Source organism: Dermacentor variabilis, unplaced genomic scaffold, assembly GCF_050947875.1.
Source record: "Dermacentor variabilis isolate Ectoservices unplaced genomic scaffold, ASM5094787v1 scaffold_14, whole genome shotgun sequence".
NCBI classification, from domain to species: domain Eukaryota; kingdom Metazoa; phylum Arthropoda; class Arachnida; order Ixodida; family Ixodidae; genus Dermacentor; species Dermacentor variabilis.
In genome coordinates, this window is record NW_027460302.1 from 9,874,391 (window position 1) to 9,942,500 (window position 68,110).

A 68,110-nucleotide genomic window follows, 5' to 3' on the forward strand; every position below is an offset into this window, starting at 1 on the left:
CGAATCCCCTTCTTTTGTCTGTGGACGCATCGCCGTACGGCGTTGATGCCGTCCTCGCTTGGGATGATGCTATTTGCCGAGAGGCGCCCATTGCATTCAGTTCATGAACACTGGGAAGTGCCGAAAAGAGCTACTTCCAGCTCAACAAAGAAAGTGCAGCAGTAATATACAGCATCAGTCATTTTCATAAGTACATAGCTGGCCGGCATGTGACCATAACAGATCACCAGGCATTGATTGTAATTGTGAGTGAAACAAAGCAAGTACCCCGGGTCTTTTCATCAAGCAATGGTGCCTTAAACTAGCAATGTACGATTACAAGTTGCTATACAGGCCTGGCCTACTGCACCAAAATGCGGACACTCTAAGCTGACTTCCACTACCGGCACAAGATAAACCTTATCGCCCAAGAGACGTGCTCATGTTGGCTACCATGCCCAGCTTCGAGCTTTCACCGTGTCAACTAGCACGAATGACTCGAGAGGACTCAGTTCTGTCCCGAGTGCTGGAGGCTGTTTCAAATGGTGAAGTTCATAAACTGCCAAAAGAACAGTTTTTATCGTGCCGGAAACTGAAGACTGAGCTTTCAGCGCAGGAAGGGTGCCTTGTTAGAGGCTTCCGGATGGAAACTCCAACAAAGACAAGAAACTGCCTTCTTAAACTCGCACCTGCAAACCACTATATAATTGTGGTCTTGAAGGCATGTGCATGAAGGTACTTTTGTTGGGCAGGTATTGACTTTTGTTCGGCAGGCAAGCATAACGGGCCATCCTTCGTTTCAGTAGAAGTTGAGAGCTTCCGAAAGAAGAATGGGGTGGTCCATGTAACAAGCACACCGTACCATCCTACAACAAATGGCCAAGCAGGAAGGGTGGCTTTTGAAACAAAACGAGCATTACCATCCTACAACAAATGGCCAAGCAGGAAGGGTGGCTTTTGAAACAAAACGAGCATTAGCCACAAACAAGGTCGAAACATTCGCGTGTAGGCTGGCCCACTTTTTCTAAAGCAACACACCACAATCTGCACATCAACAGGTGAAATGCCAGCTGCACTTGTGTTCGGGCTGAGCTGGATACAGCTCTCACGTGCATTCAGACCCAAGCAAAAGCGAACAAAATCCATACCAACTGCAACAGGGACACAAAGTCGAGAGTACTCACTGTAAGACAAGCAGTTTTCTTTTGAAACTTCAGATAGAATCTGATCTGGACAGAGGGAACGGTTTTGGAAAAGCTAGGCCACAGATTGCGGCTCTTTAAAGGCCCCAACAGGTTAGTGCGATGACAATGTGACCACATCAAGCCTGGTATTTTGAGACACCCCACAGAAGATTCGGCGACACAGGATAAGGGCTGTACGCTAACCGCGAGCAGGGTCCCGCTCCCATTTATGCTTCGGATAAAAGCAGATAACTCCACGTCGTCAGAGGCCACTCTCTCAGGAATGCTGGAGCCTTCGCAATCATCGGTGACCAAACCAGAGATTGGCACTGCCCCTGAGACCGTGCCAAACACAACTGCAGAGTCATGCCCGCAGCGGGAACGACACCCTCCGGATCGCTACGGCGACTCAATCTGAGAAGGGAGGAAAATATTGTGTACAAGCGATGCACCACCCCTCCTCGGCTGGACAAGGCACCAGTGCAGACGAAACAGGAAGCCACTCCGCCCCGAGTCGCGTTCCAAGAATTCTCCATCACCCTCAGCGTCTCGGCCACTAGACAGGGACCGAGAGTTTGCCCCCTCGAACACATGCGGCTCTCTTCTGCATTCGTTGTAGAAAATAAACTCGGTCTGTTTTCTGCCACCAACCAATGCGAATTCCTTTCACGGATGGGGCCAGACCCTGTACGTAACAGCTTGGAAGAACACGCATACACGAACACACAGGTGTATCTAAGCCAATGAGCAAGGGATCTGTCACAGCAACAGCGCAGCACGCTGAAGCGCCGCAGCATTATCTATTAACATACTCCTATACAGATGTTCTATTATCACGGAATATAGCTGTGTTGATTGACAAGTCACTTCATCACCGAGCACGCATATGAATCATCAAGAGTGGCTTGTTGATTTAGTTGCACTTTGCTGCTGAGGTCTCTTTAGTAGCTGTCAAGTTAATAGTGATGTAATATGGCATTACACTTCTGAACAATGATGTTACATCGAATGAACGCACAGGGGCGCACAGAGCTAGCATTTGTTCATTCTATGTTACGTCAATATTTCAAAGTGCACTGCCATGTTAAGTCATGACTAAACAACTAGCCATCAGTACGTCTTGAGCAATTGATTACAATTATGACATAAATAAAAGTGATATGTACATATCACAGTTACTTCTTCAGGCAGAGATGCTTGTCAGATATGTTTTCAAGAGAAGAATGTTTGCATGAAAACAAATATTAATTCATATTGCTGGAAAGACACCACATCTAGGCGTGAATTCACCTAATGTTTACGTTTCTTGTTGGTGCTAAAAATGTCCCTGCCAATAGAAGTAGTGTTATGTCATTCATGCCTTAAGAGATGACAGAGCTTTACAGGGCACACAAGGCAGCAATGCCCATGCATAAAGGCCTGGGTGGCCAATCTGCTGCCCCTTCACTATTTATCCATACTTCTATCAGCATTTAAACAATGTACAGCCTGTGGTCAAAGTGAATACAGGCATGCTTGCTCTCTCAGCAATGGCGACAATCAAGGATGATTGCCTTGAGACTGTTTGCTGCTGTCAACATCATTTATGCATGCATTCTCTTTTTATTCTTTTCCCTAGACAAAAAAAGAAGCTTGCACAGTCAGTGAGCTATAGCAAAGTAATGTTACTTCATTGCGTTGGGCTTGGCCCAAACGTCATTCATGTAGTGACAACGTAGCTAGCTGATGCACAGCCACATTAAAAAGAAACAGAAGTGCATAGGCTAACAAACAGGCACCTGTTTGTTAGCCTATGCACAGTACATGTACTTCATCTCAAAGCAAAGCAAGATTATCAAGCGACTATATAGAGATCTAGATTAAGGGGACGCAAGCATTGAGGCCCCCTAGTACTTCGAGCCTCAACGATTGCATCCCCCTGATCTAAAACTCTCTAATGAGTGCAAGGATCTTGCCTGCAAAATGGTTGACGTAGTAAGTCATTTTATATTTGCCTTTCTGAATCAGTAACAGCTTAAACAGGTACATGACAATGAAATGAAATGCTGGCTCATATGATGCACAAGACACAAGTAGGGGAGAACATTTGCCATGCCTGCTGTAACACCGATTCCAACATGCAGTAGCTTGTGGGCAATGAATGCATGTTAATTGTGTCAGGGCAACTTGCACCTACCCCTAATGAAAGAACAGAATGTCTGCATTGTAGACATTAGTTAATTAACAGCATGTGCGGGGCAGCACAAGAAAGTAAGGGAATGTTTGTTGCCATTTTTTATTCTCATAACCAACAGACACTATCTTGGGTGGAGCTTTATGATGAATTCATATAATGTTCTGTGTAAATCTGTAATGTGGGCGTGTTCTATTATGCAATCACTTCATAAGTAGTCAAATGAATGCAGATAGCCCCATAAACACTGTGAAACGGAACGCAGAAATTTCCAGTTAAGAAGCCATAGTAACTCACACTCTGTGCTGAACATAAACTAGAAAAAATGCGTAGTGGCAAATTGGGTGCACATTCTCATCTGCCATACAAATCCATATATTACAAGTAATCTTTTACTCGTTCTCGTATTGCTTACAGTTGCACGAACCTTACTGCAGCATCCTCTGTGGAGTAATATAATCTTGCCAGTCACAGCTACTTGTTCACTCTATTAACATATATTAGCCCCCAGGCTCTCCTGTATCCCTTCATGCATGCTACAATACCATGGCTGTGCTCAATCACTTCTTTCCGTTCCACTGAAATGAAGATGGCATATAATTGTTACCAAAATATCCTGGAAAGCATAACTGTTCATCATTCTTTAAGCCTCTGAGAAGCAAGGATGGATGTTCAGCCTTGCTGTTGTGGGATTTCATAGGTTCTAACCCACCGTCGTATTTCTAAACAAGCAATGATGAAACTATATAATCAAGCCATACCATCAGTACAACTGAGGTATTGCTTCCCCAGGGAGTCTCACTGCTACCCCAATTTGGTGAATACTTCGACATGTTAACAACCTAGACATGCTGAATTTAACTATGGCTAAAATAAATATGGCTAAAAGATACATTCGTTACCGTGCTTGCCTTTGGAAGGCTGCATATGCTTGTTCACATGCAAGTACTTGTCACATATTCGTTGTTAAAAAACTTCCAATTTATATATTGACACAAAAGCCTCCTCTGATCACGGAAAAAGAATAGTATTGTCATATAGTATACATAACATTTAGAACATCAGGGTACTATTTTTCACATTACGCAAATACTCATGAGAGACCAAACTGCAAGAAACAGCATAACACTTTGGCATAATCCGTAACTAATTATATCAACGAGTTTCCCATTTCATGTGGCAAAGTTGCATAGGGCATATGGGATGTGATATCTGTGATTCAGAGATGCGTTATTGTATCTGAGCACAAGTATTATACAGCTGATCGTTGTGGGAATAAAGAAATAACAGGCATTGATTACCAGTATGTCATCATGTCACTTCTATCTGAAAAGTGACTAACATTTCAAGTCAAACTTGCAACTGGCAAACTTGCATTCAGAATCATGTTTATGTGCCCATATACGTGGGCCCCATGAACCGTTGCTTTAAGTTATGACCAGTGTCATGTCATTCCTGTATGTATATGTGGTTTTGCACTATACAACTATAAAATTTTTGATCAGCATCTTAGTACATTTCCTTGAATTTGCACCACAGGCTTTCTGTCGCAACACCCTCTTCGCACCCATGATAAATGCTGCAGTCAGTAAAATAGAGCTTTAGATTTTTTGCTAAACTGCTCTCATTCCAGCAAGTAGACGCCGAGCAGACGCTGCGCCGCAAGTGAACATTTATGAGGGCGTTCATACTTGCTGTTTATTAAGGTGGCTGCAAGGTAAATGGAGGGAAAGTGTACAGGTGAAGCGAAGCTCTGCCACCTCGGGCTTCCTCATCGGCCACTACTTTGCTTCCATCTCTAGGACCCTCTACCTTTCTCCCTCCTACCCACTCTCTCTTTTAACCCAATCCCCTCCACCCTGCTGGTGCTGAGCCGTGCTCCCGCATGGGTTGCAGAAAATAGCACTAGCCTTTTCTCCTTCCCCTCAAGAACCACTTCTCTCTCTGCTGTCGCATGCCCGTAAACAAAGCTTCTGGTTATGGTATCAAAACGTTTTTATCATCAATCCTCCAACAATGGAGCATGTACTCACAGGATGGAAAGCAGATACCAAGCAGACGGTGCGGTGCAATGAAGACACCTTGAGGGGCATTTAGCCTTCCTATTAACTAAGGAGCCCTGCAGCTTCCCCAGTGCGGCAAGGAACTACTGAGATGGAGTACAGCTCACAGAACACATTGTTAGCGTGAAAGGTTGGTGTCGTGTTCCAGGGCTTCCGTGAACGAAGAGGCAGACTGAACTTGAAACATGTTTTATTGCATGGCAGCAACTTAACGTGGCAGAATGACAGCCAAGGAATATAAGGACAAAAAGTACACCGCAGCTTGGCGGCCAATGATTACATACACATAGTGAGCGAGGTTGATGTGATCGCAATATGGCCCGCATGACAGAAAGGGAAACGCTATCACACATGTACACGTGTACAGATGTGCGACAGTTGTGCAGTGGCAGAGAGGGTATTTTGCTGTGTCGCCACATGTGCAAAAAATTGCATAAGGAACATTTGCAGAGCTTACATTACAGCACATGACACCTAGCACAAAATGAATAATTGCAATACGTGGAGCAGTGCTATAACTTCTAAGCTGTTTCCTAGCCTCCCCTCTTCATAAAGCGTAAAATGTGCAGAGACAGCTCTGGAAACAAACATGTACAAAGCAAGGAATCTGCTTTGATACAATACCTATATTGAGAGGCATAAGAGCATAAACGATCAGTGATGCTTCTGCAATGTTTATTACTGCAGAGCACATGCAATTGACAGAAAAAAAATCACAGATGATTACGATACTCCCTAATACGAAATTTGAGTGCAGCTCTACATGTGTTGTCATTTCGTTGGCAAGGACAATCGGTCTCGTGTCGCATGTTGCAAACGGAGCGAAGTATGGCGCCACTGCCTTGCCAATCTGGAGATCGCGTGAGCCAGCGCATAGGTGACGCATGGGCATGGTTCACAGAAGCCACCGCCAACAAACCTCCCAGACATTGCGTGCTACTCTGGCACCATCTCATAGCTACCGTCACTGCATTTCGCTTTTATTTGCACACTTTTGCCATACACTCCTCTCCTTTCTGCCTCATGGTTATGCTGCACCTTCCTATCCACTTTCCGCCTCATGCCTCTTCTCACTTGCCGATTTTTTAATCTCCCACTGCATGCTGCCTTCGCTCTCATCTTTTGCTGAACTCGTTCGCTCAGTTTAACCGAGCGAACGAGTGGTCCTCACAGCACGACAAAAGCTAAAGGAAATGTGCTCAAAAGTAAATGGAATGACCAGCGAAAGGAATACCCTGAATGCATGCACTATAAACCACGTTAAAGGATTGACTGAATGCACGATAGACATGGTCTACAAGATACCTTTGACCCATGGGGCTGATTACATGGGCCAAACAGGCAGGTGCGTAAACCATTGACTGTGCGACCACCTATACAACTGCAGTCTGATACAAGCACCCAGAGACCTTGCCATACACTGCGCTTCATGCCGTATCTTCCACAGGATGGGGATCTTTCTCAAATGTAGTAACCAAAGAAAAAGAAGTCATGGAAGCCTACAACATCAAGATGACCCCATGTGCCATCTATATCAGTCAGCAAAGAGATTAGCATAATGACTGACAATAGATGGCATGGTTAGACTGGGAAGAACATCCTTGAACATGCGAGTAGGCTATATGAAGGTCTCATTTTCCGAAAAATAATACAGTTGTTAGTTTGCACTTGGGTGTCGTGTATTGTTTTTCTCTCTTAAGTCCTGTCCCTTCGTCACTTTGTGCAACAGTGTTATGTCGAGCCAACTAGCCCACTGGGAATTTTTTAAAAAGTTATATGTAATATTCTCCGAGTGCACATTTATGTCAGTCTTGTTTGCAATGCACATGTGAAAGACAGCACAAAAAAGATGCAATATTAGACGTGAGCAAATAAGGATTTTTGGGACCGAATAGTATAGTGCCAGAAGCAAATTGAATTGAACACTTTTCTAAAAATGAATAGCCATTATCGTAATTAACATAAACTGATGTTTATATCCCTGTATTTTTGAAGTTAGCAAATTTCTGTAATAGTATAGTACCTTACTAAGTATTGTATTTGAAAAACACAAACTGAGCATACGAGCAAACAAGTACTTTATTCGCATGCACAGGGCTCTTCAGAGGATGCAAATGATCACTGTAGAGCCTGCAAAGTGTGGCTTCCTGAGTAACCTAGCCTGCAACCTCTACGCAAGTTCTAATGTTTTATGGCAATAGCACGCCTGTCTTGGTGAAAATTTACCGTACTTTTCTGCAATTTAGTGTTTATGTGGGTGCAGTTGGCAGTAAAACACGTTGTGGGGCTAGTTGGTGCATAGCTTTCAATAGAATAAGCGCCAAAATTCAGTGTTCAGTGTTCTCGCACGTGCGCATTCACATATTCAGTGTCCCTCTTTTTTCGTTCTCCTCTCCTCATGGCTATATAATCAGCCACTTGTCATTTCAGTAAACAGTTTCAAGTAGCGCATTGTCCTGTCTGTATTTCTTCTTGTGTGCCGTCAATTTTGGCGCTTATTTTATTGAATGCAGTTGGCATTTTGAAATACCCGAAACGTATAAAAAGATATTCACATTTACAAAAGGTGACCACCGAATCGAATAGGGCACTATTCGATGCATAATTACAAAGTTGCAAATATTCACACATCCTTATGCAATACAACAGCTTAAAATAATGGTTTCGACACTTACATACACACTACATGCTCCAGCAGCCAACAGAATATCATATATTGACAAAAGGGTGTTTAACTGGGCTAATTGGTTATTCTTCGAGGGTTGTAGCAGCAGAATTTAAGGAACACGGGCATAGAAGGAACGACTAGACGAGTATGCAGCTACACTGTCAACTGATTTCTTGATTGAAATTCCCACTATTTATTTCATCGCCATATCTCTTCTCTTATACATCTGAGGCCGTCTCAAAAAGGTGACCTCCTTTCTTGTCAAGACCACTGACGGTGTGCTTATACATTACGCTCCTGTTTTACTTATCTCGAATGCCTCAAGGATCTCCCGAGTTAGCCTATCTTCGTTCCTTTTCAGGACTTGTACTTCATGAAATTACGAGTTACGACAAGAAAAGTTTGCCAAAGTCTGGTGCCTATTGTCAGCGGCGTGTGTTCGTGTAGTGTGTCTGCGTTTCTCATTGGACGGGGTGAAGCGATGGAGCAAGACCATTCTCAGGAGAAATGAGAAACGTGTGCGCGCATAAAACAAACTTACGAGCGTCTCAACAGAAAATATTTGCAAAAGAAGCCTCCAACGCAAAGATTTCTCGTCATCAACTTAGCCTGAACGATCATTGTCAGCAGTGAGATAGCCGAGCGTCTAACAGTGGTGGTCGAGCATTGTGTAGCACCGTCGATTGATTGCTTTCCACCACTGCTCACCACACGCGCAAGCTGTAGAATGTGTGCTGTGGCACAGTCACGCATAAGTTGTGTTGCCAGCGCTCGATATGGTTTCCCACAACATAGCTTCACGCTGCTTTTCGATTCTCGTGATATGTTGCAATTAAAAATTCCCAAGACAGTGTTAAGAGAGCGGTGAAAAAAACATACAAGAAGGTAGGTAAAGCAGCTTGTGAACCCACTCCTATAATACCTCTACCTGCGTCTATTTGTAAATGTGTGTTTTCTTGCGTTTGTCGATTTTTTTTAATTTCCCACATTTCTTTCTATTCGAGTTTTTCTTAGTTTTCGCATTTGTGTGTGAACACGTGCCTGCTACCATGCTTGTTTGCGCTTACTCTTATTTCTGTCCTTTTATTTTATATTAGCATTTGTTTTTGCTAGTTTTCTTTTAGCAAAGTCTTTACACATTTTCATTAACCAATCTCATTCAAAGCACTAACTCCTGTACACTGCAGGGCTGGCCTCTTCCATCTTATTAAAACCTGTCTCGCTGGTCTACGTCGTCTTTTCAATCTGCCTACTCGCTGTGTTTTCTGTCCTTGCTTCTTGTGTTGTTGCTGCTATGTGGTTAACCAACTTGCTCAAAACAAATTTTGGTCGCCTATGAAAACAGAAAGGTTTATAATACATTTTCTTAAAAGCGTCATGTGGGTTGCACAGTACTTTGCCTCTTACCTCTGTTCATGCCTATGCATCAGTGCATGTGGCAGCTCGCCAAGTGCACATGAAAGGCTGAATATTGCAAAACAACACCTTGCTATGCTGTTGCATTTTTCATGTATTCAGTCTTAGTAAACAGACGGTTTCACTGCCCATCACATATGATGGTAAAAATATTCAACATGAATAACATTGTGCAGTGTGGTATCATTTCCTGTCTGATGCTTTCGTCGTTGCAAAGACATTTTTCAGTGAATGGAGCCCGACGAAGCAGTGCACTGAGAGCTTTTGCAACTTTCACCATTTATTACTTCACGAATGTCATTGTCTAAACCTGGCCATCGATCGCTATGCCGATGGCTTGTGAATTAAATAATTGCCTCAATAAAACACATTCAACTTCACTCAGCATTTTTTAGTACCAACAATGTTAGCAGAGCTATTTAGGGTGAATAATTGTGCTTACATTGGTGTTACTTGCGCGGTCAGATAAACAAATATAACAAAGGCTGCGGCATGACTGTGATTTGATGTGCAGATTGCAAATGGTGCCTTTCAAGCGTGCCCTCGACTACTGCTATTAATAGCTACCCGAGTGAGTATTTTGGGCCTAACTAAGCTATTGATGTTTGATAATTGTTCTCTTATTCGCATTACTTGCCTGGGCCAGGTAGCCAAAATAAACAATGCCACCACATTAATGTGCGTTTGCATGCAAGCTGTCAACAGTGGCTGTTCTATTTGCGTTGATTGCTGCCATTTCACTGACAGTGGCGACAGCTTCACTGTGCTTCGACGTGCAGACTGCCAATGGTGCCTTTCAAGCGTGCCCTCGACAACTGCTATTAATAGTTACCCAAATGAGTATTTTGGTCCTCACTAAGCTAATGATGTTTGATAATTGTTCTCTTATTCGCATTACTTGCCTGGGCCAGCTAGCCAAAATAAACAATGCCACCACATTAATGTGTGTCTGCATGCAAGCTGCCAACAGTGGCTGTCCTATTTGCGTTGATTGCTGCCATTTCACTCACAGTGGCGACAGCTTGACTGTGCTTCGACGTGCAGACTGCTAATGGTGCCTTTCAAGCGTGCCCTCGACTACTGCTATTAATAGCTACCCGAGTGAGTATTTTGGGCCTAACTAAGCTATTGATGTTTGATAATTGTTCTCTTATTCGCATTACTTGCCTGGGCCAGGTAGCCAAAATAAACAATGCCACCACATTAATGTGCGTTTGCATGCAAGCTGTCAACAGTGGCTGTTCTATTTGCGTTGATTGCTGCCATTTCACTGACAGTGGCGACAGCTTCACTGTGCTTCGACGTGCAGACTGCCAATGGTGCCTTTCAAGCGTGCCCTCGACAACTGCTATTAATAGTTACCCAAATGAGTATTTTGGTCCTCACTAAGCTAATGATGTTTGATAATTGTTCTCTTATTCGCATTACTTGCCTGGGCCAGCTAGCCAAAATAAACAATGCCACCACATTAATGTGTGTCTGCATGCAAGCTGCCAACAGTGGCTGTCCTATTTGCGTTGATTGCTGCCATTTCACTCACAGTGGCGACAGCTTGACTGTGCTTCGACGTGCAGACTGCTAATGGTGCCTTTCAAGCGTGCCCTCGACTACTGCTATTAATAGCTACCCGAGTGAGTATTTTGGGCCTAACTAAGCTATTGATGTTTGATAATTGTTCTCTTATTCGCATTACTTGCCTGGGCCAGGTAGCCAAAATAAACAATGCCACCACATTAATGTGCGTTTGCATGCAAGCTGTCAACAGTGGCTGTTCTATTTGCGTTGATTGCTGCCATTTCACTGACAGTGGCGACAGCTTCACTGTGCTTCGACGTGCAGACTGCCAATGGTGCCTTTCAAGCGTGCCCTCGACAACTGCTATTAATAGTTACCCAAATGAGTATTTTGGTCCTCACTAAGCTAATGATGTTTGATAATTGTTCTCTTATTCGCATTACTTGCCTGGGCCAGCTAGCCAAAATAAACAATGCCACCACATTAATGTGTGTCTGCATGCAAGCTGCCAACAGTGGCTGTCCTATTTGCGTTGATTGCTGCCATTTCACTCACAGTGGCGACAGCTTGACTGTGCTTCGACGTGCAGACTGCTAATGGTGCCTTTCAAGCGTGCCCTCGACTACTGCTATTAATAGCTACCCGAGTGAGTATTTTGGGCCTAACTAAGCTTTGATGTTTGATAATTGTTCTCTTATTCGCATTACTTGCCTGGGCCAGGTAGCCAAAATAAACAATGCCACCACAGTAATGTGTGTTTGCATGCAAGCTGCCAACAGTGGCTGTCCTATTTGCGTTGATTGCTGCCATTTCACTGACAGTGGCGACAGCTTCACTGTGCTTCGACGTGCAGACTGCCAATGGTGCCTTTCAAGCGTGCCCTCGACTACTGCTATTAATAGCTACCCGAGTGAGTATTTTGGTCCTCACTAAGCTATTGATGTTTGATAATTGTTCTCTTATTCGCATTACTTGCCTGGGCCAGGTAGCCAAAATAAACAATGCCACCACAGTAATGTGTGTTTGCATGCAAGCTGCCAACAGTGGCTGTCCTATTTGCGTTGATTGCTGCCATTTCACTCACAGTGGCGACAGCTTGACTGTGCTTCGACGTGCAGACTACTAATGGTGCCTTTCAAGCGTGCCCTCGACTACTGCTATTAATAGTTACCCGAGTGAGTATTTTGGGCCTAACTAAGCTTTGATGTTTGATAATTGTTCTCTTATTCGCATTACTTGCCTGGGCCAGGTAGCCAAAGTAAACAATGCCACCACATTAATGTGTGTTTGCATGCAAGCTGCCAACAGTGGCTGTCCTATTTGCGTTGATTGCTGCCATTTCACTCACAGTGGCGACAGCTTGACTGTGCTTCGACGTGCAGACTACTAATGGTGCCTTTCAAGCGTGCCCTCGACTACTGCTATTAATAGCTACCCGACTGAGTATTTTGGGCCTAACTAAGCTATTGATGTTTGATAATTGTTCTCTTATTCGCATTACTTGCCTGGGCCAGCTAGCCAAAATAAACAATGCCACCACATTAATGTGTGTCTGCATGCAAGCTGCCAACAGTGGCTGTCCTATTTGCGTTGATTGCTGCCATTTCACTCACAGTGGCGACAGCTTGACTGTGCTTCGACGTGCAGACTGCTAATGGTGCCTTTCAAGCGTGCCCTCGACTACTGCTATTAATAGTTACCCGAGTGAGTATTTTGGGCCTAACTAAGCTTTGATGTTTGATAATTGTTCTCTTATTCGCATTACTTGCCTGGGCCAGGTAGCCAAAGTAAACAATGCCACCACATTAATGTGTGTTTGCATGCAAGCTGCCAACAGTGGCTGTCCTATTTGCGTTGATTGCTGCCATTTCACTCACAGTGGCGACAGCTTGACTGTGCTTCGACGTGCAGACTGCTAATGGTGCCTTTCAAGCGTGCCCTCGACTACTGCTATTAATAGCTACCCGACTGAGTATTTTGGGCCTAACTAAGCTATTGATGTTTGATAATTGTTCTCTTATTCGCATTACTTGCCTGGGCCAGGTAGCCAAAATAAACAATGCCACCACATTAATGTGCGTTTGCATGCAAGCTGCCAACAGTGGCTGTCCTATTTGCGTTGATTGCTGCCATTTCACTCACAGTGGCGACAGCTTCACTGTGCTTCGACGTGCAGACTACTAATGGTGCCTTTCAAGCGTGCCCTCGACAACTGCTATTAATAGTTACCCAAATGAGTATTTTGGTCCTCACTAAGCTAATGATGTTTGATAATTGTTCTCTTGTCCATATTACTTGCCTGAGCCATATAACCAAAATAAAGAATGCGACCACATGAATGTGCTTTCGCATGCAAACTGCTAAAGTGACGGTCAATTTCGCGTTGACTGCTGCTGTTTCACCTACAATGTCTACGACATGGTTGCGCTTTGAGGTGCAGATGCTAAAGGTGCCTTTCAAGCATGCCCTGACCACTGTTATGTCATCACAGGGCCCTTCATGCTCGTAGGTGGCTGCCCAATAGAGTATTTTGGGCCTTCTGACATTGGCATTAGTCATCTCAATGGGCTGGAAATAACAGTAGGGGCAGCACAACTGCACGCAAAGCACAATGTGCTTTGGCGTGCACATTGGTGTGGCTGTCACTTTCACGTTGACTACTGCTTTTTCGTGTGAAGCTGGATAGTGGCGGCCCGAATGAGCATTTTGGGCCCGCATAGTTATTCAGGGTTAACAACTGTATTTGCATTCAGGTTTTCCAGCATTTCAGCACGTTTCCATGCCAATACTTATATTGAGCACGATCTGTGCAGGACGTTGCTTTTTCAGAATTGGGCTTCCATTAAAAGGAATATGTCACCAAATGAACTGCTTATTTATTTGAGAGGTCACGGCAGAATGCTTGGCTGCTGCGAACCCACAAGCAATATTTTGGTAGCCCTAATAAGGGCTGTTCTTTCATTAAAAAGAAGCCGTTATGCTTCATCAAGTGGCTCAATGCCGGACAGCTCGCAGTCGGAGTCGCTTTCTTCACTGTCATTTTCACCCAGTTGGATGATGATGGGTTGAATGTGGTCACTTCCAGACATATCAAGCCTGAACTTTGCCTCCAGGTCCATCACATGGTGAAGTTTTTTCCTCCAGTCTTCCGCCGTTACGTGCTTGATTTTTCCCTCAAGACGTCTCTGACCGTGGACAGCTTAACGCCTCTGTTGTCCTCAGCTATGCCATTTTTTACCTTTACCCACACGAGCTCGATAGGATTAAATTCGCAGTGGTACGGTGGGAGCCCGAGTACGATGCAACCGGCCCTTTGAGCTGCATTGTCTACGATGTAGCTCAGAAAGCGTGGCTTTACAGATGCTACCTACTCAAGCAGCTGCTTTTTAACCACCCTTTCGCTGTAGGTGATGTTCTTGCTTTTGAGTCACTCCTGTATTTTTTCCTTCTTCCAAGCTGTTGACGGCAATTTCTCTTCTCGCCGGGAATGGTAAGGTGCATTGCCCAAAATAATGACGCTACCAGCAGGCAAATTCTGCAGAACGTCATTAAACCATCCCTCGAAGTGACTGCCGTCCATTTCTTCGTGGTAGTCGCTTGTTTTTTGGCCTCACAATATAACTAAGCAGCCATCGACGAAGCCATCCTCGCTGCCAATGTGCGTCACAATCAGGAGCTGGCCTTTTCCAGAAGGTTGTTTCAGACCCGTTGACAGGCCATTTGCTCGAGCGTATAGGTGTCCGCGCTTCTGCACCACGATGTCTGTCCACACGATCGACCCAGTGTGTACCGCCGTCACCCATGTCTCGTCCAGGAAAAAGATCTTTCGGCCATCTGCCCGTAGCGCTCCAGGTCACGAAGGTAGCGATTCTGCCATTCAGCGATGTCATCCCGGTCGATCAGCAGCGAATTGCGGCTCCTCTTCTCGTGCTTGAATCAGATCTCAACAAGCAGGCAACTCACAGTACACCGCTTCAGTGATGGGAGATCCATTGTTGCATTTGTCTAGGTATGTGTGGCTGGCAGGAGGTCTGGACCCCACTTCACGCAGAGTCAGAGACGAGGAGAGCTTTCTCGGTGAAGAATTCTTTATATAATGTTTACATGTTGTCGTCGTTATCAGGAGAGAGACCAACAGAGTAGCTGCAAGCTGCTTAAATAACACCCCTCAGTCCACAGATTCGCCAGACAGTCCCTAAGAACAAAACAAGGTCGAGAGAGAGAGGGTCTGGGCAGCCTCCGTGGTCCTAACGCCGCTCTCGGTGGCCGGCACTTCCTCAAACCGGGCTGCGGCGTCGGGCCGATCTGGCGGTCGGTCAGAATGGTGCGCCGGGGAAGTTTTATGGCCCGCATAGGACAAAGGGAACCAACTGTAAGGCACAGGGTCGAAACACAGCCCTCCTTTGGAAACCGTCCCAAACACAGTGGCAGTCGTTCGTGGTGCGGGCACTGCTGGACAAAGGAGGGGGGGTTGCATTGCTGCCGGCATGGGGAGGGGCCGAATAGCAGTCCGTGATCCGGTGGCCGCTTCCGTCGTGGACGCCGTGCTGCCACGGGGAAACCCGAGCCGTGCACGTTGTCGTGTGCCCGAAGCAGGGACCATGCGGGGATGAATGCTGCCTCCACAGTCGACACACCATAGCACTGGCCTTCCGTCAGAAAAATTCCAGGGCACAAACATAACACCATATACGCTTCGAGAACTGGTTAGTGATCTTCTCGACCGTCGATATCTCGTTGCGGCGAAAGAAATCGTGCCCACGACCTCGGTGTGCACAATGTGTCATAGTTCGTGCTGTGTCTTCTTTTCTCCGCATTTCGTGGGCACTTTCGCGAGGGCGTCGATAGTTTGCCACCCGAAATATGCAAAGCTTTGACCTCTTTCCTCACCTTGAACACTGTGCTTTTGCTGACACCGAGCATCTTGAGTTTGTAATGATTGCGATAAATGCATTGTTTTATGTAAGTACTTGTTCAATAGCAACCGATTCATTTGAAGCTCGGAACAGGAGTAGTAAATGTGCCGTGTACATGCAAACAAGCACAAAAGCCAAAGCTGTTCTTTCTACTTTTGTCGCTTGCATGAAGCTTAAGAGCAGACGACGGGCAGCGTTGTGGAAGGCAAGGGGTTATTTTTCGGTCGCGATCTGGCATGTGCTGTAGCACATAAGAGCTCTACTAAACCAGTTATCAAAATACAAAAGTCTTTATTTATACCTAGAATTGCGCGTTTTAGAAGCACGATTTTTTTAGTGGAATTATTTTAGTCACGTAGGCAATCGGACATCGCGCTTTGGTCATCTGGACGAGGCATCCCCTTTTTTCTAAAGTTGTATCCGACTATAGTTGTTCCTTCTGTGCCCGCATTCTTTAAGTTTTTCTGCTACAATCCTCGAACCAGTTGTGTTGTCATCTTCATGCTTTGTTAAAACATGCATATAGCTTTTTATCAAAAATGCAAATTGTCAAGAATCAAAATGAAGTATCTAGTTTTCACACATTATATGCTTATCATGCTGTGCCACTGGTGTTTGCACTAACAGTGTGTACTCAGACACAAGAAACAACCAGCTGAATTTCTTGCACATGCAAGGCGCTCAAATCTCTCAGTATAAAAATGTATACTTTGCTTAATCTAGAAATACGCCTCAGGATTTCTGCTGTTTACACCAATGTCCCTATGACAAAAACGAAGTGCCCGAAATTTGCGTTCATGAGAACAGTGCACGCGCGCGTCCACACTTCACGATAGCGCGCATGTACTCATGTAACTTTTAAGCTGTTCCTTATATTGCCCTCAGCGACTATAAACACCTTCATAGCACAGAAATAACTTCTGAAAAACCCACAAGATACGTGAACGAGGCAGAAAGGGCCGGAACCAAAACTCGCCCGCAACGCTTATGCACTGTTCACTTCAGAACATGTGCATATTGCATGAAACGAACACTTATACGCCTAGCACCACTGCGACACATTGCACGTGCATATCACAGTACACTTACGCTTCGTAAAAGTGAGAACCCTAGCGCTCGAACATTCTGCACGTGTTCGCGGTCACTAATGCGCATCGCAGCCGGCAAAACAGTTCACACGAAGCAAGACACAAACAGCACATTATGAATGCCTGCAATGAGACAATGAACCTCATGACTACACATCGTGTCATCACTTCTGAAACACAAGCCAGCACTGCACAAACGTGCAATCTTGGTATCGATGAAGCGCGCACACACAACACCTACGAACACTATATGCTGATGTGGGCGATCGCAAATCTTTTCATTTTGGCGCGTACCGAACTAGTGTCATGCTTAGAATGCAGGTGTGTGCGATGGCCTTCACTTTTGTAATGCATATGCAAAAAACGGTCTAAAACACACAAAATCGGCTGCTTCATTCCTTCCGATCCTCGCGTAAACACAACGCACATCCGTCTGTTTCCTTTGGCGATCGCACGTACTGAAGACTGTCAGGAAGAGTACAGCTGCTTGTTACGTTACACAAATAGCTTTGCAGGTGCTGAATAGCTCTTGCAATCATCACAATAAACCACACAAAAAACAAACGGCCGCTGAAGCCCATGGGTCTAGGGCTTGCGCCCCGCTTCGCTTCGAACCAGCGCCATGTTTGTGCGGTGGCCGCACGGATATGGCACGGAGGCAAAACTTCACGACCGCCTCTCCTGACGTCACGTCGGCCATTACTGGCGGACCGCTGGCTTGCGGTGCGGCGTGCGGCCATGGGCGGTTTGAGTGTAAATCGGCCCTAACAGAACAACTTGTTTATTCTAGCATCGCAAAAGAGCGGCCGGTCAGGTCGACCGAAGTGGAGAGACGGGAGACCACGTTACTCGACGGAAGAAATCGGAGCCTCCCTCGGTCCGGGGCAGCTGCTTTTATACTCTCGGAGTCGAGGGCAAGAAGGAACGGCTTGCGAGAGGCGCCCGTGACGGCGCGGCACGGACACGCTGAGAGACGCGTTGAGACAAGAAGTGACGCATCCGCCGGGCCGGCGCCGACCAGACCTCCTCGCTTCACAGTTGGGGAGCTCCTCTCCCGGGCTGCCCCGCTTTGACAAGCGTGGGCACCATCATGCACACACACTCACACACACACACGAAGACACGTGGCATTGAAACATGCCTGGACGCGCTTGGCAGGAAGCGTTACGGCAGCGCTGAACGGGCCAAAATGTCCGCCGCCTTCAATGAAGCCCCGGCGTCCGTTGCATCCGCGCCGGCTATACCGCGCGTCGTAGGCGAAACGTGAGAGACCGCCCCGCCGGGAGAAGGAGATCCCTATGATCAGGGGACTGCATCCGCTGTCCGGACGGATGTCGCTCGATGATGCTCATAACCGAAGTCGGTTGTCCTTCGGCGTTTCTTGAGCACAGCGCACAGAAAAGGCCTCGTTCTCAAGTTCAGCTTCACACAGGACACTGCAAAGTGACTTCGGAAGAGTTGCCATTTTTGTTCTCGTTCCCAGCAAGCGTTAGAACTATGCCGAAACTCAACCGCTCAGTCAGCAAGCACGACACAACCCTCACTAAGCCCTGCCAGGCTCTTTCCCCTTTCATACTACTGCCTAGTTCCTTACAGTCCAGCAGCACTCAGAACGCGTCCAGAAATTGGAAAATTGCACTAGAAAGCACGCCATCACTTTGAAACACTGAACAAAAGCGATATGTTAAAAATCCTGCCTCAGGAAGAAAAACATCACTAACAAACAACTTTGAGGCTGATTCCTACGTTAGGGGCCTCGACTTAAGCCATCGGCATTACCGTTGAGACTCCCCTTTTTGTCACGCACCTCAAAGGAATATTGTTGCAAAGCGAGGCTCCAGCGCAGGAGGCGGCCATTTGTGGAAGAGATGGTCTGCAGCCATTGGAGAGGGCAGTGATCCGTCTCGAAGCATGCGAAGCGGAGACCGCAGCGAGCGAACGTACACCAGCGCTGCTGGCGAAAACCCTGTAGCCGCATGCGGCGCGGTCCTTAATGCAAACATCACCCCAGGCAGACACAGCTCCCAGTCAGTTTGTTGTTCAAAACACAATGCTCTCAACACGCGCTTCATGACGGAGTGGTGCTTCTCAACGGAATTCGACTGTGGGTGGTACACCCAGCTGTGTAACAGCTTTACCCCACACCCTTCGAGAAAAGTTGTCGTCAAAGCGCTAGTAAACACTGCGCCCTGATCTGATTGGATTTCCGCAGGAAAACCAACTCGCGCAAATATGGACAGTAGTGCATTGACTATCTCAACTGAGCTGAGTTCTTTAAGCGGCACTGCTTCAGGGAACTTTGTCGCTGGGCAGATCACAGTCAAAATGTGTCTGTACCCCGTGGCTGTTACCGGCAGAGGTCCCACTGTATCAATAACGAGCCGTCTAAAAGGCTCCGTAATGATAGGTACCAATTTCAACGGCGCCCTCGATTTGTCCCCTGGTTTGCCCACCCGCTGACAGGTGTCACATGTCCTCACAAAGTGTTCTGCGTCACGAAAACACCCTGGCCAATAGTACTCTTGCAAGAGACGGTCCTTAGTCTTCTTAACTCCTAGGTGTCCGGACCACGAAGCCCCATGCGACAAGCGCAACAGATCCTGACGGTAGCACTGAGGCACGATCAGCTGATCGAACTCCACTCCCCTGCGGTCTAGATACTTCCGGTACAGGACCCCACCTCTTTCCACAAAACGAGCATTTTTCTTGGCGATACCTTCCTTGACATTGCAGCCCATGTTTTCTAGGCTGTCATCCTTTTTTTGCTCGACTATCAAAGTCGACCGGCTGACTTTTAGCAACCTATTAAGTCCGTCTGATGTAGGCGCGATGAGCAAATCTGCAGATAGCTCTTCTAACTTTCCCGTGTCGGGCATTTCCTCTCCAGTATCTGGTGCCTTCAACGCTACAGGCTCAACTTTATTCAGTTCGGACGTGCTCTGAGTATCAGTTTGCTGCGCCTCCGACCCTTTTTCATTGTTTGACAACGTCGGCCCCGCAACTACCGCCTTTGCAGCGAGCTCCCGAACCTTCGATCTGGTTAAGGCCTGAACGCTAGCCTCACCAAACAAAAGCCCCTTCTCGCGCAGGAGGTGATCAGACCTGTTCGAAAATAGGTACGGGTACTGGGGGGGGGGGGGTCAGCATAGATGACACTGCGGCCTCCGCCTCAAGTGCTCCGAAAGGTCCTTCAATAAGTACTTTTGCTACGGGCAGACACACACTATGAGCTTCCACGGCTTGCTTGATCTATGCGCACTCGCCCGTGAACATATAGGGTTCTACGTAAGAGGGGTGAACTACATCCATTGGTAGCTGCGGAATCACGAAGCACTCGGCACTCTTTCCCGTTCACGAGGAGGTCTCGCATGTAAGGCTCGAGAAGTTTCATGTTCTCGTCAGTGCTGCATAATGACAAAAACACGACTTTTGTTTTTGTTTCTGGACGCTGCGCCGAAAAGTGACCCGGCTTCTGGCACGTATAACACACGCGCGCTTGCCTCGTCTCGAACCGCTTTCTGCGTTCGGCTTCGGCTGCCGCCGTCTCCTTACGTTCGGTCGGACTGATTTCACTCGCATCCGCACTACGTGTGTCCCCTCTTGCTCTCATGGGCGTGAACTTCGGCCCCTCAAACTTGGAGCCAAATTCACCCGTTTGACCGTCCTTAGCTCCGCGAGCCCCGACTATAACCGACTATAAAACTGTTCCTGCCCGAAACACTGCAGAACTTTCTCGTGGTCACCAAACGCTTTCTCTTCTTTGAGCCACTCCTGCATGTTTGACATAAGTCTGTAGGCAAACTCTGTATATGACTCACTTCTGCCTTTCTCATTTTCCCGAAACTTCAAACGGAACGCCTCTGCTGACAGCCTTTACTTTTTTAGCAGACTCGATTTCACTTGGTCGAAATCCTCTGCCTCCTCTCTCTTCAAGCGAGCGACTACATCGGCCGCCTCGCCGGGTAACAAAGTGAGCAAGCGCTGTAGCCACGTTTCCCGAGAGAACCCCTGCTTCTCGCACGTTCGCTCAAAGTTAACCAGGAACAAACCAATGTCCTCTCCAAGCTTAAACGGCCGCATCAGGTCAGTCATCTTGAACGATACTCGTTTTCCTGCACCGTGTGCCTGACTTCCATTACGAGCGCGTTCCATCTCTACCTCGCGACGCTTCATTTCCAAAGCGTGTTGGCGGTCGCGCTCCTCTTTTTCTTTCTCTTTCTGTTCTTTACATTCGCGCTCATCTTTCTCTTTCTGTTCTTTACGTTCGCGCTCCTATCTCTCATTTTGTTCTTTACGTTCGCGCTCCTGTCTTTTTGCCGTTTCCCTCTCCTCAATGGTCTCAAGGCATTCCGACAGCTCGTCATCCTCAGCTTCTAACTCAAGAATAGCCCTTAGCAGTTCTGGTTTTCTGAGTTTGTCTGAGACATCCAGACCCAACTCTCTTGCAAGCTCCAGCAATTTCGGTTTGCGCAAAGACTTCCAATCCATGGCTGCTCTGAATGCTGCTTTCTCTGCTGCCTACTATTTTCTTTCCGCAAAATAACCCGGCAGCAACGACAACCACAATTACCAGCTCTGTTTCTGACACTAACAAAAGCCTGGCAAAACTCAGAAGAAGAAAGTCCCGCACTCACCAAACCTCGCAGCCAAGAATTCAGCGCAGTCGTTCCGATGCAGGCAACCAGTCATCACACAGGGCTCGTTGCACAGCTCCCGGAATGTCGTTGTGCTGCTCAGCATACAGTCGACCGCATATCTTCACTGCTGGCCTCCGTTGTCGCGATCTCACCGCTGGCAAACAGTTGTTGCATCTGGGTTGCAAGCCCCAAGAGTAGCGTTGGCCTGGCGGCCTGGGGCACAACTGGAAGCATCCGAAGGTCCTGCCAAAGCATGAGTCGACTGCTAACAGAACAACTTGTTTATTCTAGCATCGCAAAAGAGCGGCCGGTCAGGTCGACCGAAGGGGAGAGACGGGAGACCACGGTACTCGACGGAAGAAATCGGAGCCTCCCTCGGCGTCCGGGGCAGCTGCTTTTATACTCTCGGAGTCGAGGGCCAGAAAGAACGGCTTGCGAGAGGCGCCTGTGACGGCGGGGCACGGACACGCTGAGAGACACGTTGAGACAAGAAGTGACGCATCCGCCGGGCCGGCGCCGACCAGACCTCCTCGCTTCACAGTTGGGGAGCTCCTCTCCCCGGCTGCCGCGCTTTGACAAGCGTGGGCACCAACATGCACGCACACTCACACACACACACGAAGACACGTGGCATTGAAGCATGCCTGGACGCGCTTGGCAGGAAGCGTTATGGCAGCGCTGAAGGGGCCAAAATGTCCGCCGCTTTGAATGAAGCCCCGGCGTCCGTTGCATCCGCGCCGGCTATACCGCGCGTCGTAGGCGAAACGTAACTGCGGATTATCTTCCTTCATGCTTCAAAATAATGTACTCGTGAAGAAGAACTTCTCACTAGTCCGCGCCAACTACGTTCTTGTTGTCCCGTCAGGAGTTCGTCCAGAATTATTGCACGCCCTACGTGACGATCCGACCGCTGAACACCTCGGATTTTCCCGGACACTATCGAGGATACAAGAAAAGTATTATTGGCCGCGCCTGACCGCCGACGTCGCCCGTTATGTCAGAACATGCCGAGACTGTCAGCGACTCAAGACGCTGCCGACAAGGCCAGCCGAATTACTACAGCCAATCGAGCCTCCTTGCCGACCATTCCAGCAGATCGGGATGGACTTGCTGGGACCCGTTCCGACGTCAATAACTGAAAATAAGTGGATCGTCGTGGCGACGGACTACCTCACCCGCTTCGCTGAAACTAAAGCACGGCCGAAAGGTAGGTAGCGCAGCTGAAGTGGCGAAATTCTTTGTCGGAAACATCCTGCTGTGACATGGCGCCCCAGAAGTCCTCATCACCGACAGAGGAACGGCCTTTACTGCGGAGCTCACCCAAGCCATTCTGAAATACAGTCAGACAAGGCACAGGATGACAACGGCCTACCACCCGCAGACGAATGGTCTTACGGAGCGGCTGAATTAGACCCTCGCCGACATGCTAGCGATGTACGTCGACGTCGAACAGAAGATGTGGGGTGCCGTCCTGCCGTACGTAACATTTGCTTACAACTCGGCGGTGCAAGAAACAACACAGATCACGACGTTCAAGCTGGTTTACGGCAGGAACCCGACGACGACGCTCGACGCCATGCTGCCGCACGTAACTGACGAGTAGAATCTTGACCGTCTCTACCTATCTCCAGCACGCCGAAGAAGCTCGACAGCTCGCCCGCCTACGGATCAAGAGCCAGCAGCGTACCGACAGCCGACACTACAACCTCCGACGACGCTTCGTCGAGTACCAGCCCGGCGACCGTGTTTGGGAAGGACCCCGATACGCCGACGAGGAGTGAGTGAGAAACTACTGCGACGCTATTTCGGACACTACAAGGTCATCCGACGTATTGGGGCACTGGACTATGAGGTCGTGCCAGACGGCATTTCGCATTCACAGCGGCGGTGCGCACGATCTGAAGTGGTCCACGTGATGCGCCTTAAACTCTTTTATGGACGCTGACGAACTTCCTTATTTTGTTGTTTTCTTTGCTACGAGTGCTTCTTTCTTTATTACTTTCGTTTGTTTGCAGTATCGGGTCGATGCTTTTTAAGACGGGGGTAATGACACGTGTACTTATCTTTATCGGTCAACTACGTTTGGCCGCCTAACAAATGTTATCGCGCAGCGCAGGACGCGCCTGCATGTAAAAGAAGTTTCTGGGATGTTGTCGATGATTCTGTACACTGTCTTTCACCGCAACTCGTGTAATCTGATTGCATGTATGCGCGACGCGAATAGTGTAGAACTTCGTGGAAGACACGCGGGTCCCATCGGTTAATCTGGAACATTCGACGACTGATCTATAGAAGCCGACGCGCTTGATCCGCTGATCAGTTTTTAGACGATCGCCGACCCTGTTCGCCGCTATCGTCGTGCTATAAGTGTAGCCTGTCTTGTGGGCACAGGTTCGCCCAAAAAAAGTTAGCTTTGTCGTTCACAGTATTGCTCCTGTGTTCTTCTACGTCACCACCACGTGACAATATGGCGTTCCTAATTCACTGGAACTGTCGAGGCATATTAAGTAACTACGGTGACATAAAAGGTATCCTTGCTGTATATTCCCCGGTTGTTTTGTGTCTCTAGGAGACAAACTTGGGATCAAAAAATAAAATATCCTAAGTAATTATAAAGTCTTTCGTCACGACCGAGAGCAAGCAAATAGGCTCTCTGGAGGTACTGCCATAGTTGTTCAAAGTAGTGTGGCTATTCGTGAAGTCAAGCTTCAGACTACATTTGAATCCGTTGCAGTATCTTTAGTACACTATAAAACAATTACAGTATGCTCCCTATATATCCAACCACATCTTACAGTAACACTCCATGACTTAGAAGACCTTTTAAAACATATACGAGAGCCATATCTGTAAGTTTGCGATTTTAATGCTCACTCAAATTGTGAGGAAGCGAACAAGCGGACGCTAGAGGCCGTATTTTAGAACCCCCCCCCCCGCCCATTTTATCCTCTGCAATAATATATGCCTGCTCAACAGGGGCAAACGCACATACTGCTCTCCAAGCTCCGGAAAATGGAGCTGCATAGATTTGTCTCTTACATCGCCTTCTGTTGTTAATGTTTTTAAATGGGATGTCTTGGACAACCCGTATGGTAGCGATCATTTACCTTTTTTTATCAACCTAACATCATTTCCGCAAAATATTCCTACAAAACCACGGCGATGGAAGCTCCATTTGGCCGACTGGGTGCTTTTCCAAGAAAATGCCAGCTTAGAAAAAATAGATCCACATAATATAGGTATAGATGAACTCAATGAAATTGTCACAAACTGCATTATTTCTGCCGCGCTCCTGGCCATACCTCAATCTTCTGGAGTGGTGAAACAAAACCAAAAAATCTGGTATACAAAAGAATGGTGATTAGCAAAAAAGAAACAGAACAAAGCATGGGGAAATTTTCGAAGGTGCCCCACGCAGAAAAATCTAATAAACTTTAAAAAGGCAAGAGCACAAGCCCGATATGTCCCCCGTAGAACCGAAGACTTCGTGGCAAAATAACGTGACTTCCATGAATAGCGCAACCACATCAAAAGAAATGTGGGAGAAGGTACGAAAGCTAGATGGTAAATACTCCCCTTTCACACTTCCACTTCTAACAGCCCCTGGTATACAGACAAACATTGAAGAAAAAGCAGACATTTTAGGGGAATATTTTTCGGCAGTTACCAGCTCATCAAACTACACAGAATCATTTCTTACGTACAAGAACACAGCCGAGAAACAAAGACTCCCTACAAGTGGATATACAAATGAACCATATAATAAATTATTCACAGTCCAAGAAATCAACACAGTCTTGTCCGCTGGAAAACAGACTGCACCCTGCCTGACGTAGTACACTATCAAATGATGTCCCATCTGTCTGAACCTGCCGTAGAGGCACTCTTAAGTTTTTTTAATAAGGTTCGGGTTTCGGGTAAACTACCCGAAGCCTGGACGAAGGCCATCATCGTTTAATTTTTAAAGCCCGAAAAACTACCAACCTCTCCCTGTAGTTACAGGTCGATAGCGCTCACCAGCTACCTTGCAAAATCCTTTGAAAGTATCGTGAATATGAGATTAACCTTCGTGCTAGAAGCCCGTGAGCTTCTCGATGTCCATCAGTGCGGTTTCAAAAAGGCATGCTCCACAACAGACCACCTGGTTCGTCAAGAAAATACTGTCCGTGAAGCCTTTATACACAAACAACAATGTCCTGCTGTTTATTTTTCGATTTAGAGAAAGCTTATGACACAGCCTGGAGGTACGGAATTCTTCACGATTTGCTGAACTTGGAATTCGTGACAGGATGCTGAACTGCCAAAAGGACTTCCTGTCAAACCGTTTATTCCATGTTCGCCTCGGTTCAACCCTGTCGAGAATTTTCATTCAAGAAAATGGAGTGCCCCAAGGGAGTGTTTAAGCACGACCCTCTTTGTTGTTAAAATGAACTCAATCAGTAAAATAATTCCAAGGTCAATTATGTATTCAATCGATGTCGACGATCTTCAGATAGCTTGCACGTCCTCAAACATGCCAACATGCGAAAGACAAGTGCAGTTAACAATAAATAAACTTTCAACGTGGGCTGACCGAAATGGTTTCCGGTTCTCCCCACAGAAAACAGTGGCCATCGTTTTCTCACTCAAACGTGGCCTACAAACAGATCCTAGAGTACACCTGAACGAAGCGGAATTGCCGGTAAAAAGTGAACACAAATTTCTGGGTATAACTTTTGACAGAAAACTGACCTTCTTGCCACACATAAAGAACCTGAAGAAGAAAACTTCCCAATCAATAAACATATTATAGGTGCTTTCACGTAAACGCTGGGGGGCTGATAGGACCTGCGTTTTACACACCTACCGCAGTATAGTTCGCTCTTGCCTCGATTATGGGTGCATAGTATACAACTCAGCTCGACCGTCCTACCTGAAGCAATTTGATCCAGTACATAACTCAGGTCTGCGCCTTGCAAGTGGGGCATACAAGACATCACCCATAAACAGTCTATATGTAGAATGTAACCAACCAGCCATCGCAGATAGAAGAGCCATGCTCACATGTACATATGTCCTAAAAACCCGTTACCTACCAAAACATCTCTGCTACTCCATAGTTACGAAGTGCCCGTCTAAGCAGCTCTTTAACAACAAATTGAATGCGACGAGACCCCTTATTCTCCTATTTAAAGAAATTTGCCGGAAATTAGGTATTCTAGACACACTGCCTGATATTGCCCAGAGACCCGAACCACTGCCACCTTGGCACACCTTTCCCAGTGTAGGTGACTACACACTGACACAATTTCATAAAAAGCAAACTCCACGTGAACATATAATACAATAATTTTCGGCGCTAGACGAAAAGTACAAAGAATACACAGCATTTTGTACTGACGGTTCTAAAACATCATTTTACGTCGGAAGTGCTGTAGTGCAAGATACACGGGAAAAGGTGGTCAGGTTGCATCAGTGCGCGTCAATTTTCTCAGCCGAATGTTATGCCATTTCGGTGGCTGTATCAAAAATAGTCGAGATGAACATTCAAAACAGCATTATCTACACGGACTCGCTGAGTGCAATCACAGCACTGAAAGCCAGAAACGTAAGGGAACCATTAATAGGAAATATAATCCCTAACATAATAACTGCTCAAACAAAAGGACACGAAAATAAGCTCTGCTGGATACCAAGCCATCACCAAATTAGAGGCAACGAGAGCTGACGCGTGCGCTGCTCAAGCCTGCCATAAGGATGTCAGTACTGTAAATATACCCTATGCAGATTGCATGAAGTTAGTAAGAAATAAGCTTAAAGAAAAATGGCAACACTGCCATTTTTGGAATGGCAGTGTTGGAGATGTTGGAGAATGGAGATCATGCAGGCATCAGGAAGGTTTTATTGAAGTAATTTTATGGCGCCTGCGCATCGGACACACACCTAACACATAACTTTCTACTGACAAAACAAGACAAACCCTTATGTGAGAAATGTGGAGATGAACTCACTGTAAATCACATTTTATTCTCGTGAACACAACTCGAATGGCTAAGGAGGAGGAAAGAACTTTATTGCGTGCCCTGCGATTTGGTGGGGAGGGTCAAAGGCCCCGCCTAGGTGACGGCCAGGAGTTCGTGGGTCCTGGAGGCATCCTCGGCCCGCTGGACGGCCCATAGTTGATCCTCGAGGGCGGGGCTGAGCAGCGCGGCTTCCCAGCGCGTGCGAAGGCTGCTGCTAGAGGCTGCGTTTTCTTTATTGTTATTTATCCCGTGGCATTCCCATAATATATGCTCCAAAGTGGCTCTGGATTCACATGTTTTGCATTTGTACGTAGGATTCGCAGGATTCGGATACGTACTAGTTTGTAACCGCCGCCATGCGACAGAGTGCTTTTTTGTCAATTTTTGCGTAAGGTCGCGGGAATATGCCCCTCTTTAACCCCATAATGTTTCGTAATGTCATTATATGTTGTCATTCTGTCCTCCCACTCCCACTCATTTACCGCCCCGTCACGTCCGGAGGGTGTCGGGGAGTCACTTGCGACTGCGGCTCGGTCCGTAAGCCCTCGAGCCGCGTCGTGTGCCACCTCGTTGTTTCCGTCCTCCGCGAGGGTGTGAGCGGGTGTCCAGGTGATGTATAACTTTCTTTTGTAACTTTGGCCTGCTGCAAGAAGAATGCGTAGTGCCTCCGGGGAGATTCGGCCGTTGGCAAATTTTCTTATTGCCGTCTGAGAGTCGCTGACTATAACGGTTGCGTTTGTCTGAGCTACTGCGAGCGCTATGGCTGCTTCTTCCGCTATCTCGTTACTTGTGGTGCGTATCGTCGCGCACGTCTTGCACCGTTTCTCCCTATTGATTACGGCTGCCGTAAACCCGTCTGCGACTGTATCGAGCCGCGTCTACGAACATTGCGTCCTTGTCGCTGCCGAATTTCTTCTGTATTTGCTTCGCTCTGTTCTCTCTTCTGTCTTTATTGTGTTCTTGGTGCATGTTCTTTGGTATGGGAGGTATTACCAATCTTTCCTTCTTCTCTCTCGGTATGTCCACCTTGACACCGTGCTGTGTGTGGTAAGCTATGTCTAATCTCTCTAGGATGTGTCTGCCTGCTCTAGTCTTAGAGAAGCGTTCATATTGTGCCGTACATTGCGCTTCAATGAGGTCATCTATCTTGTTGTGTAGGCCTAATTGCAGCAACTTGTCTGTGCTGGCTCTGATCGGTAGTCCTATGGCTAGTTTGTATATTTTCCTAATGAGGCATTCTAGTTTGATCTTTTCCGCGAACTGCCAACTTAAGTACGGCGCAACGTATATTATTCTACTTATTACGAAGGTCTGTATTAACCTGATGGTATTTCCTTCTTTCATCCCGCTATGTTTATTTGTTATACTTCTGCTTAGCCTCATGATTTGCACTACAGTTCCCTCCAGACTTCTGAGGGTTTCTCTGTTGTTGTCCTTGGCTTCAGTGAGGAGCCCCAATACCCTGATCCTATCAACCTTGGTTATGGGTTTGCCATCAGCCGTCTTTAACTGTATCTCCTCTCTATGGGTGAGATCTTCCCTGCAGTTGCCTGGTTTGCGGCCTCTGCGAGTCGGTCTGTACAGCAACAGTTCCGATTTCTCTGCCGAGCATGTAACCATGTCCCCTCTAGACATTTTTCGATTGTTTCGACCGCTGTTTGAAGTGTTTGTTCTATCTGCCCGTCACTTCCGTTTCTCACACATAGGGTGATATCGTCAGCGTATAAGGTATGATTTAGAGTCTCGATTTCTTGTAGCTTGGCTGGCAGCCCGATTAGCGCCAGATTAAATAGCATCGGTGTTAAGACTGAGCCCTGTGGCGTACCTGCGCTGCCTATCTCGATCTCCTCAGAAACTAGGTTCGCTATCGTGATCTTTACCTTTCTGCCCGTTAGAAAATTGCGTACATAATCGTACGTGCGTTTTCCAGTCCTAGTTCGCCTACTCTATCTAGTATCGTTGCATGTGTTACGTTATCGAAGGCCTTTTTTAGGTCCAACCCGAGAATTGCCTTTGTCGATCTGCCCGAATTGTCTATGATCTGATGTTTTAGTTGTAACAGAGCGTCCTGCACTGAGAGTTTTCTCCTGAATCCTATCATCGTGGGCGGGAGCGCGTCGCAGTCTTCGAGGTAGGTGGTTACCCTCGCTAGGACCACGTGCTCCATGAGTTGCCCCACGCAAGAAGTGAGAGATATGGGTCTCAAGTTCTCAATTTGCAGTCGCTTGCCCGGTTTAGGTATTAACACGATTTGTGCCGTCTTCCATTGCTGCGGAATCTGCCCTGCCTCAGAGCATTCGTTAATATATTCGGTTAACTTAGCTATAGACTCATCACCCAAGTTCCTTAACGTTTTATTCGTTACACCGTCTAGTCCGGGTGCCGACTTGGTATTGAGTTTCTGTAGGCTGCCCTGACCTCTGACTCGCCGATTTTGCTGTGTAATTCGTCATTTACCTGCCCTTTTGTAGTGAGGGTGTATGACGGGCAGCGCTTGCGAGATGTATCTTTTCTCGATTTCCTTGAGGAAGTCTTGCTCTGCCCCTCGGTACGTTTGTATTAGCCAATTTATTTTTTTACCTATGTGCCGACTTTGTCCCGTCCGGGTCTAACAAATATCGAAGGATGTTCCACGATTTTGCCATTCTTATCTGACTGTCCAGGTTGTTGCATTTCTCCTCCCACTGTTGCTTGCATAACTGCTGGGCGTACTGTTCTATGTCCCTGTTCAATTTGGCTATCTTTCTACGAAGCGTCCGGTTGTGTTTTTGTTTTTTTCCATCTCCGTTGCAACCCTGCCTTAGCTTCCCACATGTGTAGAAGCTTACTGTCTACGTTCTCTATATGCGCCTCCGGCGGGACCGTTTTCGTAGCTGCTGCCACATCTCCCTTTAATTTTTCGGTCCATTCCTCAATACCTTGTGTCGTGTCATCGGCCTCCTCCCTTATTTTCCTGAATTTGTCCCAGTCGACAATCTTAAGTGGTCTACCCTTTGTCTTGTGCGGTCCTGCCCTTACCGTTCTTTCTAGTATATTGTGACCGCTCCCAAATTCGAGTTGCGTATTTGTCCACTGCGTGTCCCGTATGTTCTTGGCGAATGTTAAATCTGGCGTAGTATCAGCGCAAACGCTGGTACCTATTCTCGTGGGAACCGATGGGTCGGTCACGAGGGTCAGGCCTTCCTATTGCGCGTCCAGCCATAGGTTCCTGCCTTTTTAAATTTCGATTTTGTAACCCTATGCCGCGTGTTGGGCGTTAAAATCGCCTCCGATCACTACCGCTCGGTTGTCCGCTATGGCTAGGGTTTTGTTAAAGAGCGATCGAAATTTGTGGTGTCTGCACTTTGGATTGCTACAAATATTTAGTACAAAGAGACTGTCCTTCGTTTTCCGCATGGGTATGAGTTCTAAAAGAATGTGATCGATTGACTTAACTTCCGTGTCATGTTGAACGACCGAGTGATTTCGCTTTACCAACGTCGTTAGCGCCTTGGTCTCCCCTTCGGCAGTACCAAAGGACTTGTAACCCGACAATTTTGCCAGCCCATTAGTTTCTTGCATCATTAGAATATCCGCGTTTTCTTTGTCTTTAAGGTGTTGCAAAATGTATCGTTTTCGATCGTATCCTCTACAATTCCATTGCCAAATCGTCTATCTAATTCGTCTATCCATGGAGGCGTTACAGGTTCTCCAATCCCTCGGCGGGTACCGGGGGCCTAGTGTACGGCTTGATGACCGTCTTAACCGATCCCGCCCTACTTGTTTGCGGTCCCCATATTGCTAGTTTCGCTTCGAAGTCAGCCATCATTTGTTGCACTTGCTGTAGTACGGCCTTTCCTAGCGCCTCTATCTTTGCCTCTATCTCTGCCTCAAACCTCACTTCCAGTTGTTCTAGTTTAGTTTCAAATTTTGTTTCGTTCTGTTTGATGCTGGTTTCGATTTTCTGTTCAAATTCCTCCTGTCTTCTTTGGAGCGTCGTGGCTGCCTTGCGTTTCTCTACTCCGGTTTCAATCGGAGCGTTCTCGGCTTTACGTCTAATGGCGGTGAAGGCTACGTCTTCTTCCATTGCTGTGTGTTTTTGCTCCCTTATAACTCGCGAGGTTTCCTCGTTGCGTGGCACTTTCCCGCTCCTCAAACGGTCGTTTTCTTCCCTGAGTTTTTTAATTTCATCCTTAAACGCAACATTGCTCTGCCTGATCTGCGCCAATTCTTTCTCTAGCGTCTTAACTCTATATTGAAAAGCAGCCTCTGCCTCCGCACGCGCCCCGGAAGCTGCGTCCGCCCAGCTCACCTGTAAGGGTCCCGCGGCGCCCCGTTGACGTTGCTCTTTCCTTTTGGGCTCTGGGATCTTCCTCCCCCCTGCGCTCTGGGAGATTCGGTATTACTGGTCTTGGGTCTGGATCTCGATCTGGACCGCGATCTCGATCTGGTTCTGTTCGACGTCGAGCGGCCCCTTTCCCTTGCCTGGAGCTTGGGGCAATCTTCTAGTCCAGATCCGTCCTTTGTCCGATGTTCCGACCGCTACTCCAGTCTTCCCGTCCTGGCCTGTACAATCTTTCAGCTTCCCTTTCGTGGTACATCGCTTCTTCTTCCTCTCGTCTGGCTCGCTCCCAGCGGCGCCTCTTTACCAAGTACGGTAACTTGTATCTGCCATTACATCGGCGATCCGCCGTAGGGTGGTCTTTGCCGCAGAGCTGGCATTTTGCTTCGCACTCGTGGTCCTGTGGCGGGTTCTCCATCCCGCAGCCTCTGCATATCCTGGTGTTCGGGTTCGGGCAGACATCGGCTCTGTGTCCGAGGCGTCCGCACTGGTAGCATATGTCTATTTGCTTCCGGTATAGTGAGCACTTGACCAGAGCCCTTCCGTATCTCACGTAGTTTGGGACGTGATGCCCGTCGAAAAGGATGATGACGTTCGTGGTGTTTCCCATCCTTTTGTCCATGAGTACCGTCGGATTCCTTGGTGTTACAAGCATCTCCACTATTTCTCTAGGAGACACTTCGTGCGTTACTGCTCTTATCACTCCCTTAGATGTATCCTCCGGAGCCGACTCGTACGCGTGGGCTTCGAACTCATTGTCTTCCATCCTCAGTCGAGTGATAGTCCTGTATTTTTCGGCGCGCTCCTACGATGGCGTGCTGATCACTAGAATGTTCTGTTTGTAGTTGGCACACACCGTGTCATCTTCCGATTCCTTCCTGGGGATTCCCGCGGCGTTGGCGATGCAGTATTCTAGGCGATTGATCCCATAGTCGGTGACCTTGAAGCTGTCGCGTGGGCGCACTATTATCTTGTACTCTGCCTACGGCAAACTGGCCATCCTACTCGCCGCCATAATTTGTCTTGCTTTTTGTCCCTTGTCCCACCTATTATTGAATGCGTTCGCGCTGGAGAAGCGCGCTGCCTGAACCTTGGTTCCGTGAGATTTTCTCCGCTCATTCGCACACCCTCCTCTCTGCACAACACGCCAACCTGCTTCGTCCTCATACTCTTCTCTCGTTATATCATCCCCTTCGACGCTCACCGCTGCCATCTTGCAGCTCTAACCCGAAAAGGGGCGGGGCTCCAGCCACCGGGGCTCGAGCCACCAGCTTCGTTGGGTTAGGCTTAGCGGCCATGTCGGCGTGGCTCTATATAAAGCGGTCGATTTGCCGAAAATAAACGGTCCACCTACTTGAGAATGATATCAGGGTGGTCCGTGAAACTTGCACTTCCTTCTCGATAATAAGGCGTCGGTGAATTCTTCGAATGTAAGCCGAGAATCATTCAAGATCTGCGGAGCCGATGCGACACACATCCGCACTTTGAGTCTTCTTCTTCTTCCATCTCGAACGGCTAAGGAAAAAATATTTTACTGTATTTTACAATGAATGCATTCCCTTCTATCCCAGTCTACTTTTAGGAGAGAACCAACTTGTAGGAACGTTATCTGTTTTTAGTGTTTTGAAAGACGCAGCGATCCTAAACGAAATATAATATATCACAGAACTACAAATTCTAAAAATTCTGACCCAGTTATTTCACGCATGTTATGATGCAACTCACCCATTTTCTCAGTCCTGAGAAGAAGGCTGAGGTATCCATTTGATTTGTTGGGCTCCTCAGAGTCCTTGTCCGGACAAGGACCTTCGCTGAGGGTACCTAATTTTTGAAAAAAGGTATACCATGTGCTTGGCGCATGATAGCCTGAGATGCTTATGCGCCATAAAACCCAATACAATACAATACAAAGAAAGTGCTACTTCTGTAGTTGACATGGTCATAATTACCAATATACACCGCAGAATAACTTTCTGCGGCACGTTTCTAAGGCAACACCGCATTTACTAGAGGCTATTTTGTACGGCGTTGAACGCTCGAACTCGTGGCTGACGCCTACCAAACGCGCGCTCAGTGATGAAAAAAGGCACGCTCTGTGGAAAGAGATAACGGAAGTATGCTATCAAAACGAAATCACAAATCGAAGAGAAATAATCAAGTATGCATTCGTCGAACATTCCACAGATATATTCAGCCTTAATACTACTTCACTTCACTACTTCAGAACAGAATTCCTATCGCTGATGCCGAGATTAGAGGACGACCTTGTGCACGCTCTAGAAGCCAGTATTACGGCTGAGGAAATTGAATCAGCCTTTCTGGAGCTTAGTTCAAACAAGTCGCCTGGGCCAGATGGTCTCGGTGCATCTCTATATAAAGCCTTTAGAACAGAAATGGCAGTCGCACTTGAAAGGCTGATTAGCGAATCCTATGAAATGAAAGCAAGTTCTCCATCCTTCCGAGCGTCCCACGTAGTACTAATTCCTAAAACGAATCATCCGATTAAGTTACAGTCTGTTGAATCATACCGGCCCATCAGTCTAACAAACGTGGACTATAAGATATTCATGAAAATTTTAGCTGGACGCCTTCAAAGTGTTATTAAGTCATTTGTAGGGCCACATCAGACATGCGACATAAAAGGCAGGTCAATCTTTACCAATGTTCACACAGCTAGAACTGTCCTTGAATGCTCTGACGGAATGTATGGGCGCGTGGCCATGTTGCAATTAGATGCGCACAAGGCGTTCGATAAAGTCGTACACGAAGTTCTGTTCTCGATCCTAGACCATATCAATGTCGGAACTGTTACTACAGGAGGTGTTAAAATAATGTACAATGGTTGTATAGCGAAGCTGATAATTATTAGGCAGTTAAGTGATGGTATTCCTGTGCTGTCGTCTGTGAGACAAGGCTGCCCTTTATCCCCCCTGCTTTTCGCTCTCTACCTCGAGCCCTTTTGTTTGCGGCTGCTGAAGAGCCCAAGCATTTGGGGTTACACTTTTCATAAAACTGAAGTTCGAGTTTTAGCATATGCTGATGATGTAGCAGTGTTTTGTACGGACCATGACAGTGTTAAAGCAGTTGTACAAGAGGCTGTAAAATTTTGTACTGCAAGTGGATGTGCAATTAACTGGAACAAGCGTCTTGGTTTTTGGCATGGGAATTGGCAATACAAGCCTGAGACTTTTTGTAACATGCAATGGGTGGTAACTCCAGGCACCTACCTAGGTGTCCCGCTCCAACATTATCGAGATAGCAAAGAATATTGGGACAATGAAGTAGTGCGAATGAAAACCCAGACCGGCAAATGGGGAGGGCATAAATTTTCAATATTTGCAAGAGCCACAGTATGTAATTTGTTTTTAGTCGCGAAAATCTTTTATGTGATGCAAGCGTTATGTCTGACGAGGATGTCTGTGCAAAAGCTACATAGAGTATTTGCGATGTTTATTTGGGCCTCCACATGGGAACGTACAAGTCGTAGTAATCGGTTCCATAGAGTGTTGAATGGGGGGCCGGGGTTGTCACATTTGTTCCTCAAACATGTTGTAAGCAGGTTTCTTTTTTGCGTGACCAAAATGACGCTTTTCTGAGAACAATGATTCAAGCTAGACTGCGCGATTCATTGCCTGTTTATGTAGTGTCGTCCATGTATACGGGGCCAATGCCTTTAAGTGCTTTCTTGCGTGAAGTGGTCGCGTCTTTTCGAATACTAAAAGCAAGATTTTGTAGTGAATATCTGGCCGCTGTTACTAGTAAGAAGTTGTACGAAGATCTTGTTGATGTATTCTTGCCTGTACCGTTGTATCGTACAGTACTTGTTTTAGGTTCAGAACCAAATGTTCTTAAGAGAGTTAAACGAATGCCGGTAAGAGCTTCTGTTAAATCTTTGTTTTTTTCAACTACATACAAACACTCTCCCAGTGAAACCGTGGCTGCAATGCAAAGGCATTTTTGTAGCTTGGTCTGTGAATTGCTTTATATGCAAAAAAGCGGAGACGATTGAGCATATATTTTTGGACTGTCATGACGCAGTGTTATTGTGGGATATTCTAAAACGTAGCCTTAAAAAGGAATTGCCGTTAAGTGCTTTCGGAATACGCTTCCTGCCATGCGCGGAACCAGAGGGAGTGCCTGTCGATCTGTTCATGCTTCTGTGCATGCACAGTGTGTGGCGAACGCGTATGGATATTAGACATGAGCGCATTGTTCAGGCCCCAGCACATGAAAAATTAATTGAAAGTGTGTTATATATACGCGAATTTTTCTGTGCACAGAGTGATCCTCCTGATTGGCTAAGTCTTTTGGACAAGGTGACTAGCCTACATCGTTCTTATCACACCACACTGATCCGACATTGACTAGTTCTTTTTTATGACCATGTAATATTCACATTGTATTTTCTTTTGCCAAGCCGGTAATTAAAACAAAACTCGTGGCTGAGTGGTAGCGTCTCCGTCTCACACTCCACCGACCCAGGTTCGATTCCCACTAGCTCATCTTGCAAGATGTTTTTTTTTATTTATGAAGTGCCTTCCGGGATTTATCGCTCACGGTCAACGGCGCCGACGCCGACGACACCGGCTTTTCTGCGACACGAGCTCTTAAAGGGGAGCTGAAGAGTCTGTCGAATTCAATAAGCGGCTCATATACGGATCCTGGAACCAAATAAACCATGCACGTAAAATTTTGGGCGGGATTTTTTACTTGGGAACGACGTAATCTCCGGTTAAAATTGCGCTGTCGCTCCGCCCTCCGTCGAGCGCCGCGCGCTGCTGCTGACGCTGACGATGCGAGCGGAGACCGGAAACCGCAGCATAGTGACGTCAACACTGGTGTTCCGCTCCTTCGCAGTCTCAGCGACTGTGCCTAACCGCGCTTGTTTCTTCGTGCGTGCCGTCATAACCTGCCTCGCTCGAGCCTGCATTCCTTTGTTTGTGTGTGCGTAGAGTGGTAGTTGACCTGCGCAGCATCATTTGAAGTGTTGGGCCGATCATGCCGGCGTTCTGTGCAGCCTACGGTTGCACGAACACCATAGGCTGCGACGATGTTCCATTACTTCCCGCAAGACAAGAAGCTTGCAGCTAAGTGGGAGGTTGCTGTGAATCGAAAGAATTTCAAGTGCTCAAGAACAACAGTGCTGTGCTCTAATCGTCGTCACTTGCGTGACGACGATTACTACCAGAGTTTATCAATAATGGGTGAAAGAGTGAGAGTACGACTTTCTGCTAGCAGGCTTTCTAAACGCAGCGCGAGAAGGTCTTGGAAGACCATATGAATACACGAACTCGTCCAAACCTGGATTTTGATTTATTGCTAGCACCTTCGTGTTAGCACGCTGAACGGAAGGTACGTGTTCATCTCCCACCCTTGACACAGGGTTCGTCACAAACCGCCGTTAATTTTCGATTCGCACGTGTGTTGTGAAACAGCCAACATGCAGCTACCATAATGCAGTGCAAGTGCAAAGTTTTCATGTGTTTGAAAGCCGGCGCAAGCTCGGACGCTGCGCTCCCCCTCGCACACACATATCCAGCTTTAGTGGACACATACCAACTAGCGCCCCAAGCGGCCCCGACACGAAGCTAGCGCGTTTTCAATGGAAAGTGCGGGTTTTTCGCGAATAGCAAAAGCTGCAGGTCAATCATCGAAAAAGGCAGGTGACAGACGTGTTCTGGAAGACAATCCACACGAGTCAAATGCAGTGATCACTCTATGGCACATAAGAATTTTGTTCCCACAGCGGTTAAAAATTTAGCAATGGAAGCCTATGAAAACGACGAAAATTTGTACTCGATTTTCGAGGCGAGAACTCTACCTGTTTTTAAACTACGGCGTCTATCGTAATACCCAGTGCAGCGTATGTAGTCCGGAGACTCAGCTTCCGATTGATGCCGATTCCGACTCTCCACACATGGCGTCACACTGTTCCCAAAAGTGTTTTTAACACTGTTGTGAAAATTCACCTGGTATCTATAAAAGGATAAGCCTACCACAGAGGCTTGTTCGAACAGCCACGTTTGCGATGAGCTCCGCTGGAAACAGCGCATCCGCCCTCGGCCGTGAATCACACCCACCGTCAACTACTGATTCCGGTAATTATAAAGTCGTTCTCCCTCGTCTACCGACTGGCAACACCGTTCTCTATTCAGTTTTCCTGCATGCTGACCTGGCAGGGCGGCCGTATCGGGCCCCGGACTTTCGCGATGCTCTATTTCAGTGCTAAATGCAACTGATATCCTTGGTGCTGGACAATACCAGATGAGCCATTTGTGGTTGGTGACATGTGTTAATAGCATCGCGAAACAGAAACTCGTCGACAAAGGCGAGTTGCTGGTGAAAGGCCTCAAGTGCCTTGTCATAGACCCGGAATGCAAAAATATCAAGATGAAGCTTCTTTGGCTTCCCCCACACCTCGAACATAGACGGATTGTTGAAGTGCTAGAGCTATATGGCACAGTGCAGTCCATCACGAGAGAAATATGGCGGTGTGACGGCATGGAGGGCTGGCAAATGACTAATGGAGACGTAGCGTTCACATTGAAAGATGGGGTTTCTGCCAGTAATCTGCCACATCTGTTGAGCATATACGGCCACCAGTGCCTTATCTTGATTCCTGGCCGACCACCACTTTGCCTCCGGTGCAACAGAGTTGGGCATATCCGACGACACTGTAGAACACCGCGCTGCAGTTACTGTCACCGCTATGGTCACCCTGCGGATGCATGCATCGGAAGCTACGCTGACAAACTTCGTGGAAATAGACCAGCTGAGCATGATGCCATCACCGATCATCTAAGGGACGTGAGCGAAGTTGTGGACGCAAGTGGCAAAACCCTCCCTGAGACTCATCGACAAGAACAAATTAAGCCGTCATCGGCTGACATTAGCCTTAGCCAGAAGCCTGCGAGCGAGGATGAGACTAAGCCACCCGACGACGAACCAACTGTGTCTTGGGCAGAATCTCCACCAGTTCAAGATCGCCCACCGTCAGTGGAATCTGGATCGATATGCGAGTCCGCCAAAAAGGGGGGGGGGGAATAATAAGAATTAAACAATCACGCACTGTTGCCTCCAACACCTAGCCTAAAATTATTTTTCTTTCCTTTCCTTTTCCCTTCATTTTTTATGGCTACATTTAAACAGGCTCGTTTTCCTCCAAACCGCCACACAATGGCTATATTCCATAAAATAATTGAAGCTTAATCTTGCCCTTATCTATTTTTTTATTATTAGATATCAGGGCATAGAATTTTGCGTCCACTCACGCGTCGTGGGGCAGAGCTAGGGGGAATACATAAGCCTGGCATTTGCATTGGCAGTCTCAGTTTACTGTGTTTTGCCGCACGCTGGAGTCGTCTGGACCGATGTGCGGCTGAAGTCTCCAGGTCATGTCCTGGTATCCGCTCCCGATGACGTGAGAGACAGCAACATTTCTTGCTTGGTTAAAATTTTAACCAAGTGTTCAGCGCCTCAAGGAAAAAAAACAGGGCGGGAGGGGTCGCAAGCCATACTTTGCAGGAAAGGACTGTTAACAGCATAGTAGTGCCGGTATCCGGACCATTAAAGTGAGTTAACGTTGCCAGCGCTGTGTCTCGCCTTACGCGTGCACTACGGCAACTTCTGGTATGGCTTCGGCGTCCTTCAGACACCAGATAACGCTCTGCTCACTTACAGTCAAATTGTGAAATTACGAGGAAGTGTAAAACAGGCGGAAAATGTTACCCAGCGACATGACGACTCGGCACAGAAGAACGCACGAATGCCCGCTACCGAGCCGCCAGTGCTGTGTTTGTTTAATGCGGTTGCACGCCCTTTATGCGCTTAACGCAACTGGAATGAGACCCTAATTCTCGTAAAAATTAAGCTGCCACGAGCCATAGATAGCAAGTTATTGAGCATTCTGACGGGATGTGTTTTACTTTATAATAAAATTATTTGTTTGAACTATTCGAGAGCCATGAATAAACGACACGGCTGAGGAAAAAATCAACAGCCGGTCTTGAAGGAATTAATCGGGCTCTTATTTAACCCATAACTTTAATAGCAAAAGGGGAAAAAAAACAAGAAAAGTTGCTGTCTCTCACGTCATCGGGAGCGGATACCAGGCTCAGGACATGACCTGGAGGCTTCAGCCGCACATCGGTCCAGACGACTCCAGCTTGTGGCTAAACAAAGTAGACTGAGACTGCCAACGCAAATGCCTGGCTTCTGTATTCCCCCTAGCTCCGCCCCACGACGCGTGAGTGGACGCAAAATTCTATGCCCTGATATTTAATAATAAAAAATAGATAAGGCCAAGATTAAGCTTCAATTATTTTATCGAATGTAGCCATTGCGTGGCTGTTTGGAGGAAAACGAGCCTGCTTAAACGTACCCATAAAAATTAAGGGAAAAGGAAAGGAAAGAAAAATGATTTTAGGCTACGTGTTGGAGGCAACAGTGCGTGATTGTTGATTTCTTATTATTCCCCCCCCCCCGCCATTTTTTTCGCTCTAATAGCAGTGGCAGCAGAACCCTTTTAACCAAGTGTTTAGCGCCTTAAGGAAAAAAAAACAGAGGGCGCGAGGGGTCGCAAGCCATACTTTTCAGGAAAGGACTGTTAACAGCATAGTAAAGGCGGAATCCGGATCATTAAAGTGAGTTAACGTTGCCAGCGCCGCGTCTCGCCTTACGCGTGCACTACGGCAACTTCTGGTGTGGCTTTGGCGTCCTTCAGACACCAGATAGCGCTCTCCTCACTAACAGTCAAATTGCGAAATTACGAGGAAATGCAAAACAGGCGGAAAATGTTACACAGCGACATGGCGGCTCGGCAGAAAACGTTCAAAAACAGAAGAACGCTTGAATGCCCGCTACCGAGCCGCCAGTGCTGTGTTTACTTAATGCTGTTGCACGCCCTTTATGCTCTTAACGCAACTGGAATGAGACCCTAATTCTCGTAAAAATCAAGCTGCCACGAGCCATAGATAGCAAGTTATTGAGCATTCTGACGGGATGTGTTTTACTTTGAAATAAGATTATTTTTTGAACTATTCGAGAGGTTTGAATAAACGACACGCCTGAGGAAGAAAAAATGAACAGCCGGTCTTGAAGGAATTAATCGGGCTGTAATTTAACCCATAACTTCAATAGCAAAAGGAAAAAAAAAAGAAAGAAAAGTTGCTGCCTGTCACGTCATCGGAAGCGGATACCAGGCCCAGGGCATGACCTGCAGGCTTCAGCCGCACATCGGTCCAGACGACTCAGATACTACAGAGGTTTTTGAAAAAATGGTTGTTACATTTTCCCCATGAAAGACGGTTTTATTGATGTGAATTTACTAGAGTTTGGTGTTAGTTTTTGGGCAGGCATGGAGGTGTGTGTTTGTTTAGTGTTTGTTAGGTATTTTGGAAGTTTTTGTGCTGGCATAGAAGTGTGTGTTGGTGTAGTGTGTGTCTACCTAGTGCTGTTCTTCACTTGGCTGTGATGTGCGCTGCATAGATGTCTTGTGATGCAGCGATTGTCTCGCTCACGGCAAGTTTCTTGAATAGCCGCAGGTATTTGCGGCTGCAGAAGCGGCGCATGAACTGGTCGTTTTGGGGATCCCACCATCCAAGTGCCCCGATGATGATGGCCTCCACGGTCACTTTTTGGAATTCCCGCAGCAGGTATTCCCGGACTCGTTGGTACATCTCCTCCTTCCCCTGGCGGGCCGCGTTCAGGGCTGCAGGCCGGTTCTCGAACGGGCAGGTTACATCAATGATGATCGCCTCCACGCCCCTGCAAAGCACAAGGTCAGGACGGAGATTAGCGTTACCTACTGGTCGATTCTCGTGGGTGACAGTGAACTTGGTGGAGGCAGCGGCTTTCACTCGGTTCACGATCTGGTTGTGGCGGATGGTGTATGCTTGACTGTGAGTCATGCAGTGACACAGGACATGTGGCAGGGTCTCTGGTTGACCGCCACAAATCCTACACCGTTGGACCACGGCCGTAGCCCATGGCCTCGCTGCGTTCAGGGGAACGACGTTGAGTGGGGCCCGGTGAACGAAACGCCAGTGGGCAAACCTCGTGAATTGGCCGGTACGTACAATGTGGGAACAGCTCCGGTCGGCGGCAACGCACTCCCTCACTTTCCCCTGACTGGGTTTTTGGTGGAGATCGTGATCTCGTACGTTTGCCAGTGCCGTCCTGAGTGTCTTCTCCACCTTAGTACGTTTCCTCGGGCCAAGTGTTATGTCACCCCTGGAGATACGGCGGCCGTCCTTTCCGAATTCCCAGGTGACACCAAGACGCCGAGAAGCCTTGGGGGCCTCCGTCCACACGGACTGGAGCTGGGTCGCCGTGGCCCGGAAGTCACCCTCAGTCTCACCGCTCAGGTAGGCGTCCATGTCACCCGGTTCTGCAATGCGCCTCAACCTCCTGCATGTCACGACGATCAGCGCCTGCAGTGCCAGGTCCTGGACTTCAGTGTCTGCAGAGGAAAGAAGTTTGAAAGCATTGTCAATTCTGCAGATGTCACTGATTTCTGCCGCCACAGGAATGCCAAAGGCACCCGCTGCGGAGCTACCGTATAGGTAGTCGTTAGCAGCGTTGGCAGGCAGGTAGAGGGTCCGTTTGATGAGGGGGCGAAGCGTTGTGTCCAGGCGAGACCACTCTGCCTTACCAAGGGAGCCACACCTCATGGCAAAGTTGAGCGCCGCAAATACAAACGTTTTAACGGCGTCCAATCTCTGCCACGGGGCGAGCATCGAGGTAAGCAGGCGACGACCCACGTTGATGGCTTCGTCCGCGGTTGCCTGGTCCGGTAGTACCGAGAACCCGACTGGTCGCCCGAGGAAGGTGTGTGCCTCGAAGTCACTGATTGGCGGGATTGGGCAGCCGTAGACCGTGAAGGTCGTAGGTCTTGTCCCCACGGTTGTCTTTCCGGAGAGGTGCAGTGACTTGCACTTCGCGGTGTTGCGTGGCGGGAAGTGTAAAACAGGCGGAAAATGTTACACAGCGACATGGCGACTCGGCAGAAAACGTTCAAAAACAGAAGAACGCATGAATGCCCGCTACCGAGCCGCCAGTGCTGTGTTTACTTAATGCGGTTGCACGCCCTTTATGCGCTTGACACAACTGGAATGAGACCCTAATTCTCGTTAAAATTAAGCTGCCACGACCCACAGATAGCAAGTGCTTGAGCATTCTGACGGGATGTGTTTTACCTAGAAATAAAATTATTTGTTTGAACTATTCGAGAGCCTTGAATAAACGACACGGCTGAAGAAAAAAAATGAACAGCCGGTCTTGAAGGAATTAATCGGACTGTTATTTAACCCATAACTTTAATAGCAAAAGGAAAAAAAAAAGAAAGAAAAGTTGCTGTCTGTCACGTCATCGGAAGCGGATACCAGGCCCAGGGCATGACCTGCAGGCTTCAGCCGCACATCGGTCCAGACGACTCCAGCGTGTTGCAAAACAGAGTAGACTGAGGCTGCCAACGCAAATGCCTCGCTTATGTATTTCCCCTAGCTCCGCCCCACGACGCGTGAGTGGACGCAAAATTCCATGCCCTGATATCTAATAATAAAAAAATAGATAAGGGCAAGATTAAGCTTCAATTATTTCATGGAATGTAGCCATTGCGTGGCGGTTTGGAGGAAAACGAGCCTTATTTACCGTAGGCATAAAAAAATGAAGGGAAAAGGAAAGGAAAGAAAAATGGTTTTAGGCTACGTATAGGTGGCAACAGTGCGTGATTGTTTAATTCTTATTATTCCCCCCCCCCCCCATTTTTTTTGCTCTAATAGCAGTGGCAGCAGAACCATTTTAACCAAGTGTTCAGCGCCATAAGTGAAAAAAACAGAGAACGCGAGGGGTCGCAAGCCATACTTTGCAGGAAAGGACTGTTAACAGCATACCCAGGTAGCACAAAAGAGATACGTAACGTTTTCGTAGCGTTTATCCAAGACGATAAATACGGGTTAAAGAAGACACGAATGAGAGAACTTCGGCGGGAAAACGTCGGATATCTCTGCTAATGTCCGGCTTAATTACTTTCTTGAGACGATCTAGAACAGGTCTGCAAGACGTATTCGAAAAGCTGGTCTAGAAATAGGATTGGGAAAGACACAAGTAATCCCTTTGCCAAAACTATTCGGAACCAATTTATAAACGTTTTTAGGACGTTATCAAAAAGCTGGTCTAGAAGCGGTCTTGAAAGGTTTACGATCATCTGAAGCTAATTTTCGCGGGTGACGGGCGCGATGAGACATCGTTGTTCAAAACACGCGTTTAGTTTCGCCTCACGCGACTGGCCTATGCCGCGCAGACGTCGTCAGCCGCACCCGTTGGCACGGCCTAGGCCAATCGCGTGAGGTGAAACTGATCGGGCGTTTCGAACAACGATCTCCAATCGCGCCCCAGATGAGTAGAAGCGTCGTTGTTGACTGTAAGAGCCATGGCGCAGTGCCAAGCACTGTTCCCCGCATGGCCGGCGCATCGTCTACCAAGTCGCACGAAAATGAGCCTGTTAGGAATAATAAATCCTTAATACCGCCTTTAGTAAGCTACGATGCTTACAACCACAATGGGAATGACATCCTGCAAAGAACAAAGGGCCACGTCTTGGCAGGTGGCCAGACCAAGCCCTTCATGCCAAGAGTGCATGAAATGAGAACATTGTGACAAAGCAAGAACACTTTATTAAAATGTAATGCTTATGCAAGGTTCGAACAAACTGTGTGAGAAATGCAAATAGAAATAAAAGTACATCAACAATGACAAAAGTCGCAGAAAGGATTCGTAATGAACTCGAAAGTGAACATTCACTAGCACATAAACAAAATTCCAAGTACACATACAAAAATGAACAGAAAAACCTGGAGTGTACTAAAGTGTCTAATTTATCATAGTAAAGTGCGCGTGCTATTAGATGGACTAGAGTTATGCAGAAGTGACATCGGAGCGAATGGAAGAAGTAGACTGAAAAATGCAAGAGTATGAATTGGATGGTAACTGCCTCCAAGCAATGTTACCAATCATCTAGAAGCTTGAAAAGAGCACAAAAAGAAATACCACCGCATACCATCATAAAACAATCCTGTGACAGAAATAAAAAAAAATGGGAACAATGCAAAATTGGAAATATTGCCTTTAGGATATATCAAAGAAGGTAATGGCGAGAAAAATAACCATACAACAAAAAAGCAATAAAGTGAAATTAGTACAGAATACTTAAACGGGGGATTCAGTGTAACAAGTGAACACTACTGTAGTACAGCGAACGATGAGACAGTAATGCTGCATCTTGCCACTCCAGAACGTGAGAAATGAATATGCAAGCCTCATATTAGAAACCCACATAAACATGGAAATAAAATGGAATGCACTGGAAGCTGCATTTGTGTAACAAAGGAAGCAATGGTCATAATAAATAGTAAGTGTTTTATCTAAAAAGCCCTTTACAAGAGGCAAAGTTGTACCTCTCTGGCAAAAATAAAGTTGCAACGAATAATTTGCAAACCAGCAAATACATTAATTAGCACACTGACATGTCACACTTTGCGCACATCTCCAGTCTCCTAAAGTAAAAAAAAAGCACTCTGAATGAGAAAAAACGTTTAACACATGTAGCCCAGAGCAAATTCTTTGCCAGTTCACTCACACTTTCACATCCAAAAACATTTGCCACAAAGTCCAGGCACAGTTCCACTGATGTTTACCAATTCACCCCCACTTTCACGTCCAAAAATATTTGGCACACAGTCCAGGCAGAGCTTCATAGATAAACAGCTTGAGAGCACCCTACTGATTATTGTGCAGTCCCGCTGCTAGAAATAGAACTGCCGCACATGCTGGTAGTGGTTTCAATCTAGACACACTTGCTGCCCTGGACAGGTATGTTCAGATATCTGCACTGGTGCTCCATTTTGTCGAAGTAGACACATTGATGCACTACGCTGGTAATTGAAATGTTTTGAATGCACAAGTATTGGCTTCACCAGAGAGACTTGCCCACATACCACCACTGGCATATATATGCACTTGCTCTTCACTCAGTAGCATTGAACTTAAAGTGTTCCCTATGTGGGAGCCATGTGTAAAACCGGTGTCACACGACCACTCTCGATCGCGATCAAGCCCGATCCGGATCGAAATTATCGATGCGACTGGCTCACTCTCGTAGCTTGCGCAGAGGAGCCATCACGACCGAGAAATTCGATTTGTAACGGACTGGATAGCGGCTAAAAGAGCCCCGTGTGAAACCGGTATCAAATAATGCACAGACGTACGCTAGGAAAATGTGTTGCACAAGGACAAAGAACTGCGACATGCCCTGTTGTGCGAAGCGCGCGAACAGAACACATGTATATATATATATATTTAAAAAAAACTGCGAGAGCGCTTCGCGAACTCCATGCGCACACATGGCACCCGCACGAACTCGGCAGGCCGCCGTAAAGCGCGAAGGGCGCACAGCGTACATTCCGACACAGGTCCCAAACTGCAAACAATCGTACTACCTAAAGCATACAAGTTATTTTATACCAAAGGCATACTCGACTCACGTATGCAGTATGCACAAACGAGTTATGCAGCGTACATGCTGTATCCATTCGCCAAATAGTAAAATTGACAACAAGCACAAAGCTACAAGGGACTCAATACATTACTACCATTTGAGGCGTCAAATAAAATCGAATTTGGCCGTTTCATATATTGGACAGAATATATGGACACATGTGGTACCCGGTAATACCATGAAATACCCATCACGTGGGTAAAGGGGGCGAAAACACAATCGAGAACCTGAAGCGCAAACGATAAAAGCACGGTATGGTGCACGCAAAATTCTGTCAGTGCGCTGTAGCGCGAGGGAAGAAAATAGGGCGAGCACTTGACCTCACCTTTTGGGATACCGCACTAGTAGTGAATCATTAAAAAAAGCCTGTTTGAACCAGTTCCCTTGTCTGCAACACTCTTGCTAAACGGGAGACTAAAATACCACGATGATGGCTCTATTGCGGAGATCGGCAAGGTGCGCACAGACAGAAATTTTGCCGCCTTTCTTCGCATTCTGCAAAATGCTTTCTTGTTAGGATCACGCATAGCGGCCGACCCCGACGCTAGGGACACACAGGCACGATTTCGTCCCTCTAACTTTCGTCCTTATACTGCCCTTAACGCCTTAATTACAGCGTCAGTGAAAAGGCGCCTCACATAACATGACAATGAACTTGAAGAGCTGATTAGTGCCCTCCACTCCGCGCCCTCCAATTGAAAACACTACTGATTTCCAAATTAAACTACACAAACAGATCGCACAACCCAAACTAATCACAGAACGTCGTTTTCTTGACGGCAAAACCCTGCAACACTTACATGACAAAGGGCAGCGGCAGCACATTCAGAACAGCCGCTATCATACCACAGCGCAATGCAAGTGCGATAACGTTATTATGCCCGTCTCAAACAGATCGCACAACCCAAACTAATCACAGAATGTCGTTTTCTTGACAGCAAAGCACTGCAACACTTACATGACAAAGGGCAGCGGCAGCACATTCAGAACAGTCGCAAACAGACCATAGTGCCATGCGAGTGCGATAACGTAACTATGCCCGGCTTCACGAATAACGTGGCCGCCTTGATCACATAACAATTGAAAACACTACTGATTTCCCAATTAAAACCACACAAACATATCGCACAACCCAAACTGATCACAAAATATCGTTTTCTTGACAGCAAAACACTGCAACACTTACATAGCAAAGGGCAGCGGCAGCACGTTCAGAACAGCCGCAAACACACCACAGCGCAATGCGAGTGCGGTGACGCGACGACGCCATGACGACGCGACTATGCCCCGGCTCGCCCGGCTGCCCGGCATCACGAATCACGTGGCCACCTTGGTCACATGATTTGACGACGGTATCGCCACCTTGCGCAAGGTTGGATCGCGTTGATGGGTTGTTGAATATTGTAGAAGCCGCTAAAGAGGCTGACGCGCCGTGGCGTGGCGGTGGCGTTTTGAGTCGTTTGCAAAACGTATTCACCCCTCGTTTTTAAGCTGTCTGGCTTCCAACGTTATCAAAACGTATTCACCCCTCGTTTTTAAGCTATCTTGTTTGGAACATCTTTGATGCGTCGATTTTGGTCAAAAATCCGTTTCAGACGGTGAATCCCTTAATACGACGTTTTCAAGACTTTGTGTGCTACCTGGGTAGTAGTGCCGGAATCCGGACCATTAAAGTGAGTTAACGTTGCCAGCGCCGCGTCTCGCCTTACGCGTGCTTTACGGCAACTTCTGGTGTGGCTTTAGCGTCCTTCAGACACCAGATAGCGCTCTCCTCACTAACAGTCAAATTGCGAAATTACGAGGAAGTGCAAAACAGGCGGAAAATGTTACACAGCGACATGACGGCTCGGCAGAAAACGTTCAAAAACAGAAGAACGCTTGAATGCCCCCTACCGAGCCGCCAGTGCTGTGTTTACTTAATGCTGTTGCACACCCTTTATGCGCTAAACGCAACTGGAATGAGACCCAAATTCTGGAAAAAATTAAGCTGCCACGAGCCATAGATAGCAAGTTATTGAGCATTCTGACGGGATGTGTTTTACTTTGAAATAAAATTATTTGTTTGAACTATTTGAGAGCCATGAATAAACGACACGGCTGAGGAAAAAAAATGAACAGCCGGTCTTGAAGGAATTAATCGGACTGTTATTTAAGCCATAACTTTAATAGCAAAAGGAAAAAAAGAAAGAAAAGTTGCTGTCTCTCACGTCATCGGGAGCGGATACCAGGCCCAGGGCTGCAGGCTTCAGCCGCACATCGGTCCAGACGACTCAGACACTACAGAAGTTTTTGAAAAAAATGGTTGTTACATTTTCCCTATGAAAGATGGTTTTATTGATGTGAATTTACTAGAGTTTGGTGTTAGTTTCTGGGCAGGCATGGAGGTGTGTGTTTGTTTAGTGTTTGTTGGGTATTTTGGAAGTTTTTGTGCTGGCATAGAAGTGTGTGTTGGTGTAGTGTGTGTCTACCTAGTGCTCTTCTTCACTTGGCTGTGATGTGCGCTGCATAGATGTCTCGTGATGCAGCGATTGTCTCGCTCACGGCAAGTTTCTTGAACAGCCGCAGGTATTTGCGGCTGCAGAAGCGGCGCATGACCCGGTCGTTTTGGGGATCCCACGATCCAAGCGCCCCGATGATGATGGCCTCCACGGTCACTTTTTGAATTCTCGCAGCAGGTATTCCCGCCCTGGATTGTTCTTATCCTCCTTCCCCTGGCGGGCCGCGTTCAGGGCTGCAGGCGGGTTCTCGAACGGGCAGGTTACATAAATGATGATCGCCTCCTCGCCCCTGCAAAGCACAAGATCAGGACGGAGATTAGTGTTACCTACTGGTCGATTCTCGTGGGTGACAGTGAACTTGGCGGAGGCAGCGGCTTTCACTCGGTTCACGATCTGATTGTGGCGGTTGGTGTATGCTTGACTGTGAGTCATGCAGTGACACAGGACATGTGGCAGGTTCTCCGCTTGACCGCCACAAATCCTACACCGTTGGTCCACGGCCGTAGCCCATGGTCTCGCTGCGTTCAGGGGAGCGACGTTGAGTCGGGCCCGGTGAACGAAACGCCAGTCGGCAAACCTCGTGAATTGGCCGGTACGTACAATGTGGTAACAGCTCCTGTCGCTGGCAACGCACTCCCTCACTTTCCCCTGACTGGGTTTTTGGTGGAGATCGTGATCTCGTGCGTTTGCCAGTGCCGTCCTCAGTGTCTTCACCACCTTAGTACGTTTCCTCGGGCCAAGTGTTATGTCACCCCTGGAGATACGGGGGCCGTCCTTTCCGAATTCCCAGGTGACACCAAGACGCCGAGAAGCCTTGGGGGCCTCCGTCCACACGGACTGGAGCTGGGTCGCCGTGGCCCGGAAGTCACCCTCAGTCTCGCCGCTCAGGTAGGCGTCCATGTCACCCGGTTCTGCAATGCGCCTCAACCTCCTGCATGTCACGACGATCAGCGCCTGCAGTGCCAGGTCCTGGGCTTCAGTGTCTGCAGAGGAAAGAAGTTTGAAAGCATTGTCAATTCTGCAGATGTCACTGATTTCTGCTGCCACAGGAATGCCAATGGCACCCGCTGCGGAGCTACCGTATAGGTAGTCGTTAGCAGCGTTGTCAGGCAGGTAGAGGGTCCGTTTGATGAGGGGGCGAAGCGTTGTGTCCAGGCGAGACCACTCTGCCTTAACAAGGGAGCCACCCCTCATGGCAAAGTTGAGAGCCGGAAATACAAATGCTTTAACGGCGTCCAATCTCTGCCACGTGGCGAGCATCGCGGTCAGCAGGCGACGACCCACATTGATGGCTTCGTCCACGGTTGCCTGGTCCGGTAGTACCGAGAAGCCGACTGGTCGCCCGAGGAAGGTGTGTGCCTCGAAGTCACTGATTGACGGGATTGGGGTGCCGTAGACCGTGAAGGTCGTAGGTCTAGTCCCCACGGGTGTCTTTCCGGAGAGGTGCAGCGAGTTGCACTTCGCGGGGTTGCGCGGCGGGAAGTGCTAAACAGGCGGAAAATGTTACACAGCGACATGGCGACTCGGCAGAAAACGTTCAAAAACAGAAGAATGCTTGAATGCCCGTTACCGAGCCGCCAGTGCTGTGTTTACTTAATGCTGTTGCACGCCCTTTATGCGCTTAACGAAACTGCAATGAGACCCAAATTCTCGAAAAAATTAAGCTGCCACGAGCCATAGATAGCAAGTTATTGAGCATTCTGACGGGATGTGTTTTACTTTGAAATATAATAATTTGTTTGAACTATTCCAGAGCCTTGAATAAACGACAAGGCTGAGGAAAAAAAATGAACAGCCGGTCTTGAAGGAATTAATCGGACTGTTATTTAACCTATAACTTTAATAGCAAAAGGAAAAAAAAGAAATGAAAGTTGCCGTCTCTCACGTCATCGGGAGCGGATACCATGCCCAGGGCATGACTTGCAGGCTTCAGCCGCACATCGGTCCAGACGACTCAGATACTACAGAGTTTTTCATTGTGCTAGTTACAATACATCAAAAATATGTGTTACAGAACCAAGGAAGAAACGGATAAAAGGTATATTATCTAAAAACGCAAACAAATGACTAAAAAAACTAGTTAGTGGTGTTAGTAATAAAAGGCTAAAACTGTAAAGGTGTAAAACTTGGCAATAATCGCTTCTCTAGAAACATAAGATCATTAAGATGTGCCTATATGCGCTCTAAAGATCTTTGTAGAGGCGCTGATGGTGTCGCTGATGCACAGGCGTTTGAGTGTCCATAGGTATGAGCTACTACACAGCCTGCGCATCACGCGATCGTTCCCCTGATCCCAGGTGCCAAGGCAGCCGACGACCACCGCGTCCACCGTCACGCGTTGGAAGCGCCGGAGGAGATTACGCTGTACAGGGGCGTACTTCTCCTTAGCCTTCCGGCCGTCCTGGAACGCCTGTAGCCTGTTCTCGACAGGGCAGCAGACGTCCAGGATCAGTGCCTCCTCTCCACGGGCCAGTACCAGGTCGGGCTTGAGTGATGTAGTGCCCAGGACCTGTTTCTCTGCAATGACTGTAAACCTCCCCAAGGCAGCCTTTTTTATTCTGGCGACGATGGTGTTGTGACGCTCCGTCATGGCCCGACTCTGCCGCATGCAATGGCAGAGTACATGCGGCAGTGTCTCCTCCCCGTATCCGCAGCGCCTGTATCTTTTGTCGGCTGTGGGTGCCCAGAGTCTTGTGGCATTGAGGGGGAGGAAATTTAGTCGGGCTTGATGCAGGAAGAGCCAGTCAATGAAGCGGGTGTAGCGGCCGGACCTCACGAAGTGTGAATTTGCCGGGTCGGCCGTCATACACACCATCGCCTTGCCCTGGTTTGGTTTGTCATGCAGAGCTCTGTCCCTTTCGGTGGAGAGGAGCGCCCGGATGGTCTTGACCAGCTTGTGGCGGTTCCTGCTGACACAGAGGCCTCTCCGCAGTTGATGCGGGCTCCATGCTCCAAGAGCTCCCAGGCGACGGAGAGGCGACGGGAGGCTTTCCGGGCCTCCGTCCACACAGACTGGACCTGTGTGGACGTTTGTCGGAAGTCGCCCTCCGTCTCGCCTGAGAGGTAGGCCTCCATGTCCTCGGTGTTCGCGGGTCGTCTTAGCCGCCTTGACACGACGCCCTCTAGGTCCCCTGCCGCACGCTCCCGGACCTCCACGTCAGTCGACGTCAGTAGCTTGAAGGCTCCATCCACCCGGTAGATGTCGCTGAGCTCCGCCGCAAGTGGGATCCCTGCACTGCCATCCTGAGAGCTTCCGTACAAGTATTCATTGGAAGCTCTGGCCGGCACGTACAGGGTCTTCTTGATTAGTGGGCGGAGCTCCTCGTCCAGGCGTTGCCACTCTCCTTTGCTGGCAAGGCCCACCCGCATGTCAAAGTTCAAGGCTGGATACAAGAATGTCTTTATGGCATCCAGCCTTTGCCATGGGGCGAGCATGGAGGAGAGCAGCTTTCTGCCTAGGTGGATGGTGTCGTCGACCGTCGTCTCGTCCGGTAGCACCTTGAACCCCACTGGACGGCCCTGGAACCTGTGCCCCTTGAAGTCGCCAAGTGCCGGAATCGGGTCGCCACCCACGGTGAAAGAGGTGGGCCGTGTACCCACGGGGTGGCGACCAGACAGGTGTAGAGACCGGCACTTGGCGGCGTTCAGTCGCAGCCCAATCCGGGCCGACAGGCCAGTCACACGATCCAAGCGGCTCTGCAGGGTGGTGGGATCCGCTGCCAGCAGCGTCAGATCATCGGCGTAGGCATGGATGTTGCGCTGCCTATCGCCTCCCTGTACTGCACGGATGACCGGGTCCACTACCAGATTGAAAAGCAGGCCGCTCAGAGGACAGCCCTGTCTCAGCCCGGCTCCGATGGTGATTGGCTCCGTAATGCCAGCTGCTGCCACGACGCAGGTGGTGTTGGCGCGGTAGAGGTCTTCAACGATGGTAGCAAAGGCCTCCCCCGCGCCGGCGCCGCGGACAGCGTCGACGAGGGCCTGATGGGCGACCGAGCCGAAGGCGTTGGCAAAATCGAGGAACCCCACGCACAGCTCCCCACCTCCTGTCCTGGCATCATCCAGGCGTCCCCGCAGCACGAAGTTGTGTTCAAACACCCCATCGTGCGGCAGGAAGCCCTTCTGACACCTGGACAGTACCGCATGGTCGCCCAACCACCTCTGCAGCCGGGTGGTGAGACACCCGGCATACAGTTTGGCAATCGTGCGACCAAGGGCAATGGGTCGCCAGTTTGTGGGGTCCTCGCGGTCGCACTTCTTGTAGATCAGGATTGTCCTCGTCGACTTCCAGCTCAGGGGCGTGCGGCGGTATTGGAGGCATACGTTGTATACCGCCGCCAGGAACCTGCCCTCAGGGTCCACCTGCCTCCAGTGGTGGTACGTGAGGCGGTCCTCCCCTGGAGCTGTACTCTCGCATTTACGGAGCTTGGCTGCGACTTCTTCCGGTGAAAAGGGGCACAAGTCCAGTTCTTCGGTGGCCGGAAGCCTTGACCGCAGGATGCTGGTATCCACGGTTGTTGGTGACCAGAGGTTCGAGTAGTGGTCTTGCAGTGCATGGGGGTCAATCGGGCAGAGCTGCGATGGGCCTTCAGTGATCAGCCGCACTGCCCGGCGCCGGCTCCTTCTGTCCAGTGTATGGATCTGCTGGGGGTTGTCGGTGTTCACCTCGCGCCTTCGTGATTGGCGCGAGTCCCCGACTGGCAGCCGCAGGTGTTTTGTTGCGGCTGCGATGGCACGGTCGAGGATGTTTTCAAACCGTGCCCACTCCCCAGCAGACTCAGGCAACCGGCTCAATGCCCGCAGCTCTGCCGTTTCGTCCGCTAAGGTCCATGCACTGCCCTCTGGCCGCGTGGTACCAGCATGTTCTTCCTGGGTCCCGAAGTACTGGGTGCTTCCATCATGGTCCTGCACATCTGCTCTGCCTGGGGAGAGCTCCTGCATGGCCGCCGGTTCGTGAGCCTCGGAGGCTGGTGCTCCCGGGCTGCCTCGGTTGAACAGCAGCGATGGTGTTGGAGAGGGAGTGGCCGAGGCCGCGGTCCGCCCTGATTGGGTTGGCGTCCGCTGAGAGGGTGCCTCGGCCATCTAGTCATCGCTGCTTTGTCCGGGTGATCTTCGAGGCGCCACAGGAGACGGCTCCTGGTCGGCGGCCTGCTCGGTGGCCACCCCTGGTGTTTCGGGAGGGTCTTCAGCGGGACCCTCGGTGCGGTCCTGCTCTGTTGGGGGGTGCCGTCGTTGTCCTGCTCCGACGCACCAGAGGCAGCACCCGCGGCGAGATCACGCCTGGCTGTTAGTGCCGCCTCCCTCCTGTGCCACTGTTCGTGGTTGCTCAAGCCCCTCCTTGTGGGGAAGGACATTGAGCAACTGCCACACTGATGTGGCATGGTAGCAGGGGGGGCGGTCGAGTTGGCTGCAGCCAGGCAGGCGTGGGAGGCTGGTCTTTGCCCCAGTGTCTCGTCGCAGATACTGCACACGTTGATGGTGCGCCGGATTCTGGTGCCGTGCTCGAGTTCTAGGTGCCGCTGGAGAGACTGCCGCCGCGCTGTCCACTTGGCCGCAGCCTAAGCAGCTCGGCAGCTCTCCTCGCAGCACCGGACCGTGTGGGGCACGGGAAAGAACACCGTGAGGGTACCATCCTCACAGGCCGGCTGGCGTTCCTGCGCAGGGGTGTTGGGGTCGCCATCGTCCTCGTTATGGTCATGGGCCGTGCGGCCGTGGCCCCCAAGATCCATTGGATGGGCTTACCCTCCGGACCCGGCGGCTCTCCTTAAAGGAGGCCAGGTCCGGAGGCTAGGGGGCCACCAGGGGTGGCAGCGAGAGGGCCAGGCCCATGACGGACGATGGCGAGGGCAGGGGCCAGCCGGTTGTGCCCCAGCACAGCACCGGTCGAGACAGCAGGACCAACAGGCACCCCGCAGGCCGGCAGCACCGGATTCCAAGCAGTGGTCAAGCCGAGCAGGGCAGGAGTCTCCGGGAGGCAGCAGGCAGCGCCAGGCAGCGGCAGGACCAGGAAGCAGGGCCGGTGTGGGTCGTCCAGGGGCCACCAGGTAGCAGCACGTGGGCTGTCCTGGAGACAGTGCCGCAGGGAGCCGAGGGCCTAGAAAGATAGGGCTGGGACAGGGGAAAGACACTGATATAACCGGGCAGGCATCCGGGCGCCTCTACAAAGATAAGTGTAGCAAAGGCCGGTCAAGCCAGCTGCATGTGCTACACAAAGGGAAGGTTTTATTCCTTCAACAACAAATTTCATGTCATCAAAAACTTCCTATACATAGTTCACTCGTTGCTATGCATCTTTATGGTGCTTTCATAATATTGACATAGTGAGCTTTTTGTTCTCTATACATGCAGACAGCGCGTATCTTTATACAATTCTAATGCTGGTCAGCAGTTAGAAAAAAAAGGTCATAGGAAGAAAGAAAAGAAGACAGTAAACATCATTGAGTCTTGTGGTACCTGTGCCTATACCCATTGGCGGCTGCCATTGCAGCGTCGGAGACAGCGCTCGGCGCTACATGTTGCCGCAACTTGTGTGGTTTGTATGTGGTTTGGGGGGGTTTGTTAGTATGGTATTAAGGGTAGTGTGAGTTGCCCGTTTTTGTAAATGAAGAATTATGTATGCCAACGTCTGAGGAAGCTTTCCTCCCCGTTGGCTCCGATTTCCTCCTGTAGACAGTCCCATAAAAGTAGGCTGATTCTCTGGAGGGTGGGGTATGCCGCTCTCACTGGTGTTTTCCTTACTTCAGCGAGGCATCTGCGCTTCCATATGACATACATGGTGCACGCCAGCACCAAGTTATCAAATCTGCCTTTTGATTTTTTCTGGTGTAGCTGAGTCCGTACACCGAAAACTTTTGATACCAGTTGACATACTATTTTCGCGGCAGCACACTCAAAAAGGGCGTGGTCTACGGTTTCAATGTGTTTGCAGTTGGGACATTGGTTGTTTGGCACAATGCCCATTCCGTACAGCCTCTGACGTGTTGGGAGGACTTGCCATTTTCTTTTAATTTCAAAGTCTTGCATTTCCTCGGGAAGCTTCACGTTCTTTAGGTGGTTTTCTTTGAAGCGTTCAATTTTTGCCTTATCCTCCTGTGAAAGGTGTTTTAGCGTCAGTGTCTCGTTAATTCGAGCGGGCGAGTCTGTATCGATTTTTACGTCCGGGGCCTCGTTTTCTAACATGGCCTTGGTGATTATTGCAGCCCTATAGGATTCAGAGGGGGATTCAGCGAGTGCACCTGTGGTTCCGCTGTGGTCTATGATGCTGCGGTACGTACTGTTCCAGTATCTCATTAGGCTCTTGCCGGTGTAGTCGGTCGAGTTGCCTAAGAAACGTGCCGTTTTAGAGCTAAAAGCCGGGAGGTTGTCTTGACGTGGAGGAGGCCGAGACCTCCGCACGACGTCGCGAGTTGCAGGATGTTCCGTTTTAGTGGTGGGGGTTTGTTGTCCCATAGAAAAGCTGTGCTCATTTTATTTAACTTGGTAATTGTTTTGCTCGGCATTAAGCCTATGCGACTTGCATAGTTGGCGAAGCCGCAAGCTGTGGTTCTAATTGCGAGAGCCTTGTCTGTCAGGGTTAATTCCGTTTGCTGTAATTGGTAGAGTGCTCGTTCTGCTTTTGCGATGGCAACCTGCCATGTAGTGGGCGCTACCCCTTTTTGTGAGAAATACAGTCCGAGGACCTTCACAGTGTCGACTCGTTGCAGGTTGCCTATTGCATTCGGTGGGAAGGAGCCGAATATAAGCGCTTTGCTTTTCCCTTCGTTTAACGCGGCGCCAGACAGCGTTGCATACTCTTCAAAAATCGTTCTGAAGTACCAAAGACTTGGTTGGTTGCGAATGAAGACGGAGAGATCGTCCGCGTAAGCCTTTATTTTTACTTCGTCTCGTCCTGTCATCGGGAAACCACGGATGCGTTCATCTCCGATGATGCTGGTAATCAGGGGTTCAATGGAGATGACAAACAGGGTTGGTCCAAGAGGACAACCCTGACGTATTCCCCGCTTATAATGAAAATCCTGTGTGACGGTCCTGTTTATCTGTATGTTGCATGTCATATTACTATACAGAAGCTTAATAATCTCAATAAAATCTGTGGGAAAGCCGAAATGTTCCATTACTGTGAAAAGATAAGTGTGGTTGACACGGTCGAAGGCTTTTGCCTGGTCTAAGGAGAGAAATGCACCGCTTATCTGTTTTTCTGTAGCATATTCGAATATATCTCTTGTTAATGTCAAATTTGCAAAAATGGATCTGCCGGGGACCGCACATGTTTGGTAAGGGGATATTAACTTAGGAAGGGCGTGTTTGATTCTGTTATTTAACACTGCTGCTGTGATTTTATAGTCCGTGTTTAGTAAGGTGATTGGACGCCACGATTGGGGGCAGTTCGGTTGGGCGCCTTCCTTGAGCAAGAGTATGATTCGCCCTTTCCCAAAGGAGGGGGGTTTTCCCTTTTCGCGTAAGATCATATTTATCATGCGGCAGAGCGCTTCACCTACTTGCTCAAAGAAGGTTACATAGAACCCGGTGGTTATGCCGTCGCATCCTGGGGCTGATGTGTGTGTCATATTTTGCCAGGTGTTTTCCAGTTCCTCGGTTGTGACGTCATTACAGAGATTAGTTCTTTCCCGCTGGTCAAGGTGCTGCAACTTTTCGCATAACTTATCAAGGTTCCGCGCGCCTTTCTCGGTTTCAATCGGATCTTCCGCGAATTGTTTTTTAAAGTGAGCTAAGAAAATGCTCTGTATTTCTGTTGGGTCGTTTGTTGTTGTACCATCCTCTCTTATCGCTTCTGTTATTACTTTTGGGGCGTTACTCCCTGCACTGTTACTGTTTTCTTCTGTAATGGCTTGTAGTGGGCGTAGTTCTTGCCGTACGCTGTTAGTGCGCTTTTCCAAGAGGCGATCATACTTTCTTTGCAGTATCTGCAAATACGAACCGGTACAGGCGGTTAAGGTATCGGCCCTCTGTATGATCCGCATTCTTCTTTGTAATGCATTTAGTTCAGCAGTGCACCTTCTGTGCCTTGCCTTGCCTTCGCCCTGTAATGCCGCGGTCCATTTCTTCTTGAGATCTTCCCAAGTCTCTGGGCTCATGTCTGCCATTTGCTCAGTTATTGCACTTAAGGTTTGTTTCAAGTTTTCTTTGCAGGTGTCGTCCTGTAGTAAGGCAGTGTCGAGTCGCCAACCTCCGGAACTTGCTGCCGGCCTTGGGAGACCCCGTATCAAACAGACTACTGGGAGGTGGTCGGTTTTTTTCTTCAATAGCGTCGGGAGCTTGGCGATCGTGCACGTCTCGAGTTTTGGGACGAGGAAGTCAGGGATGTATATCCTGTCGATTCTGCTTGTGGTTCGGGTGGAGATGCGGGTAGGTTCAAACTGTTCATCGTGCAGGTAAACCCATGCGTCTGTGAGGTACAAGTGGCAGAGGATTCTGCAGAGCTCTTTTGAATTGTAAGTTGAACCTCCTTGCCCTGGGCCTCTAATGTCCCTGGTGGAGTTGATAACACAGTTAAAATCTCCAAGAAGGACGTGGGGTAATTTTTCGAGTAGTAGTGGGTGGAGGGCTTTAAAGAAAGTATTCGTGTCTGAACGTGTTGCCGGTGCGTAGATGTTCACGAATCGTACTTTCCTGTCATCTATATGAATGTCTAACATCAGGGTCCGTCCGTGCGCTCCGTAGAAGCAATGCGCTTGTCTTCTGAACCTGCCTGATACAAAAATGGCTCCGACGCCGCACGCTCGGGCGTATGTTAGTGAAAAAAAAGCTTCCACCTGGAAGTCTCGTTTAAATGTCGCCACGTCAAGCGGGGTCCTCAGGTTTGCCTCTTGAATGAAAACAATGTCTGTTCCTTCTTCCGTTGCGAGATTCATAATCTCGCGTTGTTTGGTTTTGTCGCGAAAACCCCTGACGTTTAAGGACGCAAATTTAAGAAAGGCCTTTGGTTCCTGGCTCGTCTGATAACTTAGGATTTAGACAAGAAAGAAAAAAAAAGGGAGCAGGGGGGGGGGGGGGGGGGAGCGTGGTACGGAATGGTCCTTTCACGCCATTGGTGGAACCTTTGATTGTGGCGGCCGTCCGATGGACGGACTCTGACGCGGACTGTGCGGGCGATCTGAAGGAAGCTATGGAGGGGGGCGTGTACCGCGAGCCTCGTTGCTGGTGGCGGTGTCCGTAACATGGCAGTGGCAAGGGGGGTTAAACGTACTCTTGCACAGGCGCTGTCTTATTTATCACGCCTTCAGGCATACTAGAAGAAGGAGGGGGGGGGGTCCTTTCATCAGTTTTTTTTTCATTGCTTTCTTGCGCTTCTGCTTGGCACGCTTCTTATTGTGTTTACGGCGTGCATGACATCATGGCGCACCTATGGCGTGGGGTTTCCCCCGAGTGTTGTGTTTTCTGTGACGTCCATGTCACTTTCGCCCGTTTGCTTGGTTGGTGTTCCTGGCGGCGGGGAGCCATTTCTCGGGATCTTGTTAGGCATTTTCAGTTCACCATCGCTGCTTGTTTGTTCCTCTTTAGTGCGTCTTTGGTTGTCTGGGCTAGGTCGCTCTTTGGTGTGTTTTTTTTCTCCGCCTCCCCTTCTGCCAGATCTAGACCTATGCCTCTGCTGGGCTGTTGCCTGGGGGCCCACGGTCGGTGTAGTTGGGACGCGGCCGCTCCGTCCTTTCAGTGTGCCTTTGCCAGTTGGGTTTGCGTCGTTCTTTCTCGGTTGTTCTTTAAGGGGAGGGGGTGGGGGTTCCGTCTTTGGTCCCTCAGTAGGTATTCCTACACTCTGTGTTTTTGGTACTTCGGGGGGGGGGGGGGCTTTACGTTCTGCACTTTATCCTCCGGGATGTCGTACCGCCCGCTACTGACGATTGGGGCATCTTCAAAGGTGTTACTCCACCCGGGGGTGGGTGTTTTGTGGTCATTTGTTTTTTCTTTGCCGCCTTCGCTTTCTGAGTCTGCTGTTTGTTGTGCTGATAGCGGCTCGCTTGTTTCGCGCGTGCTATCTGTCACTGTGACGTCTAGATTGCGGGGCGCGCCGTCTTTCATTTCGTTATCGTGGCTCTTTTCGTGAATGGCGTTTTGCGATTGCCGCACTGTTGTATCTGGGCTTATGTCGCTGTCATTTGTCGGGGTGCTTTCTGCGCCCAGCCAGAAATCGTGCGATTTCTTTTTGGGGCCTAGGTTGCTCGGCTGAAGAACTTGCATTCGTGGCACAGAGCTTTCTGCTATCGGCGGGAAACCCTGGCTCAGTTGCGTGTTTCTGGCCTGCTCTTGTTCAGTGGGCGTGTATCGCCCAACAACACCCGCATAAGACTTAGGGTATGCTTTTCCGCGGAAGCAGGCTTTGGTACCATGGCTGCCCCCGCATTTATGACATTCTTCTGCGCAGCCTTCGGTTTCATGGCCAAAAGTGCCGCAACGTTTGCAATACGGCGCAGTGCATACTGTGGCCATGCGGCTGTCAGCACCGCACCTCGCACAGACGCGCCGCATGCCTCGGTACTCACACATTCTCCTGCAGCCATGGACCGTTAGGAAATTTGGGATCGGCCTGCTCATTTCAATTCTGACTACCCGGACAACATTAAGCTTATTTTGGCGACTAGCCACTTTTGCAAAAGCAACACTCTTGATTTTGCCATAGGGTTGCAAAGCAAGAGATAGAGTATCAGCTGACATATAAATCGGGTATCTATACACATTCACGAAGGTGACTGGCGGGCCGACAGCGTCTACAGGTACTTTGGTGTGATTTACATGGAAGCCTTCGGCTACCATGAGCTTAGTCGCCTGTGCGGCGTTCCTCGTGCAGACTAGGAACTTCGAGCCGCCCATGTGCTGTAATGATAGGACGCTGTCGTCCCCCGCAGTCGCCTCAATGGCATCAATTAAGTCATCAACAGATATATCGCCCTCAGGGGCATCAAACGTGAAGCAATTCTCCCGCATTGGGGTCTCACAACTTGGGTCCATTGCTTGGGGGGCGTGGCTGCCGGGAGCGTGGCCTCCGGGATTCATGGTGAAAAACTAGTTGTGCTCGTGGTGTACAGCAGGCGCAGGAAACGCCGCTGCACTCTGGTTGTGGAGGGGCTCAGCAGGTGGCGCTGGCTCTCCTGTGGTCAGGGGGGTTGGCCGGCGGCTCGACAGGGGGCGCTTGCAGAGGTGCTGGCTCCCGTGATCATGGGCCGCTCGGTAGGCGCTGGGGAGGCCCACCGGCTTGCTCCGCTGTTCAGCAGATGGCGCTCGGCCGGGCAGGCGGGCGGGCGGGCAGGTTGCTCCTGGTCGGCAGGCGCTTGTAGACTCCTGGAGGTCCGCCGTGGTCCCGACGCGGCCTCCGGGGTGACGATGTCGACTCTTGAAGAAGTCTTCTCGGCCTGGGGCAGCGAGCTTAGCCAAAAGGCCGAGAAGCGATGTCCTTCACTTCACTCCATTGCACTACTGCCTTGTGGGCGCCCTGCCGACATTGGTAACCTCAGCAACAGCGTGGGCAATTTTATAAAATTCAGCCTGTCTAGAGACTCTATGCTCTCTATCTGACGAATAAACTCGCGACGCCTCAGTCTTTCGCTGTTAACGAAACGCTGTCGCGTAGAAACGAGACCCGAGTGCAAGCTTGTTTGTAAGGCCAAGCCAACGACGGCAACCTCGTAGAAAACGGAGCAGGCGAGCGGAAAACACGCGCAAGGGGAATGCTTACTTCCGTCTGAACGCGGCCGCCCGAGGTGACTTTCTTTGAGGCCTTCGTTTCAAGCCCGTGCGTACGTGTAATATACCACGCGCATTTCCTTCATTTCTTTTTATTTACCGCAAGGCCCACTGAAAATTTTGATACGGCACAGGCCGGGAGGGATCGCACCGTGTAGAATCGACCGGTAGAATTAGGTAGCATGCCCCATGTACGAAGACGAGCAACATAGAAGTGAATGAAAAAAAAAAATAAATAAATATAGAAAAGACTGCGCACTCCTTCCAACCGGAAACAGAGGGGGGAGAAGAATCGCCATGTGAAGCACAGGTATTGTATATTAAAAAAAGTGCTACCTCATAATCTTTACCACTATCGCGCGCGCGTGTGTGTGTATATGTATATATACACACACATACATATATATGTACACACACACACACACACATACATATATATATATATATATATATATATATATATATATATACACACGCACACATGCTAGCATAGCTTAAACGCAGCTGGAAAGCTCAGCCTTGCACAAGAAGAAAGGACCACCCCTTTCGCTATCCCCATTTGAAACATTTAAGTGAGAAACGTGAGTACAGCCAGGTCGTTCGAAACTGGTGCGAAAACGCATTGGCGCCATCTGTGTACGGAACTAGGAAAACCTACGGACTTCACCATACAGAAAGAAAGGTAGATGTCGCGAGCGAACGAGAGCCAGTGAGTAATGGCAGAAACGTCTTGGGAAGAGAGAAAAAAAATACGCAAAGGTTGTTGGCTTGTGGTAGCATTCTATCTTACAGCGCGTAAAGAGCATAGCAGCTTCTACAAGAGCAGCTAAAGAAAGAAGAAGAACGTGAGAGAGGGAGACAAACAGGCGTGTTTCTTTAGAATGCAGAGCATGCAGCACACACAATCAAGTGCCAAAGAGACGGGGAAAGCAGATGGCGCTAAGGTGTATGTCTTCAAAGCTTGACAGCAATTTCTAAACTACAAGCCGTGCCGAAGTCAACCTACTCTCATCAGGTTGCTCCCGCCTCCAATTGCATTTAAATTAAAATTACAGTCGCCTCAAAGGCAGAGAGAGAGAGAGAGAGAAAATAAATACACTCGCTTCGTGCAGCTGCACCCGTTCAAATTTTACAGCAAGAGCACACCCGAAAGCGCAAAGCCCGCTGCTGCCTGGGCGGAATGCGCTTACTTCAGGAAATCGCCGTGCTTGCCTCGGCAACCAAGAGGTGTCGCGCAGCAGACTGCTGCATTGTAGCACACCGGAAACCGTGCAGACGTCGGCGATCGCCTCGACATGGCTGCGATCGCTCGAAGAGACGAAGTCCGAAACGACGTCAGCCGGGGCGGCGGGAGCTCGATACCCTTCACGAAACTTCTGCGTGTACACAGCCGCACGGCCCCGACGGAATCGCTGGCATCCTGCTCGCAGCTGCATTGTGTCGCGCCGGGAATCGTGGAAACACCACGCAGACGTCGGCGTCGGCCCCGACATGGCTTCGAGCGCTCGAAGAGACAAAGTCCGAAACAACGTCAGCTGGGGCGTCGAGCACGCCGCCCGGGCTGGTCGCACTCGTGCTCGGAAATGGCGAAGGGGACCGCGCTAGCGTGCCTTGAATCGGTGAGCAGCGGTACCGCGGCGATCGCGAGAGCTCGTATCAGCAGCGCCAAAGCGAAATATTGGCGCTCGGTTCGGCGCAGTACGCCGCCTCGTCGCACGAGTACGGCCCCATGGAGGTCTGGCCAGTTATCGCTGCCACAGCGATAACTCTTTCAAACAGCTCAAACAGTTCAAACAGTTCAAACAGCTCTAAACAGAGGATCGCAGAAATGGTGGGCTGATTTGAAGTCTAAATATACCAATAAGGACCTCTTAGCGCACCACGAACGACACAACTTCGTAGCTAAGCAGGTAGCCCGTCTAGTTAAAGAAAAGAACCCGAGCGTTTTGGGTCGTGAAGAACCAAGGTTTAACACTCGGGAAGGTACTAGACTGAAACCCGACTTAGTTATTGAGACTGCAGACCAAGTGTTAGTGATCGATTTGGCGGTCGTATGGGACTCTAATGTTGGTGTGTTGAGGGATAAGACACGTGAAAAGTCTGCGAACTATGCTCCATTGCGGAGCTGCTTTGATCCGCACAAGACATTCTCCTCCCTTGGAATGGTTTTTGGTGCTCGGGGTATGACTTGTTCTGAAACTTTGCAGTTAGGTAAGACCTTGGGTCTTACACGGGGGATCCCGCCTGGTTGAGTGCTTGTGTCCTTAGGGGTAGTTTGATATGTCTAAACAGATTCCAAAAGCGAGTGTAGAGGTTCCCGAGATTCGTTGCGCGTATAAATTTTGTCGTTGTCGTTCTTTGTTCATTGTTTTTCGTGTTTTTTTTTCATTTGTTTAAAAATTTTTTTCCCCTACCACTACTACTGTGTCGCTCGTTATGACGTGTTAAGTTCGGAGGTTGGCCACAGCGTAATAAGATAAATATAACAAAACACACAATAGCTTTCCTCAAGATAGATCACACTCAAATGACGTCTTGGGGAGGTCAGAGCAGGACTGCAAGGACCGACGTGTGATGGGGTTTCCCCTCCCGCGCTGGTCCTCTCCAATCGTCCTCCACACTAAATCTTGCTGTGGCCACCAACACCACAAGAATTGTGGTAATTCATGTTATTAGCCAAATGCCTCGTCATCTGATTAGTGACGCGCATGAATGGATTAACGATATTCCCACTGTCGGGCCTGCGCGACCTGTTCCGAGGACAGTGTCAGGCGGGGAGCTTGACTGGGGCACTCGTTCCTCTCGCTCGACCTACTGAATGTTCCAGCATTCCCAGTGAACCCCGTTGCGCGTCCCTCCTGTGTGATGTCAGGTATCGCAATCCCCAAGCGCACTGCACTGCGGGGCGGTGCGGGGGGCAACGTCGAATGCCACGAGAGGTGTGCGGTGAACGCGTATTGTGGCTAACTAGGTGGCATCATAGAACGGATAGCGGCCAACAAGAGAGCGGTGAACCGCGACCGCATACTAACAGGTGCATACTGTTGCCTGCTCAGATTAATGCTGTATTGTTTCACCTTTCATGATGGCTTTCAATCCCAAACTCAAATTCATACAAGCGAATCTGGACCACACAAAACACGCCATGGCGGTTCTAATTAGGACAATGGAAACCTCGGACATTTCATTTGCAATAATCAGTGACCCATATGTCCGAGCCAATGAGATCATTGGTATTCCTACTAGTATTCTTCAATTTAATGCAATACATAATCCTAAAATGACTATATTATGTGCAGCACATGGTTATGATTGTTTTCCAGTCACAATTTCCACGCATGTAGTAGCGGTAACTTTTTCATCTAATTCCGTCGCATTTACCGTAATCGGGGTCTACGCACCACCGCACACCGACATCGATACCTACTTAGATAGAATCACTGAATGCCTTGTCCAGATAGGGCCGGGCATGGCAATAATAGCTGGTGATTTTAACGCCAAACATACTCTTTGGGGCCGCGGAGGGTGCGACAGTAGGGGCGCAGCGGTGGTGCAGTTGATGTGTCAACACGGGTTACAGCTATTAAATGACCCTGAATCCGCACCTACATTTGAAAATCATTATAATGCCAGTTGGATTGACATCACCATGGTCAGTTCCTCGATGGCACCTCTAGCATATCAATGGCATGTCAGTAATGAAGAAAGCCTCGCAGAACATAAACATATATAATTCGGATTTAGTTTGCAAAAGCCACCTCCGTTGAGGCGATTGACACTTGCAGGCCGCGCCCGTGTTCTCCAAGCCCTTCGGGACATGCCTTGGTTTTCACTGGTTCAGTGCGCTGACATCCGCTCCGGTGACGCCCTTGAGTTCATTCTATCAAAATTCTACACCATTTATAACCATCTGATCCACCATAACTCCCGCTTTACCAAACATGGCCCACGTACTCCAAACTCCTGGTGGACCCCGGAACTGGGGGTGGAACGAAACAGGGTACGTGCCATGCGACGTCGTTACCAGCTGGCACGTGACCCGGCCATACGGGCACAGTTGCGGGCCCTGTTTACTCGGGCGCGGGGCACGTACAGGCAACATATCGCCCAGGCACAGGAGAGTGCCGTTAAACGATTTTGTCAAGAGTGCTCGAAAAAGAATATCTTTGGTATACCTTTCCACAAAGCTTTTATTAAAGTTCGGCCGCCTATCCATCTGCCGGCGCTTACCCTACCGACTGGCGACAAAACCATGGACACCCTACAGTCAGCAGCTCTACTCCTTCAGGCTCAGTTCCCGGCGGACGATACGATACAAGATAATGCTTTTCATAGGGCTATCCGAATAGTCGCTAACAGCCCAGCGCTGTGCCGTACAGCAGACAGGGCCTTTACTCTCACGGAAATCGAACACGCGATCGCGCAGGGCAGAGACGGTTCCGCCCCTGGTCTCGATGGCGTCACTCTTCCCATGATCAAAGATATTTTTCAATTTCATCCAACTTTCTTTCAGTTTATATTTAATTCGGCTTTGAAATTGGGTCATTTCCCTTACACTTGGAAAAGGGGCCGCATTATATTTCTTCCTAAACCCGGTCGGCCTCCTGATTTGACCTCATCTTACAGACCTATTGTCATGACTTCTCTCTTCGGCAAAATTCTAGAAAGGCTCCTTAATTCTCGCATTTATTTTTTCCTATATTCCCACAATCTTATCCATCCAAACCAATTCGGCTTTACACATGGGAGGAGTGCCGTCATGGCTTTATATGCTCTGCGTAAGCGGCTCCTGCACTTTAAACACAACAAGATACCGGCATTGATTGTAGCACTTGACTTCAGGGGCGCCTTTGACTCCGTCTGGCACCCGCTGGTGTTATATTTTCTGCAAAAACATGGTTGCCCTAGTAATCTGTATAATCTGTTAAGAAGTTTTCTCCGTGACAGACTAATAATATATCAATCACGTTCTGGCCAGGTGTCTGCATCGCATACGCTCGGGAGCCCTCAGGGTTCCCCGTTGAGCCCCCTTTTATGGAACATCGTGGTGCGCGGCCTGTTGGAACTTCCAGTTCCACAGGGAGTTGTCATACAGGCATATGCGGACGATATTGTAATTACTATTCCGGGTAAGAACCGGGCGGCCATTGAGAGACTGGCTGAGGTGGTTTTGACCTCTGTAAGTGATTGGGCGCAGGAGACCCGCGTTCATATTAACACGGCAAAATCGTTCTTCCTAGCGTTTCCACACGGGTGCAACTCCATGAAAACCAGTGCTCTCCGCGTGGCTGTGGGTGATGACCGGCTACAACGGAAAAAAAATCTCAAAATTCTTGGCGTCGTATTCGATTCCCGATTAGGCTTCAAAGAACATGCGGATTATATTCGTGAGCAATTGGAACTAATTGCTCCTAAAATTACGACATACATAAACATGCACCATTCCATAACTCCCCTCGCGATTCGAGCCTTATATAAACAAGTAGTGCTCCCGGTCATCACCTACGCGGCCCCGGTCTGGTGGCCGGAATTCCCTGATAGCCTATTAAAGGCCAAAATAATATCGTTACACCGCGTTCCCCTAATTAGTCTCACAGGGGCATACCGTACGACGCGCACATCGGCTTTACAAATTTTATTGCGAGCAGCACCTCTTCCTCTGGAGCTGGAGCGCCTTCGTGCCGAATTTCACTTATTCCTGCTTCGACGGCCTACCTGCTATGGTCCTGCATATTACATTCCCCAAACAGTTGACTTTCCGTACGATCCTTGGCTCGATCACCCAGCAGACAGATACCGCTGTTCCTTTGAACGACTCAGCCGTGCGGAGGTGGCCAGGCATTCAACCGAACCGGCTTTACATATATATACTGACGGCTCGTATTCTGAAACTTCTGCGGGGGCGGCGTACGTGGCACTCGACTCCCGAGACAGAATTTTGAAAATCGGTAAATTTAAAGTGGAACACGCTGGCGGTGCGTACTGTGCAGAGGCCATAGCATTTCTAGAAGCCCTCAATTATGTGACCGTGTTACGACCTCACAGGCCTGTTAAGATCTATTCTGATTGCCTATCCCTACTGTCAGCGATCGCGGCACTGCGGTCGGTTGATTCCCGTGTCGTTAATATTAAGAGAGTGCTCAGCAATTTGTCAACATATACAGAGATCAAATTATACTACGTACGGGGTCACTCAGGCGTACTAGGCAATGAACTGGCGGATGAGGCGGCAGCGAGTGCTGCGCGATACGGCGTATCGCGCAGTGCTCCTCTATCTATCCGTTCTCTTAGGACAAAATTTTATCAGCAGATGGAACACGACTGGCAAAGCGAATGGGCCACGGAGAAGGCCAGTACGGCTACATACTTGTGGACACCTGAAATTAAATCTATACCTGTC

General features: G+C 48.7%; 1 protein-coding gene and 2 pseudogenes across 1 annotated transcript; 1 reads left to right on the forward strand and 2 right to left on the reverse strand.

Moving 5' to 3' along the window:
- The first annotated feature begins 37,990 nt into the window (after positions 1-37,990).
- Positions 37,991-39,009, forward strand: LOC142567778 (uncharacterized; annotated as a pseudogene).
- A 2,346-nt stretch (positions 39,010-41,355) lies between these two features.
- LOC142567779 (uncharacterized) lies at positions 41,356-42,698 on the reverse strand. Its single transcript, XM_075677939.1, has one exon. The coding sequence runs from the start codon at positions 42,696-42,698 to the stop codon at positions 41,421-41,423; it is 1,278 nt and encodes a 425-aa protein (XP_075534054.1). The 3' UTR covers positions 41,356-41,420.
- Positions 42,699-48,886: 6,188 nt separating this feature from the next.
- Positions 48,887-50,274, reverse strand: LOC142567780 (uncharacterized; annotated as a pseudogene).
- Between the last annotated feature and the right edge of the window lie 17,836 nt (positions 50,275-68,110).

Excerpts from the sequence above, each read along its gene's own strand:
- LOC142567779 (XM_075677939.1), bottom strand. The coding sequence starts at position 42,698 with ATGCTCGCCCCGTGGCAGAGATTGGACGCCGTTAAAACGTTTGTATTT.